This window comes from Culex quinquefasciatus, chromosome 3 (assembly GCF_015732765.1).
Source record: "Culex quinquefasciatus strain JHB chromosome 3, VPISU_Cqui_1.0_pri_paternal, whole genome shotgun sequence".
Classification (NCBI taxonomy): domain Eukaryota; kingdom Metazoa; phylum Arthropoda; class Insecta; order Diptera; family Culicidae; genus Culex; species Culex quinquefasciatus.
The window spans coordinates 36892183-36963417 of NC_051863.1; the positions used below are offsets into that span (position 1 = coordinate 36892183).

At 37.8% G+C, this 71235-nt stretch overlaps 6 protein-coding genes across 11 annotated transcripts; 5 read left to right on the top strand and 1 right to left on the bottom strand.

Moving 5' to 3' along the window:
* Positions 1-3093: 3093 nt before the first annotated feature.
* Positions 3094-7884, top strand: LOC6039779 (signal transducer and activator of transcription B). The gene is made up of 3 exons (XM_038262129.1): positions 3094-4512; positions 5174-5693; positions 5824-7884. Exons 1-3 carry the CDS (start codon positions 4202-4204, stop codon positions 6097-6099), a joined length of 1107 nt encoding a protein of 368 aa, XP_038118057.1. The 5' UTR covers positions 3094-4201; the 3' UTR covers positions 6100-7884.
* A 4988-nt stretch (positions 7885-12872) lies between these two features.
* LOC6039780 (hypoxia up-regulated protein 1) lies at positions 12873-25325 on the top strand. 2 transcript variants are annotated; one of them, XM_038262021.1, is made up of 4 exons: positions 12873-13019; positions 13148-13169; positions 13228-13575; positions 22318-25325. In XM_038262021.1, the coding sequence occupies exons 3-4, from the start codon at positions 13232-13234 to the stop codon at positions 24794-24796; spliced, it is 2823 nt and encodes a 940-aa protein (XP_038117949.1). In that variant the 5' UTR covers positions 12873-13019; positions 13148-13169; positions 13228-13231; the 3' UTR covers positions 24797-25325. The 2 variants fall into 2 exon arrangements, with proteins under 2 accessions (XP_038117949.1, XP_038117950.1); XM_038262022.1 differs by having other exon boundaries at positions 12888-13019; positions 13108-13169.
* Positions 25326-27527: 2202 nt separating this feature from the next.
* Positions 27528-32189, top strand: LOC119770299. 5 transcript variants are annotated; one of them, XM_038264922.1, is made up of 3 exons: positions 27528-27644; positions 27813-28010; positions 28657-32189. In XM_038264922.1, exons 2-3 carry the CDS (start codon positions 27832-27834, stop codon positions 32006-32008), a joined length of 3531 nt encoding a protein of 1176 aa, XP_038120850.1. In that variant the 5' UTR covers positions 27528-27644; positions 27813-27831; the 3' UTR covers positions 32009-32189. The 5 variants fall into 5 exon arrangements, with proteins under 5 accessions (XP_038120850.1, XP_038120847.1, XP_038120849.1 ...); XM_038264919.1 differs by having other exon boundaries at positions 27534-27752; XM_038264921.1 differs by having other exon boundaries at positions 27534-27748.
* A 1227-nt stretch (positions 32190-33416) lies between these two features.
* LOC119769919 lies at positions 33417-34259 on the top strand. Its single transcript, XM_038263762.1, has 3 exons — positions 33417-33461; positions 33531-33796; positions 33864-34259. The coding sequence occupies exons 2-3, from the start codon at positions 33594-33596 to the stop codon at positions 34141-34143; spliced, it is 483 nt and encodes a 160-aa protein (XP_038119690.1). The 5' UTR covers positions 33417-33461; positions 33531-33593; the 3' UTR covers positions 34144-34259.
* Positions 34260-36842: 2583 nt separating this feature from the next.
* Positions 36843-40750, top strand: LOC6039781. The gene is made up of 2 exons (XM_038264251.1): positions 36843-36983; positions 37040-40750. The coding sequence occupies exon 2, from the start codon at positions 37049-37051 to the stop codon at positions 40700-40702; it is 3654 nt and encodes a 1217-aa protein (XP_038120179.1). The 5' UTR covers positions 36843-36983; positions 37040-37048; the 3' UTR covers positions 40703-40750.
* Positions 40751-54891: 14141 nt separating this feature from the next.
* Positions 54892-57371, bottom strand: LOC6039782 (aldehyde dehydrogenase, mitochondrial). The gene is made up of 5 exons (XM_001849252.2): positions 57139-57371; positions 56836-56984; positions 56317-56413; positions 55364-56251; positions 54892-55303 (listed from the first exon to the last, which is right to left on the bottom strand). Exons 1-5 carry the CDS (start codon positions 57250-57252, stop codon positions 54998-55000), a joined length of 1554 nt encoding a protein of 517 aa, XP_001849304.1. The 5' UTR covers positions 57253-57371; the 3' UTR covers positions 54892-54997.
* Between the last annotated feature and the right edge of the window lie 13864 nt (positions 57372-71235).

Genomic DNA, 71235 nt, shown 5'->3' on the forward strand with positions numbered 1-71235 from the left:
GAAGTTGATTTTTCTAACTCAGAATAGTCCCCCCAACAATCTCCAGAAAGAATTTCCGAGGTGCATGCAAGTCGCATAATAATCCCCTTCTTACCCACCGTGTACCGCCAGTCTGGCAAATGATCCCCCGATCGCCGAGCTCACGCCTGAGCGACTAAAGTCGCTTCTGAATCAAACCGTTCTTGATCAAACGATCACTAATCTGGCCGGCAAGGGAAGGCTGTCGGATAACAGACGTAGTGATTTGTGCGGTATTGTTGCAGAATGGCACTTGAAAAACAGGAGCAAATGTTATTGCCGCGATTTTCAGAAATATGCAGAGTCGAAATCCTGAAGATTGATTCAAGTTATTTTTTAGTAGGACAGCTTTGGCAATGTGGAGGTTTCGATGGTCATTTTTTGGCCCAAGAGGTTATAAACCCAACTTTATTACACAGATTGTTATCACTTAGTGAACTAGATGGACCGCCGATAATGATATACTCAATTAATCATAAACAATATTTTAGAATTAAGCGAGGTTTTTATAACGACGAGGAAGAGTAGGTATGTGGAAGGATCAAATGTAATAAAAACACATGTAATACTTATGTTGTAAAACAATTTTTATTGTATTATTCTTGTATTGCCAGTAAAAACGAATTCAATTGAATTATTTTAAATTGCATAAAAATGTATGCAATTTAAATTTATTCAATTGAATTCGAATGCTGCAGGTTATTTGATTTTAAATAAAATTTACGTAAAAATTCAAAAGATTTTCTCTTGAAAATGAAAAGGAAAAAATAATATTTGTATGTGAAATCCTATCAATTTCAATATGAATTTCACATGATAATCATGTGCTATGCCACGTGAAGCTAACGTGTTTTTCATTATATTGAGATAAGAGTTTCACGTGATAATCATGTGTGATGACACTTGAAGTATACGTGCTTTCCATATGAAGCTAACGCGGCACGCGATTGATTTTTTTATATGATTTACACGTGACATTCACATGCTAAGTCGTATGGGGCAGATTCATGTGTAAAACATGGGAAGTTGCTATGTTGATTTCTTTCAGTGGAGTTTGTAAAGAGGCAAAGTGCGAACACACGCACGCACTCACAGGCACACAGATTTTGACAGATTCTGTAGCTGGAGTTGTAATGACGATCGAAACAGTTCTACTTTTGGGCAATTTTGACAGTTCGCAGTAAACACAAGCAATCATGGCAAACTGCGTTTGCATAACCTTAAACTTCTAAGAGCAATCGTTCAGCCAACCCTCGTCCGCTCGCCAATCCAGCGTGAGCGTTGACGTGTGATGATCCTGGTGCAGGATCTTCCCCCGCGTCGAGTCCGATAACCGCATCGCAGGTGTGTGTATCCGTAACGCACCGCCAAACTAATCGTTTAAAGGTTCCACTTGAATGCAAAGTGGACGGGTAAAAACCACCATTCGGGAATTCTTACACATCAAGCCGACGACGACGGACAATAAGCCATATGTGTGCACAGAGGGACGGAGCATCGGACGGGCCACACGACGGCATAATCGAGAAACTCGTCGTCGTTTGCTGCTCAGCTGCGAAACGGTATTATATTACTCTGCCACCACACACGCCACATGAACGTGGACGGACGAGAGAACACGGAGTCGTGGAGTCCGAGGGGTGGAAAATCGCTGGAAGTACCCAAAGCATCATCGCGCGGCGAACCCACAAGCTCTGAGCATTCGAGTGACTGAGTGACCTGAGCACGTATTCAGTGTGTACGGCGGAGAAGGTAGAGGCGGCAGCAGTGGCGTTGTACGTGGCCAGACACTAGTCAGTTGTGGCCGTCGTCGCCGCCGCCCCTTCCCCGGCAGTTCGGCCCCGGCCTGTTGAGGGGTGGTGGTCACCGCTTGGAGTTGACTATTAGAGATGATCGACTTTTCGGAAACCGGAACAAGCGAGTGACACAAATGCTGAACTTCCACAAATCCTGAAATAATTTCTGGACTAATCGCATTGCAATAAGTTCAAAATCAAAAGAATTTCGGTTCAGTATTGAAAATCCGACAACATACGATCTTATTGACATTAAGGTTTTCCATGGCGTACCTAACAAATTTTGTTATTCGAGGAAATTTGGTTTACAGTTGATTCTCTCGTTGTCGATATTGACCGTCGAGAGCAAGAGGTATCAAATTATAGAACGAAAAATCAAAGCATGCTACTTGAAGGGACTGACAAATTTATTGACAGCTGGAGCAATATTGATATCGAGAAGATCGACAGTTATTGTGTTTGTTTTAGCGTCCAGGTATTTTCGTACATGAAGGAACTATTTTTGTCATAATCTGTGAATGGTTTCAAAAAAAAAGTCAGGTAAATAATAGGTAGCATAGATTCAAAGCGATAGCTTAACGTCAACGTAAAATCTATTAGTGAACTCAACAACGTAAAACCAGTGGAACTCGATACACAAACCTAATCGGAAAAGCTCATCACTTCACTTTTCCCCGAAAAAAAAACGACGAGAGGACAAACGAACAAAATCCCTCTCCCCAAGCACTTCACATCCGCACACTGCCCCCCACCCAAACCAAGAGAGCGGCGAGAGGTGCCAAAGCGCACGCGAACAAGACGAAGAGCAACAACAGCAACAACAACAACAAGAACCAACGCGGACACCAAAGTCGGCGGCGAGCGTGTAAAACAGAGCAACAGACTTTACATAACCAAACAAAAGAAAACTTGTCTGCATCTCTCAGCAGCGTTCCCCTCAGCTCAGCTGATTGATGATGGTCTCGTCGTCGTCGATTTCCCGTTGTAGCTGGCACGGAACTCACCCGAATCGTGTACGCGTGTAAACACAATGTAATGAAGGAATACGGAAAAGAGCCGAAGCTGTCGTGATGAGAGTGAGTGCCGCAGCGCCGTCGCCGTACAAGGTGGACACGAGGCAAGACAAAGCAACATTAACGCAGCAACACACTAATCGATGGGTGTGAGTGGCTCTGAAAATCCCCGACCCATGAATGGGACACGGGAGAGCGCGAGAGAGCGGAGAGCCGAATACACATCGGAAAGCAGGCAGCAGGCTACGGCGGCTTGTGCACGAGACACGGCGAGTCACTCCGGCACTACGGCTGGTGTTGTCGCCTTCGTCAGCAGTCAGTCTCCGATCAGCCCATGAACGAGCAGCACGCGAAAGCGGTGTTTCTCTCGCGCATCCCCCCCACACACGGAATAACCGAGAGTCAATCGAGGTCGCGTGTCACTTTAATACACAACTTCTAGTGAGGATAAAGAGGTGCCAGTCGGCACATCAACAGAACATTAAGGTCCCGAAAATTGTTTGTGGATACTAAGCGAAAAATAAAAAAAAATCGCACAGTGCAATACTACAGGACATCAAGTGCAAGTGTGTTTACACCTAGTGGAGTAACGCGTCCGAGGCACACCGCAAGGATACCGCAAGTGTGTGCAAGGACCCCCGTGAACCGGTGTCTTCCGGAAAGAGACGCACACGTCTCAATTACAACATAGTTAGAGCAGTGTCGTGCGCGACACCCTAGAGTGCTACGATTAGAGAGCTAATCGAGCAACCGAAAGAGTTAAGATAAAGCAGCAACAACAAGAAACCAAAAAAGCAAGCAAGAGTCGAAGACAAGTGCAAGGCAAAGAGAGTGTCGGTCGGTTGGATACCGCGCGAAGGTGAGAAGAACCGACACAAAGTGGTTGAGCAGCGAATCTCGGTGTGTCTTAAAACGGTTAATAAGAAACAGCTAACGGCAAGGTCGTATCTAAGAGCAGCGCTGCGGCGAGAAGAAACGAAGAGAGCGTGAGCACGCAAAGCAGTGAAGGAAAGACGAAAAGCTGTGTGCGACTTGGAGTGTGAAGGCTGGATTTGAATGAAACCAAAACTGATCAGAAGGAGCAATAGTTGAAGAGCAGAGGAAAATTGAAGTGTGTGTGTGTGAAGACGCAGGGATTTGCACGTTGTGAAATCGGTCGAGCCCCAAACAAAAGAGAAACTATTTAGTGCGCGCAGCACTGAAGAAGCAGAGCATCGAAAGTGAACAACTTGAAGAGACGCGGAACGTCATGAAATAGAGTGAATTGTGTGACGAACGAAGAAACAGTGATCGCGAGCAGTGTTTTTGTTTTTTGTTGATTCGCCAACTTTGCTGGTCCATATTTCTGACGGACGAGAGGCGGAGTAGCAAATAATGACCCTGCCGACGAATCCGGGCAACGCCGGTCTGGCTGGCGAGGACGAGTCGGACATGTTCGGGCCGCCGCACACGTCCCCGCCGGTGCGCCGCAATCGGCCCAAGGTGCCGATGATCTCCGCCCAGCTGCGGATGCGGGAGGTGCGCAAGCGGATCCTGCAGCTGTGCGTGCACAAGCTCGAGCGCATCAAGGACTCGGAGCGGAACCTGCGCCGGTCGGTGTGCATCAACAACACCTACTCACGGCTGACGGACGATATCCGGCGCGAGAAGCAGCACAAGTACCTGATGCTGAACCAGCTGACCAAGTGAGTAGCCTCCTTCGATTGAGTCAGACGAATTACGTGACAGTTCTAACCGTATCTAAATATGACTCATTTGGGAAGACTGCTTTCGACAAATGCTACCCGCAACGACAGGTAGAAGTCGGATCAAATTTAGATCAGTGATTAGTTCAAGTTCAAAATAACTCCTCACTGCGTGACGTACTGCTCGAAAATAACTTCCCTGGAACCAACCCACCCTTGCTTTTTTTGCGTCAACAACTTGTTGTTTGCCGAGTACAATTTCCCTAGAATTGTTCTACGCCGAGAGGTCGCTGATTAACAGGGGGGTGAGCAAAACCCACACGTAAACGAGAGTGAGAGTAAACCGCGTACGTATGCCCCACCGCCAGAAATAGTGCATGATTGATGCGAGAAGGAGGCGAAAATTCGAATTAAGCTCCCTTCCTTTCCCCCGTTAGCGCTATAAATAGGCGGCGAAAGTGAGTAAAGATGGTCCCAAAATAGCAGCGCGATGCTGAAAGCAGGGAGAGCGCAGCTCTTATCGGGAAATCCGCGTCAGAAGCCGGGCGTGACGTCGTCCCGTAGGACTCTGTTGTTGAGGGAGCCCTGACGTCAGCGCTGTTATCTACTCGAAGGAGTCACGTGGAGTAACGGTTCGGCTTTCTTTTTCTTTTTTTTTCAGATCCGACAAAGCGGACAACGTCAACAACAACAACATCGACACCAGCAACAAGAACAGCAACAATGAGAATCTGAACAACAGCAACTACCAGCACCACCGAGCGGACGAGCTCAGATCCAGCAACAACAACAACAACAATGACGCAAGCAGTATTAACAACAACACCCGAAGCGCGGAGGAGCGCAAGAGTCCAAAGAAGAGCTCGGCGTCGGTGGAGACCGACCTGGAGACGCTGGACCGGGAGCTGTGCGCGCTGGACGCGGCCATGCCGCTGGTCGATCCGGAAATCACGCAAGGTGCCGAACAGCTCGAGCAGGCGATGATGTCGCGCAAGCGCAAGTTCTCCCAGAAGGACGACGACGACAACAACGACCGGCTGGTGCGCGAGGCGCTGTCCCAGTTTTACCTGCCCAGCAACCGGCTCTTGTCCGGTATTGACGACTGCCCGACGCACCACCTGCTGTCCGGTCCGCTGGACGCCAAACGCACCAAAGTGGATCTCCTCGAGCACAAGTACCAGGTAAGTGGGGAGGTTTGACAGTAGTGCACCTCTTGTCTGCGAACGCCTTGCTGATAAATGTCGTGTATCATCAAGGTTCGTAACTGATAGGTGGGAAGATGTTCACGAGTGTCTCTCTTTTCTCTCGCAGCATCACCACCACCATCCCTTTCACTCGCTGCCGGACTTGAACGTGGCGCTCGAGCTGACCAACCAAAGCCACCAGAAAGACTTCGAGGTGATCATGGACGCGCTGCGGATAGGGGCGGCGGCGGCCGCTGCCGGAAGCTCGATGGTGAGCGCGGGCGCCACCGGCTGCGGCAGCACCACCGGCAACATCGACTCGTGCGGCCAGGCCGCGATGATGATGGCCGGCGAGGCGGGTAGCGTGTTCCACAACCTGGTGGTGACGTCGCTGGAGACTTGAAAGTAGGCCAACGTGCCACCTCTTGCGGCCTTCGGCAGTAGCAGCGCCACCACCTGGTGCTGGTGGCGACCACCAGCAATACTACCAACTCCTAGTTTTTAAACGGCAGCGCGTAGCCTTCCACATGCATTGATCTTAATTTATTTCGAACATCGCGACGCGCCATCTCGCGTCGAGCATCATTATTTAACAGAACAACCAACAACGTGTTAGCATTATTATCAATCAAAGGATTATTTATAAAAAAGAAACAATTTCGCCTCTAGCCAAACGCGACAACCAACCACAACAACAAGGCTGACGGAAACCAATTTCGCCAGCGCGCGAAACACTAGGGGCCGGCCACAACAATGTGACGTTTCGCACAACAGAGTGCGCCTCAACTCACACACACACCCAAACGCACGTGCATCGCAGCAGTCGCGTGCGTGCGAATCGTGTGTGAAGCAAGCAGAGCTAGAAAAACAACAACAACTTGGCCGTGGTGGTGGCAGCAAGCCGTGCAAAACGAGGAAAAATGTAAGTGAAAGTGTGCGCGCGGCGGCACAAAAGGAAAACTAAGCTGCGATGAGCAGCACGGCCTGCTGCCACCACTACCACCACTAATCAAGTGTTCGATTTAAATAACTCGCTCTGTTTATCGGTTGAGTAATCAACTCCGCGCTACGTCATCGGTGGTCGGTCCCACCCCTCCTCAAGTGTTTGAAAGAATATCGTTGCCAAAATTAAACTTTGTTTTAAAAACTCGCAAACTTGCCAAGATTCTTGGCCAAATTACTAGAAAAAAAGGGCTCGCACACACATACGGCACACACACGCAGCGAATAGCTTTTTTCAAGTGGGCGCGTGTGTGTGTGCGGCGCTGATCCTCTCTTACTCGCGGCGCACTCATCTTTCTCTCACTTTTCTTCTGACCTACAAACTAATGAAAAAGCTGAACAAAAAGATGAAAGTTTCCTTTTGCCACCACAACTACAACAGAATGAGAAGATGAAGAAAAAGTAACACACACACATTAAAGAGGAAAATTTATAGTAAACAGTATCTGTGATATTAGCCGTAAGGTGCGTAAAGAGTTAGCAGTAAATAGTAGGCAAAATATGATAAGAAAAAGAGTAATTTCGCGGTGTGTCTGCGCGCGTAGTTAGTGTGCTGTAAAAGCGAGAGGGAGTCACTCAGTTGAGATTTTTTTAACGTTTTTCTTCGCTCACATAACCCTCTAGCGATGATTTAGCGAAGAAAACAAAACCAAACTATTCCAATGTGCGAGTGTGTGAAGAATACTTGAACAAAAAAAACTGAAAGCGCAATTTTACCCATTTTTCCTATAAATACACAAACCTAGTACACGCTAAAAACTAACCAATTCGGTTCCGGCTGTGCTCGCGCAGCTCCAAGACCAACCAGAGAGAGCGGGAGAGATATGTTAGGTTTCAAACATGATCGCCAAAACCCCTTACTGCTTGTCCAATCAACCGCAAACAGACGAAGGCAGAGCTGAGACCAAAGCTGACAAATCACCAGAAGAGAGTATAATTCAACCACTTCCAAAATTGAGAAAATCATATGGCATTACAAAACAAAAACCCTGTACGCACAGCGTACATAAACCGATCACGAGATCCCCCAAAAAAAAAACTTGTTCAAATTTGTTACTAATTTAATTTGCCAAAAAGAAGCAGAAGTGAAAACATTCCGCCATCAGGAGAAAAAAAATAAAAAAAAAAACAAAACTCAAGTGCACTGACCGAATTGCGAAGCAATTTCGGAGTTTCAAAAAAAAAACTTTTAAAATTTGACATTTAAACCACAAAATGGGGCATCTTTGTTTAGGACCAAAAACGCAGCAGACAACCAGACAAAAACAAACAAACACACAAAATCATGCTTGAGAAGAGATGATGAGACGATAAGAAGTAACAAATACCCAAAGTGCTTGAATTTGTTAACGTAAACATTGTAAAATTATCTATTTGTATGAAGTTAGTAAAGAAAAACTCTTGAAGATTAAACTTTCCGTATTTTCTTGGATTGTTCTGTTACAATCATTTTTGTTTTCCCCCTTTCTCTTATTTTACTCGTGTATAGTTTAATTTAAACTTCATTCCACCAAATGATTTTCCCCCAAAAAAGAAGCAAACGAATCTTGTCTATTTCTCCTAATATTCCCTTTTTCCCACCCACTCAAAGAACCAATGGTTACCCACAACCCGCCTCCAGTCAGGTTTCTAGAGACTAGCTTTATTCGCAGAACCGTATAGTTTAGCCTTCCCACTGCACATTTCCGAAAGAAAACAAAATGTACTTCTAGTGAAATTGTTAGTTTATTTGTAAATTATTGATTTTCGTCCCACCCCCTTTTTCTCCAAAAAGTGTCTTGCGGCAGTTTGTTTCGCCCCCTTCTTCCAAACTTTTAAACATGCAATTCTCTACATTTTAGTTAGTTGAGTTAAACTTTGTTTATTTTTTTTAATTATCCAATTGCGTTGGCCTTTATTGAGAAAATGTGTATATCGGTTAGTACAGTTTGTAAATTGTAAGTGAAATTTAAACATTTAAGAAAAATCAAACCAAGCGGCACACACACAACCACACACATGATGATGTGCTGTAAAATCTAAATTAATTATATGCAAACAAAAAACCTATAAATTAAAAATAAATTGAAACAAAAATAACATATACAGCTAAGGACACTTATTGTTGTAGTAGAATTTTATCTTCACAATAAATGTACCTGGAAAAATTATGAAAAAACGGTGCGTGTTCACTTGCTTTGAGAACGAAAAGAAATTCCCCTTAACAGTCACTCTATAAACCGTACTTCAAATGACAGTGATAAAGCAGATTTACTGTTTAATACTTCGATAGTGAACCTTGGACGATTTTTTAATGTTATCGGAAAAGCAGCATCGAAAATCTACCTTATCGACGCTTGTTTTCCAACTGGAATAACTTTCTAAATTTAGCTCAACTTGCAGTCCTATCACTCACACAGAGGAACATCAATCCAGTAAGAATTGCGAGGAAGAAGCTAAATTTAGCTCGCAGCTCTCTGTTATGAGCATGCGCGAAACTGAAATAGATTTTTTCGCTCTTCAGTTAGCTACCAACTGAGAGAGGAACAAGAGAGAGAGAGCGTAAAATGAGAGAACTAGTGAGAGATGTTATGAAAAGTCCAGTTGAAAAACTATTTTTAGATCGAATATGCCAAGCAGCTGTGAGGGTATGAGCAAATATTGGTAGAATAATAAAATAAGTGAAAATCATGTATTACCATCGGACACTCAGTGTTGACGTTCGATTATGAGAGAAATTCTTGTATGTTTGGCAGGTTAAGCACACGCTCCTAACTCCATTAAATCAGCTGATTTTTAACTATTTAAACAACTTATTTTGTATAACTGTTGATAAAAACTTGTTTGCTCACTTTCTTTTAAGCTAGTTTTCACACGATTTAAGTTTAAAACCCTTTTTATCAGCTGTAATTGAACGTCTATGTGCTGATATGGCAGCATTAGAGGCACGATGACGTTAGATTTTGATTCTCCCAGCAAGCTGTTTCACTGAATGCAAGAAATTAATTGCTTAAAAAGATCTGTGAAAAGTTTGTTAGCAAATGGGTGGAAATAGGACTGAACCCTTGAACTGCCAAAGATACACGTTTTTTTCTAAGCTCAGTAAAGTTATTGCTAGAAGTGGATTCATAAAAAAATGATCCTTTTATTTATTTATTTTTTTGTTTTGTGATATCAGAGCACTGACGGCTAGGACCTTTCCAAATCTCGAGTTTGTTTTTGAAGATTCAATACTTCAAGTATTGAAGATTCAATACTTTTTTAACTCTAGAAATGTTCCTCATAGAAGTTCGATAATTATTTGTTAAAATGTTAGCTAGAGGTAAACGGTTGAATTGACAAAAAGCCAAAACTGTAAAAATGAGAAAAGTCTTGATACATGAAATGTAAAAAACTAAATTAATTAGTTGTCTTAGTATCATTTAAGTGAGTTCAAAGATGAGCAGCTCTTCAAAAAGCTTTCCGAGATACAGTCTAAATTCTTGTTTCGGTAGTTTTGTTTTTGTTTTTTTTATGATTAATTAAGGAGATATTAGACTATGACAAACAAACAAATTTGCACTTTTTCGTGTTTGAAAGTTTGACAAACTCGCAAACAAAGCAAAATGTATACAAATGCAGTCCAACTTCCAAACTGTCAAAAAGTGCCATAGTCTAATACCTCCTTTATGATATCATACTGATGTTTTTTAGAATTTAATAAAAAGTACATTTTTGCGGGCATTAAGGGGCTTGGCTTGCGAGTATTGAGCCCAAATATTAACTGGAGGTAATGCCTAAAATTGCCTGAAATATCCAACTTCCTGAAAAAAAATTTTTCCTCATTAAATCCCATTTTAAATTCAAGGGCCGAGTGCTACGCGTTAATAGGAGAAAATAACAAAAACGGGAAAAACTGATTTTCAGTAAAACTGCGATACCTTAAAAATTGGAGCTATAACCTATACAGTTCAGACTCGATCATCCGAAGGCCTCGAAAAAACATCACTTCGGATAATCGAAACTTTGGATAATCGAATCAAGAACTTTTTTTTCGTTGTCTAATTATTGTCGAGCTTAAGTATGACCCCTAAACTACACTAAAGTGATTTAAAATGTTTAAATCCAAGATGGCGGCCAATGGCGGCCAATAGAGCAGTGATGAAATATTGAAAAAAAAAATGCATTTTGTTATTTAATAGGCAATCAACTATTCAAATTTGGCGACAATGGAGTCACAAAACAAGAAAAAAACCTTTTTTTTGTTCGTAATTTCATTATCCGAAGTCTCATGCAAACCTTCGGATAATCGAACTTTGGATAATCGAAACTTCCGATAATCGAGCATTCGGATTCGTTTTATTAAGATTTTCTTTTCTTTACTTTATCTGATTCCGAGGTAAATTGTTACAAAAATGATTAATGGACACAAACTACAGTCCAGACTTGATTATCTGAAGGCGTTGGAAAATTTCACGTCGGATAATCCAAACTTCGGATAATCGATTCACGAATTTTGTTATTTTTTTTTCGTTATATAATTTTTGATTGTCGAGCTAAAAAAATGCATTTTATTTTTATTTTTTTATAGGTAAACAAAAACTCAAATTTGACATTTTACAAAAACATTTTTTTGTTCGTGATTCGATTATCCGAAGTCATATACAAAACATCGGATAATCGAAAATTCAGAATATCGAGGCTTCGGATAATCCAGTCTGAACAGGGTGGCTAAGTATTTTCAACAAGATTTCTTCCTTTTAATCAGAAATTTTGATCACCGAAAACTTTCCATTAATATTTTCTGGGTGAGATAGATTTGATATTTTTAAGATGGAGTATTTTGCTCAATAAATCCAAAGTTCGATTATCCGAAGCTTTGTATGGGACTTCGAATCATGACGAAACATAATTTTTGGATGTTTTTTTTTTTATTTTCTTACTTTCAACACAAAAATTCGAATTCTACTACCCCATTTTAGTCATTTTTGAATTTAGGATTGCCTTTGCACTACGTCATCATCCCCATTTTGGATTTTTGAATTTAAAATCACTTTAGTGTGTTTAAAAGGCCATAATAAACAAAAAAGACAACAAATTTTTTTTTTCATTCACATTCAGATAATCGAGTCTGTAGTGTACCACAAACAAAATTATATCTTATATCTGCTTTGAAAGCTTTTTTTTTTTTGAGAATATTCATGTAAGCTTATCGAAGTCATTCTAAATATCCGAGCGGATGATACAAAATATATTAATAAATATTGCTTTTAAATAAAAAATAAAACAAAATGATAGTTCGATTTAGTTACAGTCGACTCTCTGGTTGTCAATATCCAAGGGACCGTCGAGGAAGAGAATCATCAGTTTACAGAACGATGCAAAAATATTTTTGTCTTGATACCCAGCTATGGGAGAGAATCATGGCAACGTCCATCAAACAAAAACAAACTAATGTCAAACACCCTTCAAAGCTTCGTTTCGCCAAGAAAAACGTCTATGCAAGCCATGAGATAGTGAAATTATTGACAACCGGAAGAGATTTTTAAAGCAAACAGAATCCAAGGGACCGTCGAGGAAGAGATCCTTCAAGCAAGGGAAAATATCGAGGAATGAAGATAATTGAAGTATGCAGATTGAAGGGACTGAAGAATTCATCGATAGATGGAGAATTATTGATATCGAGAAGATCGACAGCCAGAGAGTCGACTGTATTAAGAATTCATACCTCGCATACTTTTTGGAAAGTTTTTATGTTCATAGAAAATCCTATGGGAAATCCTTGGCGCAAGGGTTATTTTGAAAAAGCACTCTAAATTTTTATTTTAACATATTTGGGGGATCTAAGCTACCCCAGTCACGAAATATTCTAGCAGAGCTGGTTCTGCCAGAATCCTGCTAGAACGGTAGAACATTTCTGCTAGAATTCTGTAAGAATATCCAGATCTGTAAGAACTCTGCTAGAATCCTGCGAGAACATCGTGACTGGGACGTAGTAGCAACGAATCATGAAATACTTTGACAAATCGTGACCAAATGCAACAAGCTTGATTCTAGGTCTGTAGTTGAGGAAATGAATAATTCACAGACAACAAGATGTACAGAGAATCAACAAAGCCATTGTAGTTCCCTTAATTTCCCTCCAGATGTCTCTTTAACGTCTTATCGCCACCATGCTTTTGACAGTTCCCCCTTTTGTTGACACCTCCCGCTAGTATGACAGCTCAAAAAGAAACACGTCAGTAGATCTGAGTTCTGACCTGCCTTCAGCACCGCACTGGATTCCGATTTGCCGTCGTCGTCGTCGCGTGCCGTGTGGACCCAGGCCAATTCCCTTCGTCAGGGTCCTGTACTCGAGAATCGGTCAGTTGCAATATCGGCCTGTTTTGGTGAAATAGTAGCGTCAGCAGTTTGCGTGCAAACTGGAGTGAAAGTTTTTGGGTTTTTCTAGGATTATTCTTTTCTTTTTTTCTCCACATCGATCCTAACAGTACTTTAGCCCCGAAACAGCAGGTAGGACATTGTAATTGGTTTTTTGTAGAAATAACCTAAAAGAGACATTCGCTTCCAGAGCTATGAGCCTGCCACGAAGGCCAAACCTGATGGCCGTGGCCACGCTGCTGCTGGTCGGTGCCATCGCGTTGGCACCGTCCTTCTGCCAGGGTGCCGCCGTCATGTCTGTGGACCTGGGCAGCGAGTGGTTCAAGGTGGGCGTCGTTTCGCCCGGCGTTCCGATGGAGATTGCGCTTAATAAGGAGTCCAAGCGGAAGTCACCGACCTCGATTGCGTTCCGCAACGGAGACCGGCTTTATGGGGACGACGCCAACACGATTGGAGTGCGCTTCCCGGCGAATAATTATTTTTACCTGGTGGATCTGCTCGGCAAAACGATCGATAATCCGATGGTGGAATTGTACAGGTGAGGATCGGGGATAGGGGTTTTGAGTACCTTGAAGAAGATTTGATCGAGACATTTAATTTTTGTGTTGAGTAATGGAGTTTGTAATTTGATCATTAATTTCCGCTTTCCAAAAAAAGGAGTTTGAAATTGAGTTTACGAGCCATGGTTTCAACATTTCAATGAAAAAAGTGTTTAAAAATGCATTATAACCTGTCCAAATGTTTTGCAATCATTACTTTCCAAAAATACTTAAATATTAACGAAAATTTATGGTTTTGCAAAAAAAAGTTTTTGAGGTGCTGTACATTGGAATTTCATAAAAATACAAAATATTTTCAGTCCAGCCCAAACATGCAAAAATTGATTATCAATGCAAAAAAAAAAAAGCTTTTAGATTGTTTTAAGTTGATTTGATTTCCCGAGCAGACGGAAATAACTTGGGAATAACATTTTTTGTTATTTGAAAATGCCAGACCAACGTTATTTACAACAAGATTTGTTATTCGTCGTTATGAAATTTAAGTAATTGGGTTGTTATTGTTATAACAGACTAAAAACCATTTTTTTAGCAATTCTTCGAACAAATCTTTGTTATTAATTTTTGTTATTTTAACAACTTATCCGATCATCCCAATAACAATTGGAGGTATTCTTCCATAACAAAAAAATGTTATTCCAAAGTTGTTTTGGCTTTCAATCAATATCGGACCAATAACAAATTTTGTTTTGGTAACATAAACTGTTATTAAACTATTATGCAAAAATGGATTTTGCAAGAATATTCGATAACATTTTTGGTATTTTAACAGTATTTGATATTGAAATTGCATGAATTTATTTATTACCGTCTGTTTGGGTTCTACAGTCCAGACTCGATTATACGAAGGCCTCGGAAAAATTTCATTTCGGATAATCGAATCACGAAAAAAAATAATTTTTTTCGTTGTCTAATTTTTGATTGTTGAGCATAGGTATGACCCCTTAACTACGCTAAAATTATTTAGAATTTTTAAATCTGAGATGGTGGCCAAAATGGCGGTGATGCAATATTGAAAAAATGCATTTTATTTTGTATAAGGCAATCAACTCAAATTTGACTAGAATGGGGTCGTAAAACTCAAATTTTATGTTAAAAACAAGCAAATGAAAAAATACGAATTTTTTTTTTTGTTCGTGATTCGATTATCCAAAGTCCCAAACAAACCTTCAGATAATCGAACTTCGCATAATCGAGTCTGGACTGTATCTTCATTAAAATTTTGAAGCTTTTTGAAAAAATATTTTTTGCCCCCTGATTATTCGGACCAATTTGGAAGCAGGGGACGACATAAACTTTGAAAAATATTTGCAACGGCCTTATTAACTTGCTTAATAAAAACCATGCAAGTGTTTTTTTGAAAAACAAAATGTTCGATTTAGGAATGTAACAGCATTTCGATGTTGTCGTGCGATTTTGAAAGAATTATGAAAAATATAACAACCCGGGCAGACGGTAATAACAAAATTCATACCATTTCAATAACAAATACTGTTAAAATAAAAGAAATAACAGTGTTATGAAATCTTCTTAAAAAATCAAATTTTGCATATGGGTTTAATAACAGTTTATGTTATCATTACAACATTTGTTATTGGTCTGACATTTTTTTGTTATGGAAGAATACATCCAACTGTTATTGGGATGATCGGATTAGTTGGTAAGTAAGAAAGATTTGTTCGAAGAATAATTAAAAATGTCATTTGTTTGTTATTACATAACAATCCAATAACAAAAAAATCATAACGACGAATAACTAATCTTGTTATAAATAACATAAAATGTTATAGGCCTAGTATTTTCAAATATCAAAAAATGTTATTCCCAGGTTATTTCCGTCTGCTCGGGTTAGCATGCTTGGGTTGATTTAAAAATCTTTAGAATTTTAGAAAAAAAATCGATGTTTATTATGGCAAAAAGATTTTTCTCTAAAATTTTTGTTTCGTCAAATCTTTTTTTTTTCAATTAATTATAGCAAAACAACTGAACTAGTGTAAAATTCATTTTAAACACTTTTTCCATGTAAATCTTGAAACTCTCGGTTGTTTTTCAATATTTAATTTTTGTTTTCTTTTGAATGTACGTACCAAACGATGCTAAATTTTGCATGCATTTTAACTGTTTTAGAGTTTTTTGAATGAAATGCTATTTTTTTTTACAAAATAGCATGAGCATGAGCATGAGAGATCACCCATGGTTGCCCCTCCGTTGCTGAACAGAACCGTAATATCCTTTCAGCACTACTGATTATAGGCTTCGACGATCTAGTGGTGTTTCCCTTATCAACAGCATGTATGAATGCGCTGAAAAGATAAAACACCATGATTGCTAAAGCTAGATCAGTTGCGAATAGGTAACAGTCATTGGCCACCAACGGCGCCCGCCATGTCAGTTTGTAGACCTCGATTTTAAGGGACGGGAATGTTAGTTAGCGCAGGTTGCTACTAGGGCAGCTGATTTACTCTGTGCTTACACCCCACGAGCGCCAGGAACCTAAAAATTTGTTAGTAGTGAAGGGTATTTGGTCAGGATTCATCATAGAAGATGATGATGCGACCCAAAATCATAGTGTTTGTTGAAAGGTATTATATATTATTCTCAAGGCAAGCAATCGGATGCTGCGGATGAGCAATTTCCCGTTTATCGGTTGTTAAATTTTAAATGAAATGGTTTAGTCTTAGACAGCCGACTGTGGAAAGATAGAACCAAAATCATTTGTAATTAAAGAATGCCCGGCCCGGGCGGAAAGTGAGTTGGTGGCGATAACTTCGAACTATCTTGGCTTGTTTATTTGCATCTTGTTGTAAACTCCTCGAGTTATGACGACTTTTGAAACCGACTGCGTATCATGGAAAGTATATTCCATGATCATACTGCATTATCTACAGTTGATATTGAGCTGTTAGTGGTAGTTTTTTTAGACTTAGCAAAAATTTCGAAAATTAAATTTTTTTTCGAAAATTTTACCCGAACATCATGAAATGATTATTTTGACTTTGTTTCAAATTTATGCTGGACGTAGCAAAATTTGCAGTCACTGACCGAATTTTCAATTTCCGATACTTAGAATAATTTTCATCAGCTGATATTTTAAAGTTTGATTTTATTTATTCTGGACTTTGAAATTTTTGCGTATATTTTTTAATTCTTTACTTTTTACAGAAAAAGCATTTTTTTGGGACTTCGAAAATTTTCGGGAGTTTGGAAACATGATAAATTATTTTGATGTTTATTTTTGCTTTGAACCAAAATTTCGGAAAAATCGTCGAAATTACAGGAAATTTTTGTCCGATTTTTACAAAAACATCAGTTTGTTCCTAAAATAATGTCCCTAACAAAACGTCTTCATTGAAATTTTGAAATTCGAAAGTTGGTTTTTAATAATTATTGATATACCCCCTACAAAAATCGTTCCGGCACTTAGAAAATTTACGGGATCCGTATCACGACAAGATTTTCGGTAGAATTTATTTGATTTTTTGGACTTTGCGAAATTTTTTCTCTCAGCAAGTTGAATATTTTTCAACATTTTGAAAAATTATTTTGATAAGAAACATTACCAGGCTTTTTGGAATTTTACTGTGGATTTTTGGACTTATGCAATTTTAGGAATATTTTCATAAACTTTTATTTTTAATTTAAAAAAATGGAATATAGAGACTTTGGATTTTTCGTGATTTGGAAAATTATTATGACATTTTGGCAATTCAACGCTTTCTCCACAATTAAAGTCAAATAATTTTTCAACTTTGAAAAATCTTGTTTTGATGTAAGTGCGTATATTCCTGCAATATTACTCATATTTGTGAAGAGGAAGAAGGGGGGAGGGGGGGGGGGGGGTCCGGGGGGCAGAAAGTTGCATCTTGGAAAAATCTACCCATGCTCGTAAAAACACGAACAAGTCAAGTTCACCCCAGGGTATGGTTAAGAGATAACCGAACATGGCCACGAACATAAATTGTTCGAGGCGTATCTGCGAAAAATCTTGTTGAGTTTATTTGACCAACAATGCCACATCAAGTTGAGTTTATGGTAGCAAAGAACTGAAATCTTCCAAAAATCATATCAAGTTCATAAAGTAGATTTTGATCCCAAAAATAATGTTATTGGTTTTTAATGCACCCCGCCACAATTCAGACCCCCCCCCCTCCCCCCTTCTTCCTCATCACAAATATGAGTAATATTGCAGGAATATACGCACTTACATCAAAACAAGATTTTTCAAAGTTGAAAAATTATTTTACTTTAAAACTCATTAAAAATTGTGGAGAAAGCGTTGAATTGCCAAAATGTCATAATAATTTTCCAAATCACGAAAAATCCAAAGTCTCTATATTCCATTTTTTAAATCAAAAATAACAGTTTATGAAAATATTCCTAAAATTGCATAAGTCCAAAATCCACAGTAAAATTCCAAAAGCCTGGTAATGTTTCTTATCAAAATAATTTTTCAAAATGTTGAAAAATATTCAACTGGCTGAGAGCAAAAATTTCGCAAAGTCCTGAAAATCTAAAAAAATCTACCAAAAATCTTATCGTGATACTGATCCCGTAAATTTTCTAAGTGCCGGAACGATTTTTGTAGGGGGTATATCAATAATTATTAAAAACCAACTTCGAATTTCAAAATTTCAATGAAGACGTTTTGTTAGGGACATTATTTTAGGAACAAACTGATGTTTTTGTAAAAATCGGACGAAAATTTCCTGTAATTTCGACGATTTTTCCGAAATTTTACTGGCTAAAAGCCAAAATTTTGCTAAGTCCAAAAAATCAAATAAATTCTACCGAAAATCTTGTCGTGATACGGATCCCGTAAATTTTCTAAGTGCTATTTTTTTTTTTTAAATAAAAATACCATATTTTCTCGAAAATATTCAAATCATAATAATTCGCAATACGATTCGAAATTTTAAATGTATTTTAATTCCCTGGGCCTTGTAAAGTCAAGGGGCATGATTTGATCCTAGTGCATTAGTTAAAATTTGGGTATAAATTCTTTTTTATAAGCACTATGGACACCACTTCATGCTACGAGAACTCGCTTTGTCGCAGCCCCAGGGCTTAAGCGTTGACCGATAAGCTGTCTTCGTGAACTAGGTAGTTCTCCGATAGTGAAAATATCACAATTGCACAAGACACCGCTGCTTCTGTGACTTTTTCACTATCACAATGTGGGTTTTGGGTTGAGACTTCAGGATAGTAAAATTGTGTAGTTGCTTAGCATTAGCATTTATCATAAATCTGAATCCTTTCCAATTCTATTTGAAGTTAAAGTTAGTTGCAATTGTTGAGCTAGAGTAATGCTGTAAATAAACTTTGATTGATGTAGAATACTAGGCATCCTTTTATGTCAAAATTTCCATAGAATTTCGATCAATCAATAATGTAACGATATCGGACAAAATTCGTTGATCTGTTGAACTAACGGTTTTCGGATTATGGTTGTATCGACCATTGTTGCGAATCGAGGAACTACGGATTTTTTGACGTAATTGGCCATTTCTTTTTCAAATCGCGCAAATCATTTCTATCCAATTTGTATATCAGTTACTATTCATAAATTTTTATTGTTTTTGACAGTTATAGGAATGTTTAGCTTAGAACATTAAGTTTAGAGGATTTTAGATTAAAGTTTAGATTTTCAATTCAAGTTAGTTAGCAAATGAATATTTGAACTTATATGAATAATTGAACATTTTGGACTTATGAATAACACACAACTGTGCATTTATTCTAGAGTCAGATCCATACAGCGTCAGTGTTTATTTGGTCGAAGTGTACTAATTCATTGGCAGATCTGATTCTATTTGTAATGTACGACAAGACTACTGACGGACGTGACAGGACGAGGGCCCAGTTTAGAGGTTTCAACATCAACGATGTGCGGCTGGACCACCCTCCCAAAAAAAAAAAAAAAAAGAAATTTTAAATGTATTTTAATTTTTTTTAGAAATTTTTGAATGAAATAATTTTTTTTTTTACAAAATACCATATTTTCCGGAAAATACTCAAATTTTTATAATTCGCAATATAATTATCAAACGATTCAAAATTTTTCATGTACTTCAACTGATTTAGAGCATTTTGATTAAAAAAAAAAATGGTAAAATTTCGTTTCGTTTGATACCTATATTTTGAATTATAAAAATTTTAGTATTTTCGAGAAAATACGGTACGAGACATATTGGGCATTTCATTCAAAAAACTCTAAAACAGTTAAAATACCTACATGCAAAATTTCGAATCGCTTTATACCCATATTGCGAATTATAAAAAAATGAGTATTTTCGAGAAAGTTCGGTATTTTGTGAAAACTTGAGTAATTCATTCAAAAAAATTAACAACAGTGAAAATGCATGTAAAATTTCGTATCGTTTGATACCCATATTGTTAATAAAAAAATTGAGTTTTTTAATAAAAAACACGGTATTTTATGATTTTTTTTAGTATTTATATTATCAAAAAAAATATTTACTAAAAGGAAGCTTTAAAATTCAACGTTATTTGGTTGGTTTAGTCAATTAATATATTAATCATAAATTATCGTCCGTTATCGCAATTCGCAATACAGTGCACTCAACCCCCGGTGGTTGGTCACTTTCTCGTTTGACACCAACTTTTTTAGTTTGTACTCCGTTGGTTGGTCAAAGTCAAACTAAAAAGTGACGAACTGTCACTTTTTACACGTCGCTCACGCACACTATCAAAACAAACATTTGGTAGTGTGTGTGAACTCCGTGTAAAAGGGATGTCAAACTAAAACGTGACCCCGTTCGTTTGACAACAGTTCGTGTCAAACCATCGGGGTTTGAGTGAATTTTGTGAAAACTTGAGTATTAGGGTACGTTAACCATTAGTGGACCCCTTTCCTATAGTGGACCCTCTGAAGCGTTTTTGATGAAAAATTCAATAAAATCACAATTTCAAGCGTGTTGTTGTCTACAAATCTTTTATTTGGCATATTCAGCATCATTTAAAACAATGTTGACTGACATTAAATCGTCCTTTTCACCAAAATAAGTGTTTTGAGTTCGACATCTGAAATCAGCCATGGCCACTAGCATTTTCACAACAAAACAGCATTTATATTTTATTATTGAATTAACTATCCAATCATTTTAGACTGATCATTTAACTTCAGCAAGTCGAAATAATGTAAGTTTAAGGAACTTTACTAAAATAAAGCGAAGAACTGCTCATTTTCGAGCAAAAATTAGGGGGGTCCAATATAGGACAACGAAAATTCAAACTTTTCCAAAAGTGGACCCTGTAAATTTAACCTTCAAAAATGAAGAAAACGTTGTATTTAAGCAAAAGTTTGTCTTAAACATACAATAAATGCTTGTTGTAATCAACCTAAACGCATATTTTTTTCAATTATGAGTATAAATATAGCTGTTTTCATGTTAAAAGTACCAACAATTCTGAAGCCGTAAGAATTTTAAATTTATCGAAACTATAGTAAATTGTACTTAACTGAAGCATCATAATTGTAGTTTGAAATGATATTTTATAATAATAAATCAATAACAAAATATTTTTTTTAAATAAACGTGCGTGGTTTTATCAGCAACTGTAAAGCAACTGTATTGTTTAGTTTCGGTCCACCATTTATGTAAAAAATATGGAAAAATTTGAATCAAAAAAACATTTTTAAATTTATTTTTAATTTTACAGTAGCTTTTGAAAAGTTTTCTCTGATCTTTTACGGAAATAAATGTGTTTAAATGTCTGTTAGATTTTTCCGTTGTTTAAAGCCAAATTTGTTAACAAAACATATTTTCTTATGATGAAAAGTGAGCAAAATCCATCTTTTATTCGTTATATATATCATTAGACCTACACCATGCATCAAAACATCCAAAATCGTTTAAATTTGGTATAAAAATAACAGTTTGCCTATAGTGGACCCGGGTCCACAATCGGATTATGGACCCGGGTCCACTATAGGAAAAGGGGGTCCATAACAGGCAAAAAAAACTTTTTTTTCAAATGGCTATTTTTCTGCTCAAAAACGAATAACTGATGAAACAAATAGTCAAAATTGTTCAAAAGACTTCAGATTTCATTGTTTTGTACAGAGGGTTATGAAAAAGTGCTTAAAATATTAAAAATTTGTAAAAAATGTGTTTCGGCTCTACTAGGGGGTCCACTAATGGTTAAAATACCCTATATTCAAAAAAAAAAAAAAAAAACAGTTAAAATTCGTGCAAAATTTCGTATCGTTTGATACCCATATTGCAAATAAGAAAAAAAATGAGTACTTTAAAATAAATACGGTATTTTGTGTTTTTTTTTTTTGAGTATTTATATTATCAAAAAAATATTTATTAAGAGGAAGCTTTAAAATTCAACGTTATTTGGTTGGTTTAGTCAATTTTAGAAATCCAGATTAAATTTTCAAAACAACCTATCTGTCATGGGTTTCCTTTGAAGATAGAACCTTTTGAAAATTTAATGTAGAATTAGATATTTATCATAAGTTATCGTCCGTTATCGTCGATAGAATCATCGCCGATAGAATTATCGGAATAACGATAACGATAACCATTATCGTTATCGTTAGACAATAATATTATCGACGATAATTGTGTCGATTAACAACTTTGCTTTCTACGATCATCGTCGTGATTGCGCTAATTGCCAGTTGATATGGAATAACCCTGAAAATAACCCCGGGAATAACCCATATATCTCGTCCTTTTCTCCTTTCCCCATAGGAAGCGCTTCCCGTACTACGACATCGTCGCGGACCCGAAGCGAAACACGGTCGTTTTCCGGAACGGCGATGACCTGTACTCGATCGAAGAACTGATCGCGCAGATTCTCGCGTCGGCCAAGGAGTACGCCGAAGATTCGACCGGCCAGGTCATCACCGAGTGCACTCTGGTCGTGCCCGGATTCTTCGGCCAGGCCGAACGCCAGGCTCTGGTGGCCGCAGCTCGGTTGGCAAACCTTAAGGTGCTGCAGCTGATCAACGACTACACGGCGGTGGCGCTGAATTACGGCATCTTCAGGCGCAAGGAGTTCAACGAGACGGCGCAGTACTTTGTGTTTTACGACATGGGCGCGTACAAGACTTCGGCGAGCGTGATCAGCTACCAGCTGGTGAAGGACAAGGCCACGCGTGAGGTGCTGCCGGTGGTGCAGGTGCTTGGCGTTGGGTTCGACCGGACGCTCGGTGGGCTGGAGATGCAGGTGCGGCTGCGGGACTATTTGGGCAAGGAGTTCAACAAGATGGGTAAGACCAAGACCGACGTGTTTGGCAATCCGCGAGCCATGGCGAAGTTGTTCAAGGAGGCTGGCCGGTTGAAGAACGTGCTGAGTGCGAACACGGAGCATTACGCGCAGATTGAGGGATTGCTCGATGAGCAGGACTTCCGGCTGTTGGTGTCTCGGGAGCAGTTTGAAGAGTTGTGCAAGGATTTGTATACGAGGGTGACGGCGCCGTTGGACCGTGCGTTGGCCGCTTCGGGTTTGTCGTTGGATTTGATTTCGCAGGTTGTGCTGTTTGGAGGAAACACGCGAGTACCGAAGGTGCAGGACATTTTGAAGTCCCACATTGGCCAAGAGCTGGGCAGAAATTTGAACGCGGACGAGGCAGCGTGTATGGGAGCGGTTTATCGGGCGGCGGATTTGGCCACTGGATTTAAGGTGAAGAAGTTTGTCGTTAAGGATGCCGTGCTGTACCCGATCCAGGTCGTGTTTGCTCGCGAAGGAGAGAGTGGCTCGACGCGACTCGTCCGCCGGACGCTGTTTGGAGCGATGAACGCTTACCCGCAGAAGAAGGTGATTACGTTCAACAAGCACACGGATGATTTTGAGTTTTCGGTTGATTACGCCGAGCTGGAGACGGTGCTGAGCCAGGAGGAAATCGCGAACTTGGGTTCGTTGAACTTGACCAAGGTTAGCCTGACGGAGGTGGCGAAGAAGTTGAACTCCAACAAGGCGGAAAACATCGAGTCCAAGGGAATCAAGGCACACTTTGCGTTGGACGACTCCGGCTTGTTCTCGCTGGCCAACGTTGAGCTGGTGCTGGAGAAGACGGTAAAGGAAGACGACGAAAGCACGCTGCAAAAGCTGGGCAACACCATTAGCAAGCTGTTCTCGGGAGACTCGGATGATGAAAAGGTGACCACGACGGAGGAAGGTTCGCAGGAAGATGGTTCCAAGGATGCGGAAGGACAAACGGATGAGAAGAAGGCGGAGGAGGACAAAACGGCGAATGCAACTTCGGCGGAGAACGCAACGCTTGCCGAGGAAGCTGGAGAAGCTGCCAAGAACAAGACGGAAAAGCCAAAGATCGTCACGATCAAAGAGCAAATTCCGCACAAGGTCGAGGTTGTCTACGTGCCTGCATTGGACGGGGCTGATTTTGAGGGTGCGGTGAAGAAGATTCGGGTGATTGACGAAGCTGACCAGGCCAAGAAACGTCGCGAGACGGCCCTCAACGCGTTGGAGACGTTTGTCATCGATGCTCAGGTGAAGTTGGACGAGAAAGAGTACGCTTCGTGTGCCACCCAGGAAGAAGCCGACACGATCCGTAAGACCTGCTCGGAAGTTTCCGAGTGGCTGTATGAGGACGGTGCCGACGCCGACGCGGAGACGTACGAAAACAAGCTCGAGGAGATTCGCGCCGTAGCCAACCAAGTGTACTCGCGTCACTGGGAACACAAGGAACGTCCGGACGCGCTGAACGCCCTAGCTCAAATGATCAGCGGTGCCGAAGGATTCCTCGACAAAGCCAAGAACTTCACCAAGGAGGGCAACCCGGAGAAGGACGTCTTCACGCAGGTCGAAATCGACACCCTCACGCGAGTCATCGCCGAAACGTCCGAGTGGATGGACACGGAACAGGGCGAGCAGACCAAGCTGGCACGCCACGAACCGGTCCGCCTTACGGTGAAGGATCTGACCGACAAGATGGCTTTGCTGGATCGTGAAGTCAAGTACCTGGTGAACAAGCTGAAGCTGTGGCGCCCCAAGGTGAAACCGACTCCACCACCGAAGGTCGAAAAGGACGCCAAAAAGGACGACGACAAGTCCGAAGATACCAAGTCGGAGGAACCGGTCATCGAGGAACCTAAAGTGGACGAGAACGACTCCAGCGAGGAGCAGGAGCAGGCCACCGAGGAGACGCCCAAGATTGAACCCAGCAAAACGGAAGATGGCAGCGGCGAGCAGCACACCGAGCTGTAGAGACCTGCACGACCTTTAGCTAGGTTAGCACAAATTAATCCATCCCTTTTTTGTCCTAGTTTAATTATTTATTTCATACCAACCTCGTCCCCCCTTTTGAACTACTTCTTCTCCCTACTTCCTCATCCCATTTGAATCTTATCGAATTGTGACAGAAATTTGTAGAAGCGAATGAACGTTTTGCACCACACTCCGATTTAGAGTTTTGACCATTCCGATTAGAGAGCGTCCCCCGAGCGATGATGATTGGTGGTGTGCAGTAAAGTGCAGTGCAGTTTGTAGTGGAACAATTTTAGGAGCCCTTTGTGCGAAAAAATACGTGAAACAGTAAAACAGGACGGTTAAACTAGTGTAGGAAGACCAAGAAGGAAATGAAACGGTGACATCAAACAGGCTGATAAGAGTAAGCTAGTAGCTATGAGATAAAACAAAAATAACAACTAATCATGCGATGACTGTTAAACCAAAATCTACCACTGGAATCACTAAGTTAAGCGGTACAGAAACATGAGTGTAAATTGATTCCTAATATGTTTTGTTGTGTTTTTTTAATCCGAACATTCCTTCGATTCGTTAATCATTTATCACTTAGCAATTCTATTTGAATAGAGTAGAGCGTCCAATTTCCCGGGGTTGCCAAAATTATTCTGATCCGGCTGCTGATTAATATTTTGCAACAAAATTGTAAAGAACAGCAACTATAATGGTCATAATGTGTGTGGGGTTCAATAAATGGCTTGACTGCTTGTTAAAAATCATACAAATTGAAAAAATATTTTAATTTGATTATGGTCTATGTATATGGTTTTGTTTTTTGTTGAGAAGTATTATTTTTTAAATCAAAGTGTTTGAACAATGAGTAAAATCCATGCTCCTCAGCCATAAAATTGCGTTTGAATTTATCTCTGTGATGAATTAGACAGAATAGGTTTAAGAATAATATTGACAGATAAAGCTTTAGAGAAAAAAAAAATGCAGAAATTGTGTTTTTCATGGCAAATAACTTTTTTTCAGAAAAAGTTTTACTAGTTTCAGCTTATGATTAAATCTAGACGTTTTTTTTTAAAGGTCCTACAAGCTATTGTGTTTCACATGTTTATAGGACCTTTAAAAAAACTCCAGAAATAATCAATCATAATCTTAAAAATCTAACTTTTCGTTTTTTATTTAAATTTGGAACACTATTTCATGAAATCACAACTCAGTTTTTAAATATTTAAATGTTTTTCATATTTAACCCTCTTACGCCCTGTAAGTTCTAGAATAATTCTACTTGCACAACCCTTTTAGAAAAATCCTATGATATCAATCCAATTTTCATCCAATTAAGTCATGTTTACGGTTAAAAAAATCTCAATTTGATCTTGACCAGAAAGCGTGAATATCTTATTTTCAAATGATATAACAACAATTTTCGTTGGACAAGGTTACTATAAATAATATAGTTTATTTTCATTCCATAATAAAGTAATGTTTGTTACCCAACAAATAAGCCAGATCTATTCTCAGTTGTAAATGCTTCAGAAATAAATATTAGCCAAAGAAGTATTTTTTTCGGATTCCTCGGTAAATTTCACAAAACATGTATCAAAATATGAAAAAGTCGAAAAGACAAAGTTCGAATGTCGACAAAGTAAAACAAAATTCCGTCATATTTTTGTAATTTTTCAAGCATAAAACACTTGTATTTAATCTCGTGCAGACAAAGCCAGGCTCTTGAAATATTTTTGTAGAATTTATTTTCATACAAGCAAATTCGTTTGTTTACTGTGAGTTTGTTTTTAAATCTTCATTATGAGTAGTTCCTTAAATTAACAGCCTAACCAATATTTTTTAAAAGTATTTCATTCCTTAAAAAATATTGTCATTTTTTAAATATGAACAGTCCATTAAAAAAAACTTATACTTTAAAAATATGTCGAGACATTTTCCATTCTGTTAAAACAAACTATTCTTGTTGACTTCAATATTTTTGTGAGTTTTTCCTTTCTTTCATTCATCAGTTCTTTCGCTCAGTTTAATCATCATATTTTTTGAAAAGAAAAAGTCAGATTTCTAATAATATTTTAAGAGATTTTCCATTCCTTAAAAATACAATTTTCATAATCGTTGGAATATTGTTGTGGTTTTACTATTCTTTCAAACAGTTCCATAATACGAGAAAAAGTCTTGCTTATTTACTAGTTTTCTATCCTTTCTTGATATAAATCTTTGGTAGTCGTAAAAGGCCCTTTCAAAAATAGCTTGAAAGATTTTTCAATTAAGAAATTTCTAAACCTAACGGAAATAGAGGCAAATTTACTGAAAATTTTAAAAACTAATAAGACCATCGCAGTAACAATATTCTTGCTTTTTTTTAGATGTCTGTTCGTATATTGAGAAAAAAATCGAATGCAATTACAAATCGATACACAATTAACGTTTCGGTGATTTTGACGTGCTTTTCTCGTTAAATTTCGTCATAAATCGCTTAGCTCTTAATAAAGCACAGGATTTATGTTTTTTTTTTAATTTTCAACGGCTATAGCAGTTTTTTGATATTGTCAAAATTCCCTAAAAAAAACTGCTTTTTTGTTTTTTTTTTCTACAGTTTGTCCGTTCTATTCATGATCTACAACCCTGAATGCAATAAATTGCATGCTATATTGCATACAAGTTTGGTTTTATTTACTTTGCATTTTGTCGTCACTTCTTTTCTTTCTATACACAGATCAGCTGGTTTGTTCAGTTTAATGTTCTTGATAAACAAGTGCCCAAATAGCTTCTTCAGTGCATAATTGTTGTACGAGACTTAAATATGTGTTTTATCAGATGTGTGCGCTTGTTTACTATGAATTTCTGCCGAGTTGTACGTATAGTTATTGCGACCACATTCAGGGAAACAGAGTTGATTTAATTCCATCGAAACTACTATGCAGTGGCAATTCCAAGGTCTTGTGAAATACTAAATCCGCTGGTAATTCTATGATTCAGAAACTAAACATTACTAAACCGACCTCTCTTCTCGTTCCTTTAGTAAAAATTTCGTCTTCACTATGGTGCTCTCACCGGATTCGCAGCTACTTCTAATTCTCTATCTAGTATGGATTTGTCGCCGCCAACGGATTCCGCGCTACGCGGTAGGACGACCTCGACATAGGCTGGATGACGTCCGGCTTGAGGTATTTCACCGCGAGAACCGGTGCCACTACCTGTTCAGCGTTCACCAACGGCAGTACAGTCATCCCACATATTCGGAACACCCACAAATTCGGAACACTTTTATGATAATTTGTCAATAGCATGCCAAAAGTAGCTTTTGTGTCGAACTTACTGTTTTTAGAACCTTCATTTGTACATTATCTTGCTATTTCACTAGTAAAAGTAGTACTTTTTGAACAAAATACTTCATTCCAAGACTATTTTGTCCAGAGCAGCAAAACACTGCCTCCAAATGGCCTGTTTCATAATTGTGGGATGTTATTGTGCCTCCCACAATTGTGGAACACCTGAATTTAACTGTTATTTTCACAAAAAAAGTTATCAAACCATGTATAAAACATCACTAAGCTTGAGTTTCATTGGTTTCAGTGTGTGGAGTCATTATTTGGTAATAAATATGTACTCCTGGAGGGATCCAAAGTTTGTTTACATTCGTAAGAAAAACGTGTTCCGAATTTGTGGATTTCAAGGGTCAAAGTAATTCTTCAAAATCTTCATATAAAAGTTAAAATTTGCAGATGTTCGATACAGCATTCGAAAGATCGCAAGAAAAGCTTTCAAATGAAGGTAAAAGCGAATTATTAAGTTCAATTATCGATTTGCTATGATTTTTTGAACACTGGCGAATCTGGAAACCGTTCCGAATATGTGGGATGACTGTACACCAAGCGGAACATATCGTACGCGGCTTTGATGAGTTCGTCGAGTGAGATTAGCTTGGTGCGACGGTTCGAGGCTTATCTGAGGGTGAAACACGAGTTGAAGTCGGTGGGCCGTGAGATTGTGGTGTGGACGGAGGCGGCGTTCAGGAAGCGGGACTCGGAGCTGCAACAGATGTTGGAGTTGTGTGAAACGCCTGATTGGTTGGAGACTGGATTGCTTGGAGTTCGGAGATATCGAGTTAAGAGGAGTGTGGAGCTGGAGGAGAGTTTGCTGAAATTGGTTGATCCACTGTACAAGTTAGCCGAGAAAATTGCTGGATTGTTGATTGCAAAGATACCAATTGGACCAAGGAATACTTCTAATGAGTCCTTCAGTTGGCTGGTGGAGCACGTATTCGAAAAGAATTCTTTCAAAACAGACTTTCTTGCGAAATGTTCCGAATTATCTGAGGATACGCTGCGATTCCGAAACTTCTTGGAAACTGCATTGCATCAGCAATTTAAACAAAAAAAAATTGCAGACTTTCAATTATCTTTCATCGAGCAGCTTCCGCACTCGTCATACGTTACGGTTTGCCTTGAAGATCATCACATCACGAGCGTTTCTCGGAAACGAGGGTGGAATTTTCAAAACACCTCAACCATTGCGGATGCGCAAAGCTTTCTGTCCGCGCTAGTTTTCTACACAAACGTGCCAACGGCGCCAACTTTTGAAAAGGTGATTCATCAACGGTGCGGTATCAGTGAAGGCGTTTGCAGCGAATTGAGAAGATTTTTGAGGAGAGGAAACATGCTGAACGAAAAGCAGATGAATGCAATCTTCGAGTTGGATGAATTCGGGAAAAACAAGCCAAGTTGGAGGAGTGATAATTTGCAGTTCACGCTGGAGAGTTTGATGGCGTTGGAGGCAGCTTTGAGTCAATTTTGTGCGTCGAAATCAACAAGACTGATGATTTTGGAGGCTGGTGCAAGTGTCCGGTTGACGTTGGAAAGGATAGCGAGAGTCGCTGAAGAGATGTTGCCTGAAAGTGATTTCATTTTCGTCAGAGATTCAAAATGCAATCAACTGGATAGGTTGCTGTCAATCCTGGAGTGCTTGGAATCAGTTACGGATAAAATGCCAGTAGTTATTGTGCCTTACACTCAGAATGAAAACGTGTTAAGTAGACTTAAGAGTGCTTCTAATCTTTGCCGAGCAGTATTAGTTGTAGATCACAGCCATGTGATAGAAGATAGCGCATTTGACAACCACAAAGACGATTACTCATTTGAAGATGTTTCAAGTGACACCAAAGATAGTTTGTTCTCGAAAAGTATATTTCTTCAGGGGAAGGAGTATTCGGTAACCTCACTGTTGAGCGACAAAAGTTTAAGAACGATTCCCATGGAAGCTGTGATTAACTGGAATACATGTGAGCAAATAATTATGGGATCAAAAAGTTTGTCGAATGTTCAGCTTGATTGCTTCATTGAGCGAGATTTGTTCAGTGAGTTTGGTGAAGTATGGAAGAATGATGAGGATTGCATCACTGTTGTAAGTGGTGAACCTGGTATTGGCAAAAGCGCTTTTCTCGAAAAAATGTCGCAAGACATTAAGCATAAGCAATGTGTCTCGATTTTCCTTAACTGTCGAACAAAAAGTTTTTTATTCAGTCAAAAATGTGATATTTTTGAGGTTTTAATAAAACTGTTAAACGTAGGAAAAGCGAATCACTTTCAAAAGTTTTTGCTTCAAATGCTCGTGCAAGAAAAACGAATTCATCTGTTTTTGGACGACTTTGACGAAATTGGTGAATCAGAATCATCCCTGGAATGGATTCAAAATCTTGGCTTCCACTCCGTAGTAATCACTGTGCGACCAAACTTTGAGGCTTTTTTGAAGGCAAATCTAAATAATTTTAAATTGTGCTATCTAAAGCCATTTAATAAAACCGATCAACTAATTTTCTTACAATTAAGTTGGAAAAACAAAGATGAAAATCAACTCAAAGATTTGATTCAAAACTTTCAAACGTTGTTCGAAGCGAATTTCCTAAAAATACCGCAGAATCTCAAAATCGCTGCAGCTCTACACGAAGAAGCAAATTTCACATTTAAAACAGAAAATGTCGCAAAAACTGTAGAAACCTTCATCGACAAAAGATTCAGTCTGTGCAGCGATCGCTGCTTCAACCTCGACAGCCGAGCTCACGAGCTTGCGTTGAACGCTTTGAGAAGCGGTTTTGAGCAGGACCATGCCGAGCTTGCTTTTGCACTGGAATGTGACGACCTGGAAGTGGATCAGGAAATGGTTAAAAAAATATATCACTTTGGTTTGTTGCGGGTTGCGGACGGTAAAGTGACTTTTGTAGATTCTTCTTTTCGGGAGTGGTTTGTGGTGAAGTTTTTGCTTACGCATCACGTGGAGCAAAAGTACTTTAATCGACTTATGGAGAATGGTTTGAATGAATTCGATAGCAGTCGATTTGTGGCATTCTTAGACCATCAAATTGCTAGTATTGACAGTGGACAAGAGCTCTTGGGTCAGGTCGAAGTCTTGGAGTGCTCAAAAGGTTTAGTATTACATCCAAATCACAAGCTAAGTGAAATCAAAGTCAAGCAATTTTATAATTTCTTTAAGTTTTGGTGTAGTGAAGAGCAACTAAAAGACTGTATTTATTCTAGCATTATTAACCAAAAGTTTAATCTTTTTGAGGCTATCTATGACAGTTTACCGATTAATTCGTACAATAATATTAGGTTTAAATTTTGCACTTGTGATACTAATTCAAACTTTCTTGACTTGTCATCAATAACCGAAGATAAAATTGTTAAATTATTGAAAATTTTAAGCTGTAAACATCCAAAAGATCAAATCAAACAAATATTTACCAACTTCACAACTGACGAACCAGATTTCGTTACAGCCGCACTCAAACGAGGATTCAAGCGAGTCATAGAACAACTTTTCAGCATCAACCAAGGCATAACTTGCCAAGAAGACGTTGATCTTCTGCAAGACTACATCGAGCAACGCTGGAGGGAGTACCTTAACCTGGCGATAGCCGATAATCGGATCGAAATTTTAGAATTGGTTTTAAGTTGTATTGCCAAAAAGTACCACCAAAGAGTGATCAAAGCGTTTTTGATTAACCAGCTGTGCCTGCACGCGTTTGCTGAAGTTTGTAAAAGTGTGGACGAATCGGCGCTGGAGATTGTTGAGCTGGTTGTACAATTCGCCGAAGATAATCTTAGTGATTTTGATTTGAGTTCAATGGTTAACAGAATATTTCATGGTAGCAGTTTGAGGGAGTTAGTGGATAAAATTACGTGCGAGAAGTTACGATGTTGTTTTGAAAAACTTTTTTGAATATTTTCGTTTTTATAACACGTGTAATTAATAAATACTTAAAAAGGAAAAAAAATCATGTATTTTCGACGCCGTCGTGCTAACTTGTCGTACGTGCATTTTGGGCCAAATTGAGTTAAGAACGCCATTTTGCGTGGCTCATAATGTCTCACCTTTTGACTTTCACAGATCCCCAAAATTCGATTTCAATCCTGAGATAATCCATAAAAACCGAAAAAAACTCCGTGCATTGTTGTCACTTTTCATATGACAGAAGTTTCAATCTTGTTATGCTATTTGACACAGCCTAAAAATTGATGTAGGGTGCGACAATTGGTCAAAGGGATTTCAGGTCAGAACGCGTTTGACACAGGTACGAGCTCGACTACCGTGAACGTTTTTAATTATAATTCGAGACTCCAGTAACTAAATTCAACCAAAACGTGCTTGTTATTGTTTACATTGCATGCTCTCAGTTTTGTTTATTCAAGGTCAAACATTAAAACGCGTTTTTCTCGGAAGGTCAAAAAGCGACGTACGGCAAGAAAGCACGACGACGTCGTTTTGATGACACACCCTTTGTTTAACACCATGATCACAACGACACCCGCGATCGCAGCTGTCGCTTACCTATAGAGCTTTATGACGTTTCGCATACACTCAAAAAACTCCACACGTTGATGCTACGTGAAAAATCACGTAACCTCGATTTTACCCTCACTAGGCCCGTTTTACGTGACGCACGTAAAAATAATGTGAATGTGTTCTGGCAAAAAAATATGTTCACTTTGAAGTTACGTGGAACCCCTTATAGTATTTTTCCACTAGGTTTATTCATGTAGCTTTTATGTGTTTTGAAATGTAACTTCAACACTCAGCCAAAACATCTTTTAAAATACATATGGCACACCATATAACACCCTCAGAAATCTTCTGTTTTTGAATTCATAAGATTGCCTTATAAGCATGATTGCATAAGAGTAGAATTCATAAGGTTAATTTATGATTATCATTGACTTTGTTTATGTGAAAAAGTCATAAGAAAACCATATAACATTCAAAATGGAAATAGCGAAGACGAAGAGCAAAGGGACAATGTCCACCAGCAAATGAAAAAATGTGAGTATATTAAAAATAATTGATTTTTTGGTGAAGTATTCCGTTTTCTAACAATTATTTTTTCACAGATTGTTTTATCGAACCCCTGGGAGCCGGAGGTCTGGATTCGAACTTGCTGACGACGGGGAGCGCAGAGTTTTGGCATCGTACGTCATCTGGAGCGTAGCGGAGCACGACAACCGGAATGTGTTTGAACAACAAGCTGGTGCGGTGGAAGTTGCGACGCTCCGGAAAAGTCACGGTTTGTAACTTGGTCACCGGCCTCGTCAGAGACATCCACTAGGAACTCCCGGAGATAGATCTCGGCATGAGTTCTACAGAGTGCATCCGGCGTGGCCGCAAAGAACGATTGAAGGTAACGTTGATTTGTGAGGTTTTTGTCTAATTTGGCTAGATTCGATATTAATTAACTTTTTCTAAACAGGAAAACGAACAACGATTTGACCAAAAGCAGGCGGCCAACTCAAGTCCATAAAGTTCGGGAAATATGTCGCCGGCAGTGGAGATGGTGATCACGTCGGGTTCTTCGAGGAAACAATCGAGGAGGAAACCTTGGAGAAGTACGAGGAGTTCCTGTCGGAAAAGGTGGGCACGCTGGACAGCAAAAGACGCGCCGTCGCGGACAGCGACGACGACTTTAACGAAGACTACCTTGAAGAGGCGACAAACGACTTCCAACCCGGTGCATATGTAAGTTTTAGGGTTTAAAGTAGATTTTTTAGAAAAAATAGTAATCATTTCAACCCTTTTGATCCAGGATCATGATCAATTTGGAGAAAAGCAGTATGATATCGACGAGCAGCGAGCCATTTATGAAGGAAACATACTCGAGATCACCGTCGTATGTCTGCAACGCGGCCTCTTTCTGGCGCAGTACTGTTCGCTGTACCTGGCGGTCCGTCATCAAGAGCGCGACCACGGCATCACGATGCAAGAGCTGGGAGAAACGCTCCGGTACGATCGCGCGGGAGCGAAAGTATCAGTGCCGCTTCTGCAACCGTCTGTGTGGACGAAACAGCCCTCGAGAAGCACATTAATGATCCATCATTGTAAGCAGATCCACGAACACGAGCGTTTTAACTGTGACTAGTACCCGATCTACCCGCGCGAAATATACCTCAAGATTCCATACAGTCTCCACTCGGACGAACTCCCCCCCCCCCCCAGAGATCAGGTTCACGCTTGCGACTTCGTCCCGAAACGGTTCGGCCATCGTGAGACACTCCACACCCAGCGGTCGCTGCATACCGACACGACCCCGACCAGCAATGTGACTCTTTGAATCTAATTTGTCACAAATTGCATTATTTTTTGTAAATTAACAGAAATAAACCTTCAAATTTTAGTCAAATGAATACAGTAACAATTTAAAGAGAGAGAAAATAATATTCATAAGTTTTCCATATAAGAACAAAAACCTGCTAGCTTCACAAAATTTGAATTTTATAAGGTTTTCTTATGAACGTAACACAAATGTTACATTAAATTCATAAGGTCTGCTTATGGAAAAATTATCCATTCAGTACTTCTATGAAATCTATATGGTTAATGTATGGAAAATTTTTATATGGTATCCTTATGGCCGGTAAAAGGTATTTTGGCTGAGTGAACGAGACTCGAGTGCGCTATTCTGTGAAATTTCTACGTGATTATTTTAGTATGAAAATTGATAGCGAACGGCAAAGGTCTGCAGCTGGAGTTGTTCTCGCCAAATTTATTTTAAAATGGAACAGACGGTAAGTTAAATTAAGTTTGATAAATTTTTAATAATTACAGCTATTTTTTCCTTTTTTGCAGAATCTGACCTCTGGAAGTAATCATCTTCATTCCCAGCGGCCACAGGAATTCTGGCCCGTTCCAACCTTAGCGGCCGGTGGTGCCGTGGTGCTCAATGCCACCGAAAATTGCATGGACAAGACCAACGGGTTTAGCTGAGTGTTCTCCGGAGGATTTCGAGTCTAGATTGCACAACTCGTTCTTGAGCATCCAGCTGGTGGTCAGATTGTCTAGGCCGGATGCGTTGCGAACGTCGTCCTGGCCTTGAAACGGGTTCCCGTGTGCATGCAGGCCGGCAGAATCGGCTAACTAAACCACTGGTAAAATGGTCTCATCGGTGTTTCCGAAAAAATCTAATCTTTATAATGTTTGTAAATTATTGAAAAATATACCAAGTTTGTGCAAATTGAACTGAAATCATTTTTATTTCTATTCGAAAAAATAAAATAAAGTGAGGCAAAACTGAAATCTACACGGAGAAAAAAGCGTTCCGAAAATCGTGAACAAATGTGCATGTTTTTGCGTAAAATATTTGTTCATGTAATCGTGAACTCGTGCACGATTGTATGAACAAAAAACTACGTTTTCATGAACAGAAATGATAAAAATCATGAACTAAAGTTCTCGATTGTAAAGTAGCGTTACGTTACGTTTTTAAACATAATAATCTTATTATTGTGCAGGTTGTACAGCCATTTAAATATGGGGTTCTCTAAAAAAAATAAAGGCAAATCCCTAAGCCACCGTCACAATGAGTAGCGGCTTCTTACCAAAATTATTAGTTAAAAACTGCATTTTGCCCACTACGGCTGTTCGATATGCTTAAAACTTTCAACACACAATCCAGAAAACTTAACATTTTTTATTAGCTCCAAATCATTTTTTTTCACATTTAAAAAGAGTTCTTTAAATCGTGAACACATTCCCACGTTGTTCCCTGAAATCATGAACAGTGTTCATGATTTCGATTACAAGCTAAGCGTTATGCTGCTGGCGTTACGATTTTTCGTGAACACCTGTTCACGATTTGCTTTTCGTTCATGGAAATTGTTCATGGTACGTTTTCGTACCGTGGAATATCACCTTGTTCCAGATTTCGTGGCACATTGTTCACGATTTTCGGAACGCTTTTTTCTCCGTGTACTACTACAAAAACCATATAACGTTTACTAAAACAAACACGTAGAAATCGTCAATTGATTCATTTAGCTTTTACGTGTGAAACACGTAAAATCGATGTGAACTGATCTGGCCAAATAAATTCCGTTTCTACTAGAGTCATCTTGTAGAAGTTACGTGAAAACTTTAGTGGAAAAATACCACATAGCTTTTCACGTAACATCAACGTGAATGTTTTTTTGAGTGTACGTACACTAGCGCACCATCTGATGTTGCTGGCCGGACAAAATTTAATGGCCTATCTACAATCACTTAGCTTAGAATAGTTAAGTAAAGTAAAACTTAGAAAATGTACACAACTTACGGCCGTCATCCACAATCAACTTAGAAAATTTGCTGGGCTGATATACGTTGCTATGCAGTTGTTTGTTTACCTTTGATATGGAAACGTCAACTTACCGTAGATTTTGAAATTTTCCAAACCATACGTCAAGTTTCTAATTTTATTCCTTTTCATTGTAGAAGATCAGATTCATTTCCATTGATTCAAACTCCTAAGCTAAGTGAAATTTTCTAAGTTAAGTGATTGTAGATAGGCCATAACCTCAATCTTTTTCGTGTACGTACACGCAAAACATGCGCACGTAGAAACCTCTATAGAGTTATCTACGTGCGCATGTATTGCGTGTACGTATACGAAAAAGATTGAGGTTAAATTTTGTACCCGCCAGCAAAACAAATGGGGTGCTAGTGTGCGTGAGCTCGGGCTTAGATAACTCTATTCGAAAAAAAAACTTCGGCCAGTGACGCCCATGTGGCAAATTTTGTTATTGTTTACATTTGCGAAGCTGCTAATCGAGTCAACTGCAGGAGCGCCGGCTCAAGTGGAATCATCTTGCGCAATGACTCATTCTTGGTTTAGATAATTTTTGGGCGACGGTCGTATTGGCTGTATTTCAAAGGAATTTGGTTTCAATTCGGAGTGAGTTGTACAGCTTTTGTTTCTCAAGCTTAAACTTATTGTAATTATACTTGCAGGTGCTCACCATGCCGGCGAAGGAAAGATCCGAAAGGGGTGAAAATAAAACCGACGGATCGGATTTCGAGCTGTACACAAAGCTGGAGTGCATCCGGGCGGTGCGTGACAGAACCGACGTTGAGGAGTACACCGTTGGCAAAGAGTTGGCGGCGAGGTTCGGAGCGCTGGATGATGTGGTTCTCAACGTGACGTTGCGGGGTACCCGGGAGTTAACGTACGCTTTGCAAGCGAAGCAGACGCTCGAGGGTGATCCGTCCAAGCCGGACAAGGTGATTTCCTCGCAGGATCTTTGGCGGGAGTGTGGGAACAAGAACTACTACGTGGCCAAATATTTTGCGTCATATCTTAAAATCAAGCAGCACACCCGTCCCGAACAGCTGAAGGAGATGATAATTTGGACTACTCAAAGTATAGCCGATACAGCGTTAACCAACTTTGAGCCTTACGTTACTGATGGGCAGGATGATATTCTGAAACCGGTACTTGGAAGTGACGTTCGGCGATGGAAGTTTGATTCGTCAAAAATGGACCACCCGGATTACGGTGATCTTAAGCAGCTTCTTCTGGACGAAGTTCATCCGCTCAAAGCTGTGGTAGACAAATTTATCTCGGTGATGTTCAAGAAAGAAACGTGGGATTCAAACAAAGGCGCGAGAAACTACTATCGCATCATGGCTCAGGAGGTGATCGATTGCGATATGAAGGTCTTCCAGGATCGCTTCATCAGAGGAGATTGTAGCTTGGACTCCAACACTCAGCTATTTCGCCGAATATTCGAACGAGCCATGGCGCTGAAAATCCCAAAGTTTTCAATGGACCTGCTGAACAGTGAAAATTATAAGCGATACTTTATCCTGCAAATAGACGATCAGTTTCAAAAAGGGAACGGCCAGTACGCGTGGAAAGTTGAAAGTTCTGCGAGTCAAGCCGACTTGGAAGACTTTATCGCGCGCTTCGTGTTCTACGTGAATGTCCCGAAGGTTGCCGATTTTAGAAACAAACTTACACAAAAGCTCGGTGCAAACCGATTCAAGGAGCTTTGCGGCTTGGTGCAGCAGTGCACAGTCGAACAGATGGCTAGTAAGGCGGAAATCGATGCGATATTTGAGCTACTCGTGCTGCGAAGCAAGACGAACTTGAAAAAGGATCCCGGATTGGAATTTGAGGGAGACGACGGCGGTCTACGGAGTGTTCTGAAAGACAACAATCGTATATTCATTGAAGCGGTCCAGGACATCGATTGCAGCGTGAATCGAGTGTTTATGACGGAGGAGTTTGCTAACGCAATGCAGCCATGTCTCGCGTTTCGATATCGAAACTTTGAAAGGTGTAAGAACGAAATAATAGCCGTAACGAAACACGCAAAAGTCTGCGAGCATGGTCTTAGAAGTGTTGTTGTCAGCGGAATTGACGTACCATCGGTAGAAGGTTTGATGAAAGAGCTGGAACTATTCAACGGAAAAGTCATCTGTTTAGGTGAAAAAGTGCCAAGTCAGCACGTGGATGATCTAAACAGAATGAGTTTGATTCACCACAAGGACGAATTTGATGTCGATAAGCTGACTTTGGACTGTAAAAATTTCATCAGTTCTAAGGAAATCAACGTCTTTGGAAATATTGCAACTGTTGGAGAGCTTTTCTCGGATGATTTGATAAGAAAGGAAAATTACCAACTTGTAATGAAACTGTATCGTCAGCCGGCGAGTGAATGTTTCAATCTTGGCAGAAACAAGCTCACTTTGGATCCATATTTCGACTCCAGATTGAAGGAACTGAACAATTATCTCGATTCTCCAATCGTTCTGTCCGACCAAGCCGGAATGGGAAAAACGACGGAAATGTTCTACATCGCTGACAACATCAGAAATCAACGGCAGGACTGTTTGGCGGTTTATTTAGACTGTAAAATTGCGGTAACACATTTTCGCAAGATTGATTCCCCTGAGGCTAGGGAAAAGCTGATCCAAGTGGTGTGTAAGATGATTCAAGCTGATACGGATGAATACCAGATATTAATGGTACGGGAAATGTTTGGTTCAGGGAGGGTTTTCCTGTTGTTGGATGGGTACGATGAAGTTAGTGACGAAAGCCAAAAGTGTTTGGAGGAAATGATCGCTGCTTGTTCCGCTGCAAATTTACGAGGGCTGTGCATCGCAACCAGACCTCACTGCCTGGAACGGATTAAGCTGAAGTTGGGTCAGGCAAAAGAAATTCGAATTTATAGTCTGAACCCGTTCACTAAGGAAGAACAGTTGGAGTATTTGATGAAAACCTGGAATATTAGAGGCATTCCATTCGAGAAGCGTACTTTGGTTGAAAAAAATGCAACTAAATTGATACACACTTTTCAAACCGTTTTCAAACATGAAGCACTGCTTGGAATCCCGCTTCAAATGAAGATGATTTCCACTGTTTATGCTGAAGAAATAAAATCGGACTCGTTTGAGCTGCCAAAGAGTTTTCAAATGGGAAGCATCTTGGAGAAATTCGTTCAGCGAAGGTTAGATCTGGTTGTAGAAAAGATTAAAACCGATGGAAAGGCACAGGAATATGCATCCCAGCTAATGCGAAAGGAGTTTCCTGCTGATCACGTAAAGATGGCGTTGAGCGTCTACTGGGGATCAACCGAGCACGTTAGGGATCTTTTCGAGAAAAATGAAACGTACGGCTTGGTCAGACTGAATCCGTCTGAGGCCTTCTGTCACGAAACCTACTTAAGCTACTTCCTTGCCTTGCACTTCACAACGCATCGCACTGAACCTGACGAATTTAAGCAGTACATGAAGCGCTATCTATGCCTAAATCGAGTCGACGTTGCGACCAAATTTATGGATTTTCACCTCGGAAAACTGATGCATAATCCTGACGCAATTCAACTCCTCAAAGATAAAACAAACGAGTTCAGTCACTACCTGGCCAAAAGCTGCACAGAAACGGAACGGTTCACCCTGATTCGTAGCAGCATGAACGCAACGTCGTTCTCGGTGTTCGACCTTCTGCACGCTAGCCTCACCGAGTCGGATCGGCGCAAGTTACGGTTCCGGTTCGGTGGCGAAGTCAACGAAACCGAAAACCGTCACCTGATCAACCTTAAACGGTTGGGCGGAAATCAAACGCTCCAGTTGTTGAGAGTTTTGCGACGGAAACATGGCACCAGCTTCGTGGGCGATATCCTAACCAACTTTTTGGACGACGAAGAGGACTTTATCGCCGTTGCCTGTCGTAAGCCGTTTCTGGAGGTGTTCCGGTGGTTGTTCGAGCGTGTTCCGGAGCTCGTCGTGGAAGAGCGGGATGCGCTGCTGGAGTACCTTCGCAAACGGGTTCCGGGATACCTCGAGGTGCTGATTCAGCACAACAATGCAGCGCTGCTGGAAGAGATCATCGTATGGGTGCAATCTAATTGGTCGAGGGAGGTCCTAGTGACATGGGTGGAGAACTACGAGCTTCTGTGGGTGTTTGCATCGAACGTTGGCCGAAAATGTGTAAATAAGGAGTTGCATGTAGATAGTAGAACCAGTATGGTGAAAATCATTTACGATTTCTGTAGATGGATTTACGGTGATAACGTACTACTTCCGGAGCCATGCCTTAGTGCAATAGCAGATATCGAACAAGAAGGCATTACAAATGCATTTATTCAGCATTTCAAGTGCTGCCAGTGAAATATATATACATAGAAAATAAAACAAACATATCCATTGACAAAAAAACATCCTATTATTTTTTTATGCTGAAGAAAAAAAACACTAAAATATTCCACTAATTTTTTGGAGCAAATAAAAGGGAAATGGTTTACTTTTCGAAATTACTTCTTCTTCACACGGCTCTCAACGTCACCCTAATTCACGGATTCGAAAATATAAACGCCTTAGCAATTTGTATATTTTTTTATGTCGCTTTAACTTCGTTCCCTAATCCAAAAAAAGCTACTTTACATCATTGTCCATTAGGGTGTTTCATCCGAACAAAAAAGTTCTCAGAATCAGCCAAACCGAGGTTCCCCTAGTAGAGGATACCCATAGGGACTCTCATGCCAAATACCAGCCCATTTGGTTGAGAACTGGCCTGTCCCCAGGGGTTCAAAGTTTACATATAAATTACTATGGGATTTTTGTGCTTTTCGTTCAATCGTTCCTACAGGTCTGGGGACAACATGGATTCACTCGGAATAAAGACAGGTGTGTAGGGGATGGTCCAAGGAACAAATTCCAGAAGGAATTAGGGTTGTCCATTCTGTCCCCAAGGTGCGCATTGGATCGACGTCCGGTGTCTCCAGAATCAACGATTCACCCTTCAAATGTACGCATTGTCCTTAGTATGCTATGACAGCTAGCTGAAAATTACGACACCCCATGTCAGACGGTGAACACGTGAAGAAGCATCGATTGCATTATTATTACAAAATCATCATGTTACGTTATTTGGAATAGTTCAAATTGTTACAGGAACATCAAAAATTATAATTTTATTACTTTAAAGTATGTTTCTGAGCCAAAACTTGAGTGGATGCTCTGCCACGTGTTCACCGTCTGACATGGGGCGTCGTAATTTTCAGCTAGCCGTCATAGCATACTAAGGACAATGCGTACATTTGATGGGTGAATCGTTGATTCTGGAGACACCGGACGTCGATCCAATGCGCACCTTGGGGACAGAATGGACAACCCTAATTCCTTCTGGAATTTGTTCCTTGGACCATCCCCTACACACCTGTCTTTATTCCGAGTGAATCCATGTTGTCCCCAGACCTGTAGGAACGATTGAACGAAAAGCACAAAAATCCCATAGTAATTTCCATGTAAACTTTGAACCCCTGGGGACAGGCCAATTCTCAACCAAATGGGCTGGTATTTGGCATGAGAGTCCCTATGGGTATCCTCTACTAGGGGATCCTCGGTTCGCCTGATTCTGAGAACTTTTTTGTTTGGATGAAACACCCTATTGTCCATACAAGTCTCCATACAATGGACAGTGGTCCAGATCGCAAAATTAAGTGGAAAATGGATTTTCTGGAAAATTGTGATGTTTTGGAGCTTTGGTGTTTTCAGAAGAGTTGTTGCGAATGAAAAGGGACAACTTTAAGTTTGATTGAAAAATAGGGTGGTTCACGATTTGGGTGATTTTGAAAATCTAACATTGCAGAATTATTTTTGGGATTCACCAAGCAACACCATAATTTTATCTTGCAATCAGCACCTTCTACGACCAAATTCTGGGGAGCCTTCAAAAATCAGTTTTTGATCGTAGCAATTCAGGGTAAAGATTTAGATAAAAATGATGTTTTGGGCACTTTAAGAGCCCAATTACAGCCATTTTAAAGTAAAAAAGACGCAATTTTAAAACTTGAACATCAGGCTTATCGCAGGCCAAATTTAATATTTTGTTATGTTTAAGGTGACTAAAATTGTAGTTTATGCAACAGGTTGCAAAAATAAGATTTTTTCAGCACGAGTCGTACAATTGGGTACTAAAGCCCTGTGTCAATTTTTATGTACAACGGTAAAAACACGATTAAAAACCATTTCTGATCATTTTTTTCATTTTAACTCAAAAAAATTTGATTAGACAACATTTTTTCGATGGATCAACTATGGTCCCCTTGGAACGAGCTGTCAAGTAGGAGCTTTTCTGTCAAGAAGGACCGCGAGGTTAATTTTTCAAAATTGATTTAAAAATCCATTTTAAACTCTTTGTGGTCGTACAAAGGGTCATTGTACTCAGAAAAATAAGCTTTATCGCTGTAAACAAAAATATCAGCAATCTAAGCTTCATTTTAGGACCCAATTGTCTGGAGAATCGACTCTCATTTTCGGTTTTTAAAAATTGTGATGTTTAGAGCACTTTTGAAAAAAAAAACGGTTTCAGTAAATGATTTTTGTATTTTTTATGTGAGTTGCTCCATTTTGCATTTTCGTGAGTCTTTTTGAGTCTTAGGCTATTTTCACACAAAAATTGAACGAAAAAAATCGTGATTTTGATTTTGAAACTTAAAAGTAAAAAAATCTCTTAAAAGTGGAGTGTTTTTGTTTCAGAAAGCCCGTCAAATTTCCTACAAGTTTGTCTTTGACCACTTTTTGATACGATGCAACGGCTTTGAGATACAGCAATATTTAAATCAAGAAAAACAAAATATTTAAAACACTTACGCCCTTCTCAAATGTCTTTATCGAGTGAAACTGGCTCCATATACACAACAATGGCTTATTTAAGCGTAGGATAACATGTCTACAAAGTGTCATTGAAATCAAAGAGGGTCAAGAAAAAAAGTACCTAAAAATTACTGTTTTGGGATGGAATTGCTCCATGCAGTATCAGGAAAATATATAAGTTTTCTAAATTAAAAAGCTGTCTTTCAATTCGTTCAAAATATCAAAAAGTTGTTATAAGTATTTTTTATAACATGTAGGTATAAATACCATAAAATTGCTTTTAAATTTTTCAGTTGGAGAGAATATGATAGAGAATAATATTGTAAATTGAGTTGAAATGAATATGTTTTTCATAGCAAATATCTATTCCAGAACAAATCTGATTCCTGGTTAAAGCTCCTGAACAAATAGATAGGTATTAAATTTACCTTAAAAACTTCCTTCTTTTTAATTAAATTACCGTTTTTATGCAATCAAAACTCACAGTTTTCAAATATTTGGAGCGAGTTTTTGATATATGTTTGTCTTTTTCGGGCACCTTCCAAATAATATGAAGTAGTTTTTTAATGATTGTTTAATGATTCATCCTAATACATGACTTTGGTTAAAATAATTTTCATAGCTGGTAAAGTTGTTCAGTAGTTTCATATTTAAACCTCTGACGCCCTTGGTAGCTCTAGTGCACTATAATTTTTCAACTTTAAACTGTAATTTCTCGAACATTTTTGAACAAATTAACGTAATTGTTCTTGCACAACCCTCTTTGTGACATTTTATGAAACCAATTTAATTTTCATCCAATTTGCTGCCCCTGATCGCATAAATGTCCCATATGCATTTTCATCGATTTCGAGTTATTGATGCAGTTTAGTTCAAAATCGTGTGCTCTTTCAAAAGAGCCTATAACATCCAGCACTTTGTTCTAGAAATCAAGAGGAAATCCAGTTTTTTCGCGAAAATTTAACACGTAGCCTTATGTTTGGGACAAACTTCAAATGCGTTTTTCTCAGCTTGCTATTTTTGCATATGGGACATTTATGCGAACATGGGCAGTTTGGTCATGGTAAAAAAAACGCAAAAAAAAACTTGTTTTGGAATTCAATTACGATTTTATGGAATACAATTAAACTATTTGAAAAAAAAAGTACCTATTTAACCTTTTTTTCAAAAAGTTAAATTGTATTCCATAAAATCGTAATTTGTGTTGCACAGAAAATAAGTAAGATCTATTCTAAGTTGTGAATGCTTCAGGAATAAATATCATATGAAATAATCCTTGACATGAACTGATACGTTCAATAAGAATAGTAAATTGAATTTAATAAAATAAAATTGAGTTCTTTCTTTTTTTGTAAATTAAAAAAAAACAATACAACAAGCTAAGAAAATGTATGCTTCCGCTTGAATTTCGGGAATTTTGCAAATTTTTCGAAAAACGGGAAATATATTTTTCGAGAAATCAAGGAATTCCCGGAATATTTTTCCGGGACGGAAATTGGACGCTTAAGTATTTCTAGAGTTTTTTTTAAAAGGTCCAATAAATCAAATTTACAGTTTTTGCTTTTTGGGTGTTTTTGAAACCGCTTTGAGTCAGGGATATTGAAAAACAGCCAAAAAGCAAAAACTAAAGATAAGGTTTATTGGACCTTTAAAAAACTCCAGATTTAGTTTAAAAGCAGTATTTTGATCGTTTCAAAACTTGCAATGGAATTATTTCACGAAAAAAAGCCAATATTTTTAATTAGTCTTCAGATGTCAACGAGTCATGCACAACGTGTAATGAGTAAATGCTTAAAATATCGAAAAGAAATCAACTTTAGATTATTTGTAGAGCTACACGGAGAAAACAGAGTTCCCAAAATCGTGAACAAGCGTTCATGAAAATGGGAACCACGAACAAAGTGTTCAAATCCCATGGTACGATTTCCAAAAACGTACCATGAGATTTGAACACTTTGTTTGTGGTTCCCATTTCCATGAACGCTTGTACACGATTTTGGGAACCCTTTTTTCTCCGTGTACTTCGACTGCGTCGTAGCCCCCATCAACAACGCAACGCAAACTGCAGCACCTTCTACGACCAAATTCTGGGGAGCCTTCAAAAATCAGTTTTTGATCGTAGCAATTCAGGGTAAAGATTTAGATAAAAATGATGTTTTGGGCACTTTAAGAGCCCAATTACAGCCATTTTAAAGTAAAAAAGACGCAATTTTAAAGCTTGAACATCAGGCTTATCGCAGGCCAAATTTAATATTTTGTTATGTTTAAGGTGACTAAAATTGTAGTTTATGCAACAGGTTGCAAAAATAAGATTTTTTCAGCACGAGTCGTACAATTGGGTACTAAAGCCCTGTGTCAATTTTTATGTACAACGGTAAAAAACACGATTAAAAACCATTTCTGATCATTTTTTTTTTCATTTTAACTCAAAAAAAAATTTGATTAGACAACATTTTTTCGATGGATCAACTATGGTCCCCTTGGAACGAGCTGTCAAGTAGGAGCTTTTCTGTCAAGAAGGACCGCGAGGTTAATTTTTCAAAATTGATTTAAAAATCCATTTTAAACTCTTTGTGGTCGTACAAAGGGTCATTGTACTCAGAAAAATAAGCTTTATCGCTGTAAACAAAAATATCAGCAATCTAAGCTTCATTTTAGGACCCAATTGTCTGGAGAATCGACTCTCATTTTCGGTTTTTAAAAATTGTGATGTTTAGAGCACTTTTGAAAAAAAAAAAACGGTTTCAGTAAATGATTTTTGTATTTTTTTATGTGAGTTGCTCCATTTTGCATTTTTCGTGAGTCTTTTTGAGTCTTAGGCTATTTTCACACAAAAATTGAACGAAAAAAATCGTGATTTTGATTTTGAAACTTAAAAGTAAAAAAATCTCTTAAAAGTGGAGTGTTTTTGTTTCAGAAAGCCCGTCAAATTTCCTACAAGTTTGTCTTTGACCACTTTTTGATACGATGCAACGGCTTTGAGATACAGCAATATTTAAATCAAGAAAAACAAAAATATTTAAAACACTTACGCCCTTCTCAAATGTCTTTATCGAGTGAAACTGGCTCCATATACACAACAATGGCTTATTTAAGCGTAGGATAACATGTCTACAAAGTGTCATTGAAATCAAAGAGGGTCAAGAAAAAAAGTACCTAAAAATTACTGTTTTGGGATGGAATTGCTCCATGCAGTATCAGGAAAATATATAAGTTTTCTAAATTAAAAAGCTGTCTTTCAATTCGTTCAAAATATCAAAAAGTTGTTATAAGTATTTTTTATAACATGTAGGTATAAATACCATAAAATTGCTTTTAAATTTTTCAGTTGGAGAGAATATGATAGAGAATAATATTGTAAATTGAGTTGAAATGAATATGTTTTTCATAGCAAATATCTATTCCAGAACAAATCTGATTCCTGGTTAAAGCTCCTGAACAAATAGATAGGTATTAAATTTACCTTAAAAACTTCCTTCTTTTTAATTAAATTACCGTTTTTATGCAATCAAAACTCACAGTTTTCAAATATTTGGAGCGAGTTTTTGATATATGTTTGTCTTTTTTCGGGCACCTTCCAAATAATATGAAGTAGTTTTTTTAATGATTGTTTAATGATTCATCCTAATACATGACTTTGGTTAAAATAATTTTCATAGCTGGTAAAGTTGTTCAGTAGTTTCATATTTAAACCTCTGACGCCCTTGGTAGCTCTAGTGCACTATAATTTTTCAACTTTAAACTGTAATTTCTCGAACATTTTTGAACAAATTAACGTAATTGTTCTTGCACAACCCTCTTTGTGACATTTTATGAAACCAATTTAATTTTCATCCAATTTGCTGCCCCTGATCGCATAAATGTCCCATATGCATTTTCATCGATTTCGAGTTATTGATGCAGTTTAGTTCAAAATCGTGTGCTCTTTCAAAAGAGCCTATAACATCCAGCACTTTGTTCTAGAAATCAAGAGGAAATCCAGTTTTTTTCGCGAAAATTTAACACGTAGCCTTATGTTTGGGACAAACTTCAAATGCGTTTTTCTCAGCTTGCTATTTTTGCATATGGGACATTTATGCGAACATGGGCAGTTTGGTCATGGTAAAAAAACGCAAAAAAACTTGTTTTGGAATTCAATTACGATTTTATGGAATACAATTAAACTATTTGAAAAAAAAAGTACCTATTTAACCTTTTTTTCAAAAAGTTAAATTGTATTCCATAAAATCGTAATTTGTGTTGCACAGAAAATAAGTAAGATCTATTCTAAGTTGTGAATGCTTCAGGAATAAATATCATATGAAATAATCCTTGACATGAACTGATACGTTCAATAAGAATAGTAAATTGAATTTAATAAAATAAAATTGAGTTCTTTCTTTTTTTGTAAATTAAAAAAAAACAATACAACAAGCTAAGAAAATGTATGCTTCCGCTTGAATTTCGGGAATTTTGCAAATTTTTCGAAAAACGGGAAATATATTTTTTCGAGAAATCAAGGGAATTCCCGGAATATTTTTCCCGGGACGGAAATTGGACGCTTAAGTATTTCTAGAGTTTTTTTTAAAAGGTCCAATAAATCAAATTTACAGTTTTTGCTTTTTGGGTGTTTTTGAAACCGCTTTGAGTCAGGGATATTGAAAAACAGCCAAAAAGCAAAAACTAAAGATAAGGTTTATTGGACCTTTAAAAACTCAGATTTAGTTTAAAAGCAGTATTTTGATCGTTTCAAAACTTGCAATGGAATTATTTCACGAAAAAAAGCCAATATTTTTAATTAGTCTTCAGATGTCAACGAGTCATGCACAACGTGTAATGAGTAAATGCTTAAAATATCGAAAAGAAATCAACTTTAGATTATTTGTAGAGCTACACGGAGAAAACAGAGTTCCCAAAATCGTGAACAAGCGTTCATGAAAATGGGAACCACGAACAAAGTGTTCAAATCCCATGGTACGATTTCCAAAAACGTACCATGAGATTTGAACACTTTGTTTGTGGTTCCCATTTTCATGAACGCTTGTACACGATTTTGGGAACCCTTTTTTCTCCGTGTACTTCGACTGCGTCGTAGCCCCCATCAACAACGCAACGCAAACTGCTGTTGGAGCTTTCGAAAATCATATCGTATTTATTTAAATGGAATACGAACTGAAACCAAACTTCATTGCTCGCGCTGTTGGTAATCAAAACGCAAAATTTCGTTATTGAAACTTCCGGGTTTCACCCGTGTTCATTTCCAATGGGTGCCAACCATTTTTTTCTTCTTTTTTTAAGGTTTCATTTACATAGTGAAAATGCAGCTACCAACTGAGCGGCTATGAAGAAAGCTTTTCCCAGCTTTTTTTTTATTTCTATCTCTGCAACTTCAAAATATCCATTAAGAGCTCTTGTCCGCACGATACAAAACCGTACAGTCGGGTTTAAAAAATGACACCCCGCTCGTGCTGTGTATGGGTGTAACGTGGCAAAACCGCAGGCACTCTCATAATTTAACCCGTGGTGAGAGCCGGTGTCATGAAAGAGATTTTTTAAACGTGATAAAAGTGAGACGCTTTTTAAAAATTAATAGCAATAGAAAGGATACGCTGGTATGTGGGGTGAGGGTGACGATGACGAGGGAGGGTGGGGGAAAACCACTTTCCACAAAGTAAGAGCACAAGCAGACGACGACGATGGTGAAAAGCCACAAACTTGGTTGGGCCACGAACGAGTGAATGGGTTGGAAAAATGTCACCCACGAGGTGCTGGAATTGTAACATTTCTTTGCCAGCCGCCACCGACTTCCCGGTTGATGTTGCCTTGCTTGAAGTGCTGGCTCTTTACATTACGGCGGGGTGTTGCTCGAGTATAGTCTTGAAGATTGCCATTTGAAGGCTGTTTACCACTATTTACCATGCGAGGAAGTGCAAAATATGATCATAAAGTAGTTTACAAGAGCGTTTCGTTGATATAGAAAACTGGCTCTCGTTGAGTTGCTTTTCAGGTAGTTATTTTCAATTTTATGCAATGTCATTAAACAACATTTTTAGCCTGGCCACAACAAATTTGTGGCATTTGTTTTAATGATAACTCAAGAAATCTAGTCTAGTTTTTGCTTCCCCATAAAATCGATTGAACGGGCCGGATTCCACCGGCAGTAAAGTTATGAAAAGAGTTACAAAGTCATGCACAAACCGGCCCAAATCCCGCTCCGAAAATCCCCCGCAGAACTTATTCAATATGTTTCAATTAAATGTGAAACATTGGACATTTATTAAACATTCTTATTGCAAAACTTTTTTACTCTTCTTCATTCTCTTGGCCCACGTTCAGGCTTCTTTTCGTGTTCAGTTCGTATCGCCAAGCTGTTTTATGTATAATACAAAAAAAATACTTCCTCTACCCAACCAGTTGCCTTCCGGCCAGCAGTGCGATTTTCCACCCACATCACGAAGAGCACCTTTAGGCCTGCCCCAAAAAGGAAAGTTTGTTTCACACCTAACCCACATCCAGTGTGGTGGCCAATGTCGGCACCCGTTTCCTTAAATCATCAGCTCACGTTCAGGATCGTCACCGTCAAACGTGTGCACTGGTTTACTGACTCTCAAGGTAAAAAGTGTTTACAAATTAGTTTTTGAAAAAAACATGAGTTTGCAAAAATTGCATAATCAATTTATAAAAATGCCCGTAAAACATTTTTGATGAAATTTTTAACTGCACGGAGAAAAAAGAGTTCCTAAAATCGGGAACAAGCGTTCATGAAAATGGGAACCACGGACAAAGACACTTTGTTCGAGGTTCCCATTTTCATGAACACTTGTTCTCGATTTTGGAAATTCTTTTTTCTCCGTGTGGATAGTGCTGTTTCAGGCTGGGAGGGAAAACTCCTCGATAATCTTAGGGCTGACAGCTGGGGAGAAAACTTTAACTGATCCCACCAGATTATGGCGAGGTCAGCTGAGAGCTTTTGTGGATTGTATTTGGCTTATTGCGCTGAAACGCGCGCTGTTGGAGGGGATTATATCGATGGGCCATAATGGTCAAAATGTGACCAATTTTTTTGATTGATTTTCAGTTGAAATTGTTATGGACTCCGGCACACTGAGGAGTCCTCACATCACGTTTTTTTTAAGTATTGGATAAATTTTCTTTTATAAAGAAAAATGAAAAAAAAACAAATTCAAATGTCTGAAAAAATGCCTAGCAGTTTTTTTTTTTCAAATTATAAATGGATGCAAATTTTCAAAAATGAATTCATATTAAATTATCAATTCTGAGCCAATTTTGAGCTTCGTAGGTCAAGAGACAGTATGGCAAAACGATGCTCAAAATTAAAAGCTCTGGGTATGGATTAAATAAACGGTTACATACATGTAAATCGTCAAAATTATCGGAGGTTTGTATTGGCACACAATCCATTTTTTTATTTATTTTTTTGGGCATTGAAAAATATTTTTTTGCAATTCCGTCGTGAAACTACTTACGTTTCCTGTCATTCTTGAACGACGAAATAGCCTACTTTTCTGTACCAAAAATAACAGAATCGAATAGCAACACTTTTCAAAATAAATGCTGTAAAGTTCTACTTTTCAGCACTCAAATGGGTGCTGAAAAGTTGAACTTTTCAGCACTTATTTCGAAAAGTAACACTTTTAAACATTTTTTTGATTTGAACGATTTATTGACAAAATACATGAAAATTTGACATAAAATTTCACTCAGTGTGTGTTTTTTGGAATTGCTAAAAATTTTGTATGGAACTCGTTGCAAAACTTGATTTTTTCAGCACTCTTCGCATTTATCCAACTCGGTGAACCTCGTTGGATAAATGTACGACTCGTGCTGAAAAAATCCTCTTTTTGCAACTTGTTGCATAAACTACTATTTTGCAATCCCGCCGTAAAACTGTCAACTTTTCCTGTCCTTCTGGAGAATCGAAACGGCCTACTTTAACTACCAAAAATAACAGATTTGATACCAGTGCTGAAAAGTCCTACTAATCAGCGCTAAAATGGGTGCTGAAAAATTGAACTTTTCAACACTTGTATCGAAAAGTAATATTTTTCATATTGTTTTGTTATGAACCGTAAATTTACTTAACATATGAATGTTTGACATAAAATTCCATTCAAGAAGCGTTTTTCGGAATTGCAAAAAATGTTGTAAGCAACTCGGTAAACCTCGTTGGATAAATTTACAACTCGTGCTGAAAAAAATTTACGCAACTCGTTGCATAAACTACTATTTTATCTATTAATAAAACTTAATGGTTGACAATTTAAAACATACAATCATTTTTTTGACCTAATTTTATTGTAAATTTTAATTCGCAATCAAAAAGTACTTTAAATGTAGCACAGATGTCTGTGGTTTTATGCATTTTGAGGTGAAATGCTTCAAACAATGCTTAGTTTATTACAAAATTAACAGTAGTTAATAAATTGAAACAGGGGTACCCAACCTTTTGACCCTGCGGGCCAGATCTGATTTTTGAAGCAGTCCCTGCAGACAGGAACTAATGTTTAAAAAAAGGTGAAAAAGTCAACATTTTTTTCATTAAATTATTTAATTATATTCGGTTCGAATATGTGAACTAGTATTTCAAATAAGATTCATATATCTTAATTTCAAGAAAAAAAAACAAAAATAACTTTTGAAAAATTGTATATTTGAATCATTTTTTTTTCTGCTCAAAATTGTATTGAAATTCTTTTTGTCGATTACAAATAAATACCCAGATACCATCAACTTAAAAAATCATTCAAATTTTATTGATCTTTGCTAGTTTTTTATAAAGTTCAATTTCTTTTATTAAAAAAATCTGCAAAATATTTTTTGAGATTATATTCGACCTACGCACATAGAAAAAGTGTGGCAACATAAATTATGAAAAGTTTTCAAATACTTGTTCTTTTCATAAAACTATTTGAATTTATGAAAAATATATTTTTGCTTCCTAATTTATTTAAAAAAATATTTTATTCAAGTTCTCAAAAAAGAAAAAAATCAACTCGCAGTAAACACAGTAAAATTTGAAAGAATTTTAAATTTAGTGCATTTTTGTTCGTTTTAAGAAAAAATCTAATATTTTTTATATATTTGACATTTTTGCGAAATGGATAATTGTGTTTTCTTCCGCCATTTTTCAGTTTAAAAATTGATTCTGAAAATATCAATATAGAAATAATGAGAATTAAATTCAAACCTAAAGAATTGAATTTCAAACTAAATCATTGACCAAGAAGTAAAAATAGAAACAATTTATTGAAGCAAAAAAAGTAAATCTTTCTCATTAAATTGTTGTTAAAATAAGGGATAATTTGATGCATATTATTTTTAAATAAGGACATTCAGTTATTGTTAAAATATTTCATGAACAGCCTTAAAGGCACAATATTTTGAAAAGTCGTCGCGGTCCGGATGAAATGGCTTCACAGGCCGGACGTTGGACAGACCTGTTTCAGAGATTGTGAGACTAGTGAGATAGGATTTGTGAGATTTAGATGATATTTTACAACTTTAGTAAGCACTTCCAGTGCAGATTTACAGCGCAAAAGCATCACACATGTACAAGCTACAGCCTCTGCGAAGTAATCACATCGTAATAAAGAAACTGATTAACTGCCAACAAACCGTCCCGTTCCTCAAGCCAGCTCTCCTTTATTAGTTTCAAAATCATATGTAAAAACTACCTACAACTAATGGACTACCGCCGATCTGTCGTTAACAGGTAAAACCTTAGTCTATTATATCGGCGACGGTTACGTCCCACCAACATAATATACCTGAATAATCCTGTATGCGTACATCTAGTTAGACGATCCGTTTATGATCGCCTCCCAAAAAAAAAAAAAAAGAATCACAAAATACATTGCCATTTTCATAGCGATGTTACTATAAAAAAAAACAGATATCAATGAATTCATGATTTTTTTCTGTTAAGAGTAATTCTCTACGAAATAGGTTTTTTTTTAATTTTTGAATTTTTAATCCGGCTGAAACTTTTTTGGTGCCTTTGGTATGCCCAAAGAAGACATTTTGCATAATTAGTTTGTCCATATAATTTTCCATACATATTTGGCAGCTGTCCATACAAAAATCATAAAGGAAAATTAAAAAATCTGTATCTTTTGTAGAAATTTTTGGATCGATTTGATGTCTTCGGCATAGTTGTAGAAATGAATATGAATTACTCTGAAAAAATGATACAAGGCTATACATTTTTTAAGATTTTTAGTTTCACTTTTTGTCACTAAAACTTAATTTGCAAAAAAAATAATTTTTTTTTATATGTTTGAAAGGCCAACTTTTCAAACATTTCTGGAATGTGCAAAAAAACTTTGACTGAGTTATGAATTTTTGAATCAATCCTGTTTTCCCCAAATAAAAAAAAATATTTTTTCAACAAAATTCATAAAATAAATTAAGAGATTTTTCTCAGCTCTCCAAAAATATTTTTTTCAAAACTGGTTAATTTAAGTTAATTTAAAAAATGTGTAACTGTACAAAAAAGTTACATTAAAAGGCCATAACTTGAAAACGGTGCACTTTATTAAAATTTCATTGCGTACGTTTTGATCCCAAATTCGATATTACATCGAAAAATGAAGTCAAAAAAATTTTGCGACCAATATTTAATTTTTTTGAAAAAATCAGTATAACTCAGTCAACAATTTGTAGTACTTTCTGAAAATTTGGCGTTTGATGTCCCCTAAAAGGTATCAAAAAATAAAAAAAATAAAAATAAAAATAGGGGTTTTTTAAAGCAAGTTTTAGTGTCAAAAAGTGAAATGAAAAATCACCAAAATTTTGTTACCGTGTTTCATATTTTTTCGGTGTCCTTATCCATACCTGCAACTCTGCCGAAGACAGTAAATCGATCAAAAATTTCTTCAAAAGATACAGATTTTTGCCTTCCTCACCTCACTGAGGCAAGGCTATAAAATCACTCGAAAAAAGAACTTCTTAAATACACCTCCTAGATATACCTTCACGTATACCTATCGACTCAGAATCAAATTCTGAACAAATGTCTGTGGGGATGTGTGTAGACATGATTTTTTTCCACACGATTATCTCAGAACTGGCTGAACAGATTTTGGCCGGATCCACCTTATTCTGTTCGTTTTGGGGTCCCCTAAGACCCTATTAAATTTTATTCTGTTTAGTTAAGTATTTAAAAAGTTATGCCAAGAAAAAGAATTTTGTAGATACAAAAAGGGTGATTTTTTGCCTAACCTCAAAAGGCCGGGTCTTTTTGTTTACGTGCGAGAGTCGCGCCAGATGCGAAACGCTCGGTTGCCACATTGCTTCAAATGAGAGTCTGCATGTTTTCTGGAAAAGTCTGTATCAGGTATATATTTTTTCATAAACTTATTTTCATTATTACTTTGTAAATGTGAGGAAGGCACCACCCACCTAATGGTGGATTAAGAAACGTTTTTAATATTCATGTTTCTTTTTTTGTATGGCCGCTGCCAAATTTGTATGGAAAATTATATGGACGAACTAATGATGCAAAATGGATTCTTTGAGCATACGGATGGCAACAAAATCGTTTCAGTAGTATTTAAATAATATAAAAATTAAAAAATGACCAATTTCGTAGAGAATTGCTCTTATGTGAAACAATGATCAAGGCAAACAAGTATGTAATTCTGGAACTTATTGCATATCTTGGCAATAAAGATGGTGTATTCTCACTGATTTTTAGATTAAAATACAGGTTCTTTGGATTTTTTTATTTCAAACATTTAATGTGTAAGGCCTTGCCGTTCAGTTTTACAAGAGTTAAAGTTCATTATTAAGAATATATAGCACAGAGCTTTATGAATTTTTCACTGGAATACGCGTAATAACGCTCTTGACCTCCGTGTAAGCTTGCAGGCCATACTCGCCATTCTCCCGACCATGGCCGGACATTTTATATCCGCCGAATGGCGCTTGTGCAGACAGCACGTTGTACGTATTCACCCAGACAGTTCCGGCACGGAGTCCCTGCACCAGATAGTTCACCTTATCGATGTCCTTGGAGAAGACCGCAGCAGCCAGACCGTAGTCGTTGTTGTTGGCACGCTCAATTACTTCGTCCAGCGACTTGAACCGAATCAGCTGCTGTACGGGACCAAAAATCTGGAAGAAAGTTGAGTTGTTATTGGGCTGAAATTTGTATTTGCATGAGTTAAGCAGTACCTCCTCTTTGGCAATTGTCATATCGTCCTGTACATCGGCAAAAACGGTTGGCTCAATGAAATAACCGGGTAGTCCTTGGTACTTGTTTCCACCAGCTACCAGCTTGGCACCTTGCTGCTTGCCAGTCTCAATCATTGAAAGAATTTTGTTAAACTGCTCTTTGTCGACCTGTGGGCCATGTTCCGTGGTTAGATCGAATGGATTTCCAACCGTGCGCTTTTTGGCACGTTCGGCGCTTCGCTCGACAAACTCGTCATAGATCTTATCCTCGATAAAGGTCCGGGATCCGGCACAACAACATTGGCCCATATTGAAGAAAAGGCCAAAGTGAGACGTTTCAACCGCATGCTTCATGTCAGCGTCCGACAGGATAATATTTGGACTCTTTCCTCCCAACTCAAGGGTGGTCCTCTTTAGGTTACTCAATCCGGATCCCTGCTGGATTTTTTTGCCCACTTCAGTAGAACCGGTGAAGGCCACCTTGTCCACGTCATTGTGCTGAACAATAGCGGCCCCGGCGTCACCAAATCCTGGGACCACATTGATCACTCCCGGTGGGAACCCTGCTTCCTTAGTCAGCTGGGCGATGTACAGAGCGGTCAGACTTGTTTGCTCGGCCGGTTTCAGCACAATCGTATTTCCAGTAGCCAGTGCCGGGCCAAACTTCCACGCGAGCATCAGGATGGGGAAATTCCAGGGAATAATCTGGCCGCACACGCCAACTGGCTCGTGCCTTGTGTACACGAAAAACTCGCCATCCATCGGGATCACCTTTCCGTGATTTTTGTCGGCCCAACCAGCGTAATAACGCAAGTTGTTGATAGCCATCGGAACGTCCACATTGTACGACATAAAGTACGGCTTGCCGTTGTCCAGCGTTTCCAGACTCTAAAATGCATAAATGACAAAACAGTTTAGATTCCAGTTCATTCAGTATAGTACAACGGGCTTACAGCCAAATAAACGCGATCTCGTTCCATCAGGTCGGCAAGTTTGTACAGCAATTGACCACGTTTCGAGGCATCCATTCTGCGCCAGGGACTGCCGAGTCTGGGGGATAAAGCATTACATTTAGACATTTTTTAACTTTTTTTTTTCAATTTACTTCGCGGCCTTTCTTGACAGAAAGTGACATTTTGCATAGATCGGCAGTCTATATACAAATTGACAAAAAGTTATCGTACCCAATAAAACAACAAATTACTTAATTCCTGTTCTGAGAGCATCCCAGCTAAGAATAGTATGTTTAAATGGACGAATCAGCCAGAATTATCAGCCACCTGGCGCTGCTAAACTGTCGAGTCACACTGTAATCAACTTGAGTTATCAGAATCACAATCAGAGTGCAAAACAAGACATGAGATGCATGTTTTCAAGTGCACTTTGCATCATCCCGTTTACAGCTGGAACTGCCTTGCATTTCCCGAACAATGGAATGTAATATAATTTTCAAATAAATAACATAAGCATACTTGAACGCATCTCGGGCGGCCGCAACTGCGATATCGACGTCAGCTTTTTCTCCCTGCTGGATTTCTGCAATAACCTGTTCATTCGCTGGGTTCAGAGTGGGAAACAATTTTTTACCGACGCTTTTGTGCCATTCGTTGTTGATAAAGATCTGTTGATAAGGAATTGTTATTAGTAATGCACATTCATGGCTGAGGATTGCAGTTTTTGATATTTCAGTTCTTTTTAGCTGCCTGGTTCACAATTTCGAGTAATTTCTGACCCAATAACCAAGAAAACTCATTTTCGCACTGCCGTCAACTTACGCCGGTGTATAAAACGTCGGGATCCGTCTTGGGTGCCGGAATGGACGACGAATACTTTGCGATTTGTCCTCCAAAACCGGCTCGGCTAACGCTGTGACGCAGCAGGCGTATCATTTTGAGCTATTATTAATACTTTAAACGCGGCGTGTTATCTAAAAGACGGGCAGCTTGCTACTTTTGTGCACGCGACGACAACTGCTGAGGAGAAACTGACCGGTCAAAGGAACGAATGCGAGCATGAATGAGTGCGGCGAGTAAAGAAAGAGAGAGAAATGAGAAAGAGAGTGAGATAGAGATCTTGTACAGAATGACAGGTGACAGGTCAGCCGGACGGAGAGTTGTTGGTGTGCGTGAGATGGCGAGACTAATCAGTCGTGTGTTATGCTTTGGGCTAAAAAGACGCGTTCTTCATCCGATCCGAAATAGTCGTGAAAGGGGGGGGGATTCATGGCGTACACTAAAACCCCCGATTACGCTCAGGCGTTACGCTTTGTATTTCGTCGATTTCTCTGAAACGACGCAACATTTTTGCAATCTTTTTAAAGCAATTTATACGTCTTGTGCAGATCTACAAATTGCTTTCAAAAGATTGTAGAAACATTACACTGTTTTCGAGAAATCAACCTAACAAAAAGCGTAACGCCTGAGCGTAATCGGGGGTTTTAGTGTAATCCTATTAGGGAACGTTTTTACATACCGTTTATAACTCTGAAACACATTTTCTTATTAGATTGAATGGGACTATCTTACTTCAAGCAAAACTATGTAAAAAGGCAAAAGACGAATTGTAATCTGGCTAACATCAGATGATGTTAACATAAGGAACTATCACTATAAACTGTTTATATACACTTCGTCTATGGCCTTTTTAAGTTGTATTACTTGACTTACCGTAATCTGGGGTGAATTGGGACTACAGTCTGAATAGGGACAGCATTTTTTTTTGAAATTAAATATGTCTTAATTGGGTACTAAAGCTCTATGCCAATTTTTATGTACAACGGTAAAAAACACGATTAAAAACCATTTCTGATCACTTTTTTTCATTTTAATGCAAAAATTTTTTTTGACAAGACAACATTTTTTCGATGGATCAACTATGGTCCCCTTGGAACGAGCTGTCAAGTAGGAGCTTTTCTGTCAAGAAGGACCGCGAGGTTAATTTTTCAAAATTGATTTAAAAATCCATTTTAAGCTCTTTATGGTCGTACAAAGGGTCATTGTACTCAGAAAAATAAGCTTTATCGCTTTGAACAATAATATCAGCAATCTAAGCTTCATTTTAGGACCCAATTGAACTCTCTTATAATAATTACATTTCATTTACATTCTAAGTGGTATGGCTAAATGCTCTTCATCTTTGTTGTATTTTTCGTTTCATTATTAACTGTTCACATTCATTCATTTATTTCAAATAGTTTTACATTTTTGCATTGAATCGAATACATTTGGGTAAAAAAAGAAAAAAAAACCACTGTAACAACTAATCCTAACTTAAAACTTAAAAAAGCAAATTTATTGAAATATTCAAAATCATTAGAACGAGTAAACTACGAACTGTATTTTAAGATGAATGCTCCAAGGGTTCTTACTTGTTCCTGGCGAGTTTTGCACCCACGTAGTGTTGTTGTCATCTCGATGAAAATGTTCAGAAGTTCTTGTGGTGAAAACAGGTCACTACTGCCTTCATCCGTTGCTGCTGGTTGGTTTTCCCTCGGTTGCTGACTGAAACCTGGAGGTGTTGTATTCTCTGCTACTTTTTGCCGCTGATTCAACGGCAATGGCTGCAGATTTGGAGCCACTCGAACAGATCCCGCTCCTGGCGACGCCAAAGCAGGAAAATCCACGTCCGTTTAAGCTGGTGGTGTTTTGCGACGATTTGCTTGCTGCCGAATTTTTACAAACTTAGCTCGTTTTGGGCAGCTTCTATTCTTTGTAGAATGGTCGCCGCCGCAATTGAAGCATTTCGCTTCGATGTTCTCGTTGATTGTTTCGCAAGCTTGTGTTTTGTGCTCACCTCCGCAGGTTGCACAACGACTCTTGATGAAACAGTTCCTTCCACCATGTCCAAACTGCAAACAGTTCGAACACTGTGTCACGTCACGGTGCACTGGACGATAACGTTCCCAAGACACGATGATGTTGAAAATTGCCCGAACTGCTTTCAGCTCAAACGGCGTTGTCGATCCTTTCTCGAGATGAACCAGGTACAGTTGATCACGATACTTGATGTCCTTGTTGTGTCTCGTCATCTTGAAGACTTCGATCACGTTCAGCTTAAGAGTTTTGAGCTCTTCTTTCAGCACATTCACATCCATGTCGTACAGGCCTCAGAGGACCTGTTTCATGGGGCGTTTACCTGGATCGTCATGGCTGTAGTATTCAATCTTTGTTTTGTTCAGGAAATCCCTAACGTAGTTGTAATCCTTTCTGGTAGGTAGCAGAATTTTGAGTCCATCAGCACACAGGCGAATGGATGCTCGTAAAGCACCAGATTTAATAAATCCGGTCAGCCACTTTCGCACCGAATCCGATGACGATGTTTTCACAAAAATGGGTGGCAACTTTTCCCGTCGTTCAAATTCTTCCTTCTCGCTCACATCCACAGGGAGGGTAGCGAACTGATTTCCAGACGAATTTTGAGCGTCCTTGCTCAAACTGCCTGGCATTGCAGGTAGCGCTTCGGCATTCTTTAACTTCTTCAAATCTGCCGATCCTGCTGGTGAGGACCGCCTCTTTTTCTTGCCGTGAGGCATTTTTTTGCACTTTTTAGCACTTTTCAGGAGCTAATATCGAGGAGTACCTCACTGATTGATGGTCCACAAGGGAATGAATAGGGACAGCAGTTTTTAGAGCACTTAAAGTTTTTAAATTTGGAAATGGATGTACACATCTTGTTGGCCAGAGTCTGTTCTAACCAAAACCAACCAGAAAAATCAAAATATTGTGCTCTAACATGGTTAAAACTGCTGTCCCAATTCGCCCCATGTGTCCCGATTGACCCCAGTTTACGGTACATCATAAAATATTATGAACTTCAACATGGATGGAAACTTTTTGTTTAGGGACCATCCATAAACCACGTTGACACTTTTTTTTAAATCTACACCCCCTTTTGTGCCCAATTGTCCATACAAAATAATCTTTTTTGTATGGAGTGTGGATAATCGCCTGACGGATTCGGACATAGTTTACATACAAATAAGTGAGATCCGGCTTCAAAAAAGTACATAAATATCACATCAGTGGTCATAACTTGAGACAGGGTTGCCAGATCTTCAATGTTTTGGATTCATTGGAATAAGAATCTTTCAATTACCTATCCAACGATATATTACACGGTGGTATTGGAATCGATTTCAGGTTTTTTTTATCTAATATCTGGATATATGCGAAAACACATTTGTATACCAAACTTTTGAACTACTTTTTGAAACTTAAATTGTGTTGAAACTCGATCTATGGGAACCGAAACTGAGTCAAATGCAACCGCTTGGTCTTAATCAGTTCAGCCAGTTCTGAGAAAAATGAATGACAATTTTGGTAACACAGGACAGACATTTGTTCAGTTTTCGATTCTGAGTCGATAGGTATACATGAATACATGGGGTCTACGAGCTTTATGTGAAAAGTTCATTTTTAGAGCAGGATTTTAACGAGGAAGGCAAAAAATATTTATCGATAAAAAAATACAGAACTTATGACTAATGAATTTCCCGGGAAACGGGAAAAATATTTTTCATATCCCGGAAATATTTTTGGGATGTTCATTAATAACATTATTTAAGACATAGGGATGTGGCGTTACATCGTGCTGCCATCTGGTATTTTTATGTGTAAAAGTGAAAAAGTGGAAAAGTGCTGAGTTATTGTCCGAAAATAGACGGCGTTCTATTTCACCCAGCGAAATGAAGTCGGTAAAGTAGTCGGTTTCGATGGAGAAAAAGTGGAAAACGTGGTCTAAAAATAGCTAGTAAATTACAGATTGAACCATTTTAAAATGAGGTTTGCAGGATAAAATACGAAAAATTAACCGCAATCTAGTCTTAAATATCATTTCTGGCTTGAAAAGAAATCGATTGTGGAACACCATGGCTCTATCCGCACCAAAAAGATATTCGCCATAATTTCCTTAGTTTAGCGATTCTTTGGTCGTGCCGGTTGGCTGGCTTCCGATGGGAAACTTGAAATCGAAAGACGTTTTCATCAACCGAAAAGGGGACTAAGAAAAGCTGTCGTCTTGCTTTTATCGTAAAGATTCGATGTTTGTTGAGTGGCCATTTTTTTGGATCTTTAAGCGAAGATTATTTTTTTGTGATTTTCTTAAAAAAAGTTTTTTTTTGAAATCCATAAAATCAATGCTACAATCGTCCAACAAACGATATTTCATCGTACCACTTTCGCGGGTCGTGTCCGTCGCCGGCGTCAACCGTGTCAAAGTTTGTTGTGTCCCAATAAATCAATGGCCACTCATGAATAAAATAAACCAATCTGTAAGCATAAAATATCTCATAAATGTATTTGCCCCACGTTTCTGGGGTGTACTTGCCGAACAAAAAAATGATAAGCCCGTAGAAGAAGGAGAAGTTCTTCCTCTCGCAAAAAGCTGACACATTCCGACGCGATAAATATTTCATGAACAGATTCGCACTCTTTCACTTTAACGCGGAACGATTTGCACGGAAAGTAATTTCTACGTGGAATGGTGTTTTACTTTTCCTTTTGAACTTTTCATTTTCACTTGAAACCAGACAAATTCCTTTTCAGTCCAATTCAATAAAAAAAAAATTTTATTACCGTGCAAGAAAGCTTTGAAAACGTTCAATAGCGAACATCCTCTCGTGGAAATCCACTCAAGTTTGTGGGTGTGTGTGTACCATGCGTGAAGGTTTCACATTGAATTATCCTTAGCCCAGCCAGGATGAGATTAATGCAACTGGAGTGTGTTCTCGGAAGTTCTGCGGAGAGGATTGTTCTCTACTTCAAAAGAAGTCCTTAATTGACTGTTTTCTTCAGTTAGTTGGAAGGCTCTCTGTTTCAAGACATAAACCATGAGCAAAATTAAACTTATTAAGTTTGTTAGTCCTGATTTCAACATTCAACCTATTCTACAAGTTCTACAAATTCTACAAATTCTACAAATTCTACAAATTCTACAAATTCTACAAATTCTACAAATTCTACAAATTCTACAAATTCTACAAATTCTACAAATTCTACAAATTCTACAAATTCTACAAATTCTACAAATTCTACAAATTCTACAAATTCTACAAATTCTACAAATTCTACAAATTCTACAAATTCTACAAATTCTACAAATTCTACAATTTCTACAAATTTTACAATTTCTACAAATTCTACAAATTCTACAAATTCTACAAATTCTACAAACTCTACAAATTCTACAAATTCTACAAATTCTACAAATTCTACAAATTCTACAAATTCTACAAATTCTACAAATTCTACAAATTCTACAAATTCTACAATTTCTACAAATTCTACAAATTCTACAAATTCTACAATTTCTACAATTTCTACAAATTCTACAAATTCTACAAATTCTACTAATCTTACAAATTCTACAAATTCTACTAATCTTACAAATTCTACAAATTCTACAAATTCTACAAATTCTACAAATTCTACAAATTCTACAAATTCTACAAATTCTACAAATTCTACAAATTCTACCAATTCTACAAATTCTACAAATTCTACAAATTCTACAAATTCTACCAATTCTACAAATTCTACAAATTCTACAAATTCTACAAATTCTACAAATTCTACAAATTCTACAAATTCTACAAATTCTACAAATTCTACAAATTCCACAAATTCTACAAATTCAACAAATTCTACAAATTCTACAAATTCTACAAATTCTACAAATTCTACAAATTCTACAAATTCTACAAATTCTACAAATTCTACAAATTCTACAATTTCTACAAATTCTACAAAATCTACAAATAATTCCCCAAATTCTACAAATTCTACAAATTCTACAAATTTTACAAATTTTACAATTTCTACAAATTCTACAAATTCTACAAATTCTACAAATGCTATAAATTCTACAAATCCTACAAATTCTACAATTTCTGCAAATTCTACAATTTCTACAATTAATACAATTTCTACAATTTCTACAATTTCTACAATTTCTACAATTTCTACAATTTCTACAATTTCTACAATTTCTACAAATTCTAAAAATTCTACGAATTCTACAAATTCTACAAATTCTACAAATTCTACAAATTCTACAAATTCTACAAATTCTACAAATTCTACAAATTCTACAAATTCTACAAATTCTACAAATTCTACAAATTCAACAAATTCTTCAAATTCTTCAAATTCTACAAATTCTACAAATTCTACAAATTCTACAAATTCTACAAATTCTACAAATTCCACAAATTCTACAAATTCTACAAATTCTACAAATTCTACAAATTCTACAAATTCTATAAATTCTACAAACTCTACAAATTTGACAAATTCTTCAAGTTCTACAAATTCTACAAATTCAAAAAAATCTATAAAATCTACTAATTCTACAAGTTCTACAAATTCTACAAATAATTAAATTCCTGTTCATATCAACGATGAAGACATGATGCAAGTTTAAAAGAACAACTAACTTGTATGAGACCGGTGGGACCTTTGTGTGTTTTTGTGAACAAATTCCGAAACATTTAGGGGCTGTCCATAAACAATGCGGCTATTTTTACGTTATAAGTGTTGGGATTTCTATGTGATAAGTAAAACGAATTCCTTGGGAAACTTTACGTAGCATACTCAAACATGAGAGGAGTTCATCAACAGGATATGATTTTTTTTGAAAATTAAAGCTCCTCTCAATACGCTTTTATGTACCAGATTTTAATCGCAGACCTCGTGTTATCGCAGCCCATTTCGGTATGTTTCATTTGGGACACCCAATCAGTGCAAATCGCGTAACTACCGTTTTTTGCCCATGATTTATCGTTCCATCATGGGCTGTTTGCTCATCGCGAAATCGCGTTTGATGTGTTGTGTGTTTGCAGAGGTCGAGCAGGGCTTAAAACTGCCCGATAGCCAGTTGGACGGAACACTTCTGCCAGAAAGCTGCCTCACTTGGGTCGTAAAAGTTGATCGTCAACCGGGGAGCCGTTCCGGCGGGCTGGACACAGTTCACGATAATTGCCAATGAATTGCCAGTTTAAAATAGCGAGCTGTAAAGTGGGTAGGTGAAAAAAAAACGAAAATGGCACCCAATTTTAATGAATCCACCTCCAGCGAGATGTGAGTTAAATTTTAATGACTATTCTGTATCGGAGTTTGCGCTGGTCGCTTATTTTCAATTCGTGTGAAATTCTTAATTTGTGCTGGGTGTACAGAGCTCAACTCGGTTTGGTAGAAGGTGAAAAATTTAAACCATTTCGAGGTGCTGCTAAGCACCACCATAAATCAAGTCGCGTGTATGAGCTCTCTCCTCCTTGGTTATCTTCGTGGAAATTTCAATCCTCCTGTAACGTATCGAGGGTATGTTTTCCTAGTAAGGTAATGTTATTTTAATGACACATAATTATGAAGCAAAATTGATTTATGAGCATATCATTTGTACCTTCAAAAATGACAAATTAACAAAATTTTGTTTTTTGAAAAAAAAATTGATTATTTACATTTCCATCTTAGTTTAAATCAACGTTATAGGTTTTTTGCAGTTAATTTACAATCATTTAAAAGATTGTTTTAGTTTTGCATTCGGTTATATTTGTTTTTCGATAAAATTTAAACCATTTCGTGTGATAATTTTTTACCAGCTCAGTTTTCAATATTATGTATTCAAAATGATGCCTGCCGCAAACCAGATTAAAAATTTCATACCTCTTTGGAGCAGTTTATTAATCCGTTTTTTTTTCATAATACAAATTTCCCACGAATTTTGGATATAAAAGTTTTGTATAATCTCAAGCTTACAAGTTCACTAAGAAATAAGCTTCATGAAAAAACTCCAACGAACAGAATTAAGTTTTGTAAAATTTCTTGCTTGTGAAAATCATCATTATTATAAATATTTTAAAATTACACAATGAGCTTTTTAATAAAATAATTTAATTTCTACTAACTTTCTCGAAAAGCCAGTTTGCGTGTATTTGATAATACAGATACAACTTATGAGCAATTTGATTAGACTTCTTTTAACGATTAAATGTATTTTTTTTTTTACTTGGATGATGTACTGTTGTCCCGAGCAGACGGAAATAACTTGAAAATAACATTTTTTGATATTTGAAAATACTAGGCCAATAACATTTTATGTTATTTATAACAAGATTTGTTATTCGACGTTATGATTTTTTTGTTATTGGAACCCGGGCAGAAAGTTGCATCTTGAAAAAATCTACCCATGTTCGTAAAAACACGAACAAGTCAAGTTCACCCCAGGGTATGGTTAAGAGATAACCGAACATGGCCACGAACATAAATTGTTCGAGGCGTATCTGCGAAAAATCTTGTTGAGTTTATTTGACCAACAATGCCACATCAAGTTGAGTTTATAGTAGCAAACAACTGAAATCTTCCAAAATCATATCAAGTTCATAAAGAAGATTTTGATCCCAAAAATAATTTTATTGGTTTTTAATGCACCCCCACAATTCAGACCCCCTCCCCCTTCTTCCTCTTCACAAATATGAGTAATATTGCAGGAATATACGCACTTACATCAAAACAAGATTTTGCAAAGTTGAAAAATTATTTTACTTTAAAAACTCATTAAAAAATTGTGGAGAAAGCGTTGAATTGCCAAAATGTTATAATAATTTTCCAAATCACGAAAAATCCAAAGTCTCTATATTCATTTTTTTTAAATTTAAAATAACAGTTTATGAAAATATTCCTAAAATTGCATAAGTCCAAAAGTCCACAGTAAAATTCCAAAAAGCCTGGTAATGTTTCTTATCAAAATAATTTTTCAAAATTTTGAATTCCATCTGAAGCGGAACAGCATTTGAAAATTACCCTCTCCGATCCTGCTCAAATTTGGCAGAGCTGTTGATACTATCAAAACATGCAAGAATCCTGAATTTCATCCAAATCGGACCACCCCCTCCATTTTTGTACCTCCCCAAAAAATCGACTTTTTGGCGATTTTTGACCAAACCTCCTAGTTTCAAACGACAATAACTCAGGAACCACAAATCTTAGAGGGTCGGTCTTAGACTCAATTTTGAAGGAAATTGGACGTAGAATCCATTTCCGTGATCAAAATTTTGATTAATTTATTTTTTCTACCTGTATTGCGCAATTGAAAACTTTAAACGGTCGTATCTCAAAACACCCCAACTTATTTTTTTTTATTTGACCTCACCATCGTGTTCCCCGGCCAATTTTACATAAGAATCACTTATCGACAAAAATGAATATGTTTCGTTCCAGAGATATCGAATTTTAAAGTTTTGTGTTTTCGAGATTACCTACATCAGCTTCATTCGCCGCATCTGCTAGAAGCACACAGGCGGGCTGATCAATAACTGCTACCTGGCCATTTATTGAAATAATATTTCATCATAAATAATCTTTATCAAATTGGACAAAAATTGACTTATAACACTGTAGGAAACTGGAGTTGAATCACGAATGTGCTCAAAAACAATGAATGAAGTGAATTTCTGTGCTAACCCATAGGACAGAGCATTAACGCGCACAGTAAAGGGCAGAATTGGATTCCGACGGAGCGAGCAGGAAAATGCAATTAATCTTGTTAGTAACACTGAACTTGACCGAGCCACGTAGCCCAGTGGTAACGCTTCCGCCTCGTAAGCGGTAGATCGGGGTTCAAATCCTGGCTCGGACCAACACAACTGGTGATCTTATCCCTTCTGGAATTGATTGCTTAGTAAAGGGAAGGTAGTGTATCGTCACAAACTGGACCTTATCACGACACCTTAGGGAGGCGACCTAAGTTGAGAATGAAACTGCCACTGAATCCGCTTTGTAAATGCCGGCCCCGATACTCTTCAAGGGTGTTCCCCTCAGGAACTGGGAAAGATTTACTTTTTTTAGTAACACTGAACAATAAATGCACGATACATTACTGAGTAAAAAATATGAACTAAAATTTATAAAATTTGTGTATACGTTGTACTCTAGTGAAGGACGATCACAAGGAGCAGGAAAAGGATTTATGGAAAGTATAAAACTGAAAAATGTAAGAAAATCACAAAGTTTGATCTGCTGCAAAGCGGCTAATTCCCCTAATTTAGTTGCGATGATTTCGACACCGTCCGAACAACAGTATTTTTTCTTATATCAATCTTGGATTCTTTTAATTAAATGGAGCTGGCTCACAATATAAAAATTGATTTAATATGATCAATCTTTTAAATCATAAATCGGATTTGCCAAATTATGGTAAAGTGTCACTAATAAACTATAATAATAATAATAATAATAATAATAAAGCAGGTTTTGGGGTTTTTGCTGAATGGCACTATTTTGCTACCGCCCATGATAAAGGCCCTAGTCATGGCCTCGGAGGTACTCTAAAACAAAAACAACACGTAAAATTACCCAATAAATATTCCTTTCACAAAAATAGATTGATCAAGAGAGGGGAACAGCATCTAATTCCAGCGTACCTCTACTGTTGCCATATCAGCGCTTTGGCATTCAATCGAGTGATAAATAGCTCAATAATAAGTGAACAAGCAAGTTTCTATCAAAAGTTTTGCAAAATTTGTTGTTTAAATAGTGCAAATGAGTAAATTGGACGAAACTAGGAGCGAGGACTTAACCTGCCAAACATACTAGAATTTCTAGGTATTAGCTATATGAATAACTATTTGCGTAAAATTATAAAAATATAAATTAAATTAATCATCTCCCAGAACACCAGGTAGCAGTTATTGATCAGCCCGCCTGTGTGCTTCTAGCAGATGCGGCGAATGAAGCTGATGTAGGTAATCTCGAAAACACAAAACTTTAAAATTCGATATCTCTGGAACGAAACATATTCATTTTTGTCGATAAGTGATTCTTATGTAAAATTGGCCGGGGAACACGATGGTGAGGTCAAATAAAAAAAATAAGTTGGGGTGTTTTGAGATACGAGACCGTTTAAAGTTTTCAATTGCGCAATACAGGTAGAAAAAATAAATTAATCAAAATTTTGATCACGGAAATGGATTCTACGTCCAATTTCCTTCAAAATTGAGTCTAAGACCGACCCTCTAAGATTTGTGGTTCCTGAGTTATTGTCGTTTGAAACTAGGAGGTTTGGTCAAAAATCGCCAAAAAGTCGATTTTTTGGGGAGGTACAAAAATGGAGGGGGTGGTCCGATTTGGATGAAATTCGGGATTCTTGCATGTTTTGATAGTATCAACAGCTCTGCCAAATTTGAGCAGGATCGGAGAGGGTAATTTTCAAATTCGCACTTTTTCGTGCACAGTTGAGATGGAATGACCCAAATGTTGAAAAATATTCAACTGGCTGAGAGCAAAAATTTCGCAAAGTCCTGAAAATCTAAAAAAATCTACCAAAAATCTTATCGTGATACTGATCCCGTAAATTTTCTAAGTGCCGGAACGATTTTTGTAGGGGGTATATCAATAATTATTAAAAACCAACTTTTGAATTTCAAAATTTCAATGAAGACGTTTTGTTAGGGACATTATTTTAGGAACAAACTGATGTTTTTGTAAAAATCGGACGAAAATTTCCTGTAATTTCGACGATTTTTCCGAAATTTTACTGGCTAAAAGCCAAAATTTTGCTAAGTCCAAAAAATCAAATAAATTCTACCGAAAATCTTGTCGTGATACGGATCCCGTAAATTTTCTAAGTGCCGGAACGATTTTTGTAGGGGGTATATCAATAATTATTAAAAAACAACTTTCGAATTTCAAAATTTCAATGAAGAAGTTTTGTTAGGGGCATTATTTTAGGAACAAACTGATGTTTTTGTAAAAATCGGACAAAAATTTTCTGTAATTTCGTCGATTTTTCCGAAATTTTGGTTCAAAGCAAATATAAACATCAAAATAATTTATCATGTTTCCAAACTCCCGAAAATTTTCTAAGTCCCAAAAATGCTTTTTCTGTAAAAAGTAAAGAATTAAAAAATATACACAAAAATTTCAAAGTCCAGCATAAATAAAATCAAACTTTAAAATATCAGCTCATGAAAATTATTCTAAGTATCGGAAATTGAAAATTCGGTCAGTGACTGCTAATTTTTCTAAGTCCAGCATAAATTTGAAATAAAGTCAAAATAATCATTTCATGATGTTCGGGTAAAATTTTTGAAAAAAAAAAATAATTTTCGAAATTTTTGCTAAGTCTAAAAAAACTACCACTAACAGCTCAATATCAACTGTAGATAATGCAGTATGATCATGGAATATACTTTCCATGATACGCAGTCGGTTTCAAAAGTCGTCATAACTCGAGGAGTTTACAACAAGATGCAAATAAACAAGCCAAGATAGTTCGAAGTTATCGCAACCAACTCACTTTCCGCCCGGGAATGTTATTGTAATAACAGATTAATAACATTTTTAGTTATTATTCGAACAAAACTTTGTTATTATTTTTTGTTATTTTAACAACTAATCCGATCATTCCAATAACAGTTTCAGGTATTCTTCCATAACAAAAAATGTTACTCCAAAGTTGTTTTGGCTTACAACCAATATCAGACCAATAACAAATTTTGTTATGATAACATAAACTGTTATTAAACCCTTATGCAAAAATGGATTTTTCAAGAAGATTCCATAACAATTTCTGTTATTACCGTCTGCCCTGGGTGTACTTTTTTCTAAAAACGCTATTATGATATCTTGAGAACGGATTTTCAGATCGATTTGGTGCCGTCGACAAAGTTTACATAACATTTACATCAAAAACGAGATTTTCTCTTCATCATCAAAACAGCGTGTGACGTTGCGTCTATCAATTACGAAAATGTTGGTACCCAAACATGTATAGCTCATCGATGAAATTTTGAAGTCATCGCAGTTTTAGTGAAAAAGTTTGCCGTGGCGCGTCTGAAAATCCAGTTTCTATTTTCAAGAAATCATATCTTGGACTCGGACATCTCCGAATTTTATTTTTATAACAGGTGAAATTTTCCGAGGAAACCGACAAAAATATTTTCAAAAACTTTTAAATAAAGTTTGTGCCATCCTAATATAGTACACCCAAACGAAAAATATATCTCAAAATCTGCAACAGTGAATTTGCTGCAGAAAATGTTATATTTTATTACATTTTTTGCAGCAAGCCCATAGATCATTTTTGCCCGCGTGTAAACACGTCAGCGATCTGCAGTTCTCACCAACACATAGAATGCTGGCGCGTCCCCGAGCAACAATCTAGAGAGAACATTATGTTCGCGCTCTGTCCCTCACCATTCATCAAGCGTCCATGGCGCGGTGGTAGCGTGTCGGATCAGCAACCTAGAAGTTGATGGTTCAATCCTCGTTCTGTTAAGGTTTTTTCTGCAATACAATCAATCTGCCGTCGGTAATGTCGATAATTGTAGGTAACGGGCAAAAATGTCATACCCCTATATCGCAAAAAATGCATGAGGACAGTTTTCATGCAGATTCTGATATACTTTCATGCTGCCATGCATCAAAATCATGCGACCGCCGGTTGGGTGTAGTAATAAATAATAATATAATAATACGAAGTTGACTTTATAGCTGTCGGCCACCATTGCTGGTACCAACCACTAGTGTCTTCCTTTTTATCTATTAGGACTTCGGATGCCGGCGTATTTTCCGACGACGTAATTCCGGGTTGCTACGAAATTCCAACGAAAAATCTATTCTATCGATATAAAGACCCCCTAAACGGTGTAATACCCACTCCAAAATGTGTATTTAGCAATTCTATGGTAATATATTGACATTTAGTTGAATTAAAAGTTTGCAAAATTAAGTTTAGATAAGTTTTATAAAGAATTCCCAAACTTTTATACTAAGTATTTAGTAAACCTAATATTCAATCCAAATTATTTTTTTTCATCAGTCAGTGCTATTTGGAGTGCCTATTTGGAGTTGGGAGACTGGATTTATGGTGATTTGTCA

Coding starts and splice junctions, on each gene's coding strand:
- LOC6039779 (XM_038262129.1), top strand. CDS start 4,202: ATGACCCTGCCGACGAATCCGGGCAACGCCGGTCTGGCTGGCGAGGAC. Junction 4,513..5,173: donor ATGCTGAACCAGCTGACCAA/GTGAGTAGCCTC, acceptor TTTTTTTTTCAG/ATCCGACAAAGCGGACAACG. Junction 5,694..5,823: donor TCCTCGAGCACAAGTACCAG/GTAAGTGGGGAG, acceptor TTTCTCTCGCAG/CATCACCACCACCATCCCTT.
- LOC6039780 (XM_038262021.1), top strand. CDS start 13,232: ATGAGCCTGCCACGAAGGCCAAACCTGATGGCCGTGGCCACGCTGCTG. Junction 13,576..22,317: donor CCGATGGTGGAATTGTACAG/GTGAGGATCGGG, acceptor CTTTCCCCATAG/GAAGCGCTTCCCGTACTACG.
- LOC119770299 (XM_038264922.1), top strand. CDS start 27,832: ATGGTGCTCTCACCGGATTCGCAGCTACTTCTAATTCTCTATCTAGTA. Junction 28,011..28,656: donor TTCAGCGTTCACCAACGGCA/GTACAGTCATCC, acceptor TGTGGGATGACT/GTACACCAAGCGGAACATAT.
- LOC119769919 (XM_038263762.1), top strand. CDS start 33,594: ATGTCGCCGGCAGTGGAGATGGTGATCACGTCGGGTTCTTCGAGGAAA. Junction 33,797..33,863: donor ACTTCCAACCCGGTGCATAT/GTAAGTTTTAGG, acceptor CTTTTGATCCAG/GATCATGATCAATTTGGAGA.
- LOC6039781 (XM_038264251.1), top strand. CDS start 37,049: ATGCCGGCGAAGGAAAGATCCGAAAGGGGTGAAAATAAAACCGACGGA.
- LOC6039782 (XM_001849252.2), bottom strand. CDS start 57,252: ATGATACGCCTGCTGCGTCACAGCGTTAGCCGAGCCGGTTTTGGAGGA. Junction 56,414..56,835: donor GCCGCCCGAGATGCGTTCAA/GTATGCTTATGT, acceptor TTTATCCCCCAG/ACTCGGCAGTCCCTGGCGCA. Junction 55,304..55,363: donor TGACAATTGCCAAAGAGGAG/GTACTGCTTAAC, acceptor ACTTTCTTCCAG/ATTTTTGGTCCCGTACAGCA.